Source organism: Ursus americanus, chromosome 31 (assembly GCF_024610735.1).
Source record: "Ursus americanus isolate L20-20 chromosome 31, mUrsAme1.1.p, whole genome shotgun sequence".
NCBI lineage: Eukaryota > Metazoa > Chordata > Mammalia > Carnivora > Ursidae > Ursus > Ursus americanus.
Genome location: NC_142157.1, coordinates 22,812,544 through 22,884,632, shown reverse-complemented (window position 1 = coordinate 22,884,632; position 72,089 = coordinate 22,812,544).

Genomic DNA, 72,089 nt, shown 5'->3' with positions numbered 1-72,089 from the left:
TAACATAAAAAGCAAAGCAAGTAAACAACAAAAAAATGAACCGTACTTATTCTGTTGGTTCTCTTACACTGTAGTCCTGGACTAGGATCTGGACGTTTTGGAACAAGAAGCCAGGCCTGCTTTGCCTTTCTATTTAATTTTACAGAGAACTAGGACAATGGTAACATGTCATCACTGAGGGCATGCTGTGCAAGATTTATCTTCCTGTGTTCAAACAAATCATTAGATTTATCTTTTTTGGTATCATAGGTCTTCATTGAGTCAAATAAACCATATTTTGTTTACTACAGTGGAAAGATATAAATGCTAACTACTGTTTAACTTTATTTTATGAGAGTGAATATTATATTCTTCTTTCCAGTGACCTTTTATTGCCTCGTGAATAAAGAAATAATTTGCTAGACAGAAATAGCAGCAAGAGAGTGATGGAATTTATGAGCAGGCCAACTCTTCTAAAACTGAGAGAGAAACATGACAGTTTCAGAATAAAAATAGAGAATTCTTCTGTACCTCATTTTCAAAACTTTTACTAACTTTATATCATACAATAAATCATACACAAGATTTTAAAAGTACACCACTTATCAATCTTTTGTAATGGAAAAATAAAGTCAAAACCTGTGATAGATACTTTGCCAAACTCTTAAACATGTGCTCCTTTAAGAAATATTTTAAAAAAGAAAAGGGACATAGAAAAACAAGTAAGGAAAGTGCTTTTCACAAGAGAGAAAAAATAAAATAACCCAATAGCAACAAAACAAGAGTACAACATAGTGGTCAAGACTGGGACTTCTGGAACATCACAGAACGGTTTAGAGTGGTATGATAGTGGGCAGATTACTGCTTTCTGAACCTGCTTCTTCTTGTGTACGATGGAGATCACATCAGTCCCTATCCTACAGCGGTAAGATAAAAAATGAGATGAGAGATGTATAACACCTTGCACTGTGCCTGGCACATTTTAACCACTTCATAAATGTTAACCATTATAACTAATTTTAACAAGAAATTTTTTACTGGGTCCACATAACTCATGGTTGCATATGTTAAAATTGTGGCTACCCAGTAAAAATTTGCAAAACACATCAATCCATTGTCTAATCTTTCTTGAAGTGCTCTGGACAATCTTTTCCTGAGATTTCTTTGTCTTGACATTGTATCAGAACATTGTAGTTCGAAAGAAACTTAAAAATCAAGTTTTCAGGGATTCTGGTTATAATGGAGAAAGTGGGAAGGATATTGCTACCATCCCTACAATAAGAAAAAGATGATTAGGCTATGAAATCTTAACCTTTCCCGAATGCATTAGAGAACTGAGAACACAGGGAAAAATTGGGGCCGACGGTGGAACAGAAACGTTAATAAAAATATTCCAGAAATGCAGTGACTACCCTAAGCATATACTATGACCAAAGGAATTTGAATTCTGGGGTGCACAAAAGGGTAACCACAGCAAAAACAAAACCCAAATCCAGGTCAAGTCATGGTTACATTGACTTGGTCCCTATACTAATAACCTATCAAATAAAGATGTGTACCCATTTCCAGGTATAAGTGCTATTTATGCCAGATAAGTATTGTACAATATAAGATATCTAACCTTCAAACAAGACATATGCGAAACAAAAAGGCAAGGAAAAAATAACACACTGCTAAGAAAATCGATAGCAATAGACTCCAAAATGATCCAGATACTGGCACTATCACATGGGGATTTTAAAATAACAATGATTTATGTATTATTATGATTAATGGTGGAAAAGGTAGACAACATATGTGAGTGGATGGGGGTATTCAGGAGAGGAGTGAAAAGTGTAAGAAAAAAACAAATGGATATGTAGAAATAAAAAATACAGTAACAGAAATAAAAAGTGCCTTTGATGGACTCATCCGAAGGAAAGAATGTCACACTGCTGAGGAGGGAATTTGTGAATCAAAGATAGGTCAATAGAAATTACCCAAACACAATACAAAGCAAAAAGAGTAGAAAAAGAAAGAACACCCAATAGCTGTGAGACAATATCAAACAGCCTAACATATGTATAGTTGGAATATTGGAAGGAGAATGGGGCAGAAAAAAAGTATTTAAAGAAATAAAGATTGAGAATTTCCCAGAACTCATGAAAGACACCAAAACATAGCTCCAGGACACTCAGAGAATAAATATCAAAGAGATGCACCCGATCATTCAAACTGCTAAAAACCAAAGACAAAGTCTTGACGGTATCTGGGGAAAAAAAGACACATTACATCTAAAGAAACAAAGTTAAGAATTACATTAGACTTATTATTAGAGACATTGAAAGTAAAAGGCAATTCATTGAGATGTTTAGAAGTATTGAAATTTAAAAAAAATCTATCAACCTCAATTTCTATATACAATGAAATATTTTTCGGTAATAGAAAAGAAATAAAGAAGTCTTTAAACAAAACCTGGGCGAATTCGTAACCAAAATACATGTGCTACAAGAAATGTTAAAGGAACCTCTTCAAGCAGAATAAGTATACGAGACAGAAATGAGGATCTACACAGAGATATGAAGAGTGCTGGAAATGACAGGAATGAATGTATATATAAAGTTTTCTTATTTAAATTGCTCTCTTTAGAAAATTGTCTCTAAAACAAAAGCAGTAGTGATGTGTGTTAGTGCTGTGGGTACTGTGTACAGCTAACATTAAAAACTATATGGTAACCGTTGTATAAAGGATGGAAGTGAGTCATTAGGAGCACACTGCTGTAAATTCATTACACTACATGTGAAAATGCATAGTATTTCCATGGAGGCTGTGATTAAAGTTGTATATATAACTCTAGGGAAATGAAAAATGTCATTTTAGGGAATTATAAATGATAAGCTAATAGTGGAGGCAAATATGGAATCATAAGTACTCAATCCAATAGGAGGCAGAAAAAGGAAGACAGAACAAAAGAACAGATGAAACAAAAAATAACTAGAAATATGGTCCACTTTTACTAACAATATCAATAATTACATTAAATAATAGCATAAGTCCATACATTAAAAGACAGAGATTGTGTCGCCGGATTAAAAATTAGATGAACCAGTAGTATACTACCTACAAGAAACCCACTATAAACATAACGACGCACATAGGTAAAGAGAGGAAGGATGATATACAAAGTACCATTCAAACAATAACCAAAATAAAAGTAAATAACTATACTGATATCAGAGAGTTAACTTTATAAACAGGAAACCCTCCTGATTATCGAGGGCAGAATTGCCTGAAGCAGCATGGCATTTCCATGAATCACATTGCCTGGCAGTTTACCAAGGAAGACTTTGCCACTTTTGATTATATACTATGTATGGAGGAGAGCAACCCGAGAGATGTGAATATAAAAAGTAAACAAATTAAAAACTGCAAAGCTAAAATTGAACGACTTGGGAGCTATGATCCACAGAATTAACTTATTATGGAAGACCCCTGTTATGGGAATGAGTCCCACTTTGCGACTGCCTATCAGCAGTGTGTGAGATGCTGCAGACCCAGCTTGCGAAGACCCGTTATCACCACACTGGTTCCTCCCCTCAGCCCTTGGGTGAGCCGGGTGAGCCCTGCGGGCTCCGCAGTAAAGCCATAGCTGTTTCTTCAGCTGACCCTCTTTTTCTTATCTTAAATAATTGCAGATGGAAATCAGTTAATGTATTTGGCAGAAAATAAAAATATTTCATTCAGACAAAAAAATATATCTATAACAAGGAATATTTTGAGGGTAAATTATTATTTACCAATAAAGGATCAACGTACCAATAAGATACAATGAGCCAAAATATGTACACATCTAATAACAGTGCTTAAAATCTAAAATCTAAACAGTGCTTAAAAATACATAAGGCAAATAGTTATAAAACTGATGAGCAAAATAGACAAAGGCACAATTATAAGGAGTAACATGCTTTTCTCTCAGTAATAAAACAAGTTGGAGATCACCAAAGAAACAGAAGATGTAAACAATACTACGAATCAATTTGATCTAATTGACATTTATAGAACATTCCACTCAATAACTACAGAATAAAATTCTTCTCAAGTGCTCATGGAGCTTTAATCAAGATAGTCTAGACCATGAAAGAAAACACAGGAAATGTATTTATTATTTATTTATTCATTTTAATTTAAGATTACTTATTTATTACTTATTTATTTGTCAGAGAGAGGGAGAGAGAAAGAGTGAGCGAGCACACAAGCAGGGGGAGCAGTACGCAGAGGGAGAAACAGGCTCCCTGCTGAGGAAGGAGCCTGATGTGGGACTGGATCTCAGGACTATATGATCATGACCTGAGTCAAAGGCAGACACCTAACTGACTGAGCCACCCAGGCACCCCAGTTTATTTATTTTTTTGATCATAGGAAACAAACTGAGAGTTGCTGGAGGGGAGGGGCGTGGAGAGATGGGGTAACTGGGAGATGGACATTAAGGAGGCCATGCGATGAAATGAGCATTGGGTATTATATAAGACTGATGAATCACAGACCTGTGCCTCTGAAACCAATAATACATGATAAATTAATTAATTGAATTTAAATAAAAAATGTTTAAAAAAACACAGGAAATTTAAAACAGCAGAAATCATGCAAAGTATTTTCTTTAACCCTAGCAAATTAAATTAAAAATTGACAACAAAAAGATATTAGGACATCTCCAAATACTTAATTCTAAGACTTAACTATACAGGTACAGAAATCAAGCAGTAATGTACTGATAAAAGACTAGACATAAAAATCAGTAGAACAGAATATAATGGCACATATATGGTCCACTGATTTTCAACAAAGAGGAAATGGCAATTTAATGGAGAAAGGATATTTAGTGCAACAAATGATACTGAAACAACTGGATACTCATATGGAAAAAAGTAAACCTTGGTTCATATCCTGCACCATAAACAACAATGAACTAAAAACTAGATCATTTAAAAATAGATTGTAGGGGTGTCTGGGTGGCCCAGTTTGTTAAGCATCTGACTCTTAACTTTGGCTCAGGTCATCATCTCAGAATTGGGAGACTGAACCCTGCATTGGGCTCTGCATTCAGTGTGCAGTTGGCTTATCCCTGTTCCTCTGCTCCTCCCCCCATTTGGGCAAGCTCTCTCAAATACATAAATAAAATCTTTATTTAAAAAAAGTAAAACTTATACAAGAAAAGATAATAATAGATCTTTGCAATCTTGGGTGTGATGCTGATTTCTCAGGCCTGATATCAAAACAAAATGCATAAAAGAAAAAATGGTAAATTGGCTTCCATCAAACTTAAATTCTGTTCTTTGAAATTTATTGTTAGAGAATGAAAAGATAAGACAGAAAGAAAGAGAAAAATATTTTCAAAACACATTTTAATTAAGATTTTCTATCTAGCATGTAAAAAGAATTCTCAACTCAATGAGTAGAGAACAATCAACCCAGTTGAAATCAGACAATGACAAAAAAAAAAAAAAAAATCCACTGCACCAAAGACATGATGAAGGATAAGATTAGTCATCTGGAGGACAGGTCAGGAGAAAATATACAAAGATGGCACAGAAAAAAAGAAAGAAAAATAGAGAAAATAACTTATGCAAAGCATAATAAAAATCCTTCAGATCATCTAATTAGAGCTCCAAAAGAGAGGAGAGAATATGGCTGAAGAAGTTTTTGAGGATAGAATGGCCAGGTACTTTCCAGTGCTGATGAAAAAAATAATTCACAGATTCAAGAAACTCTGCAAGCCTCAAGAAGGATAAACATAAAGAAAACACCTAAGGACATTAGTAAAACTGCTAAAAAGCAAAGACAAAGAGACTCTGAAACAGCCATAGAAAAATGACACATTAACTTTAGAGAACAATTGTTAAGACTTAAAGCTGATTTTCCAACAAACTGTGAAAGCCAGATGAAAATAGAATGACGTCATCGAAGTAATGAGATAAAAAAACTGCCATCCTATATTTTATAACCAGAGAAAAAAATTCTTTCCATAATGATTACATTTTAAATAAACAAAAGTGAGACCACCTTTCACCAGCTGACCTATACTAAAATAAATTGTAAGAGAGTTTCATTGGAAGTAAAATGACCCCAGACAGAAACGTAACAATGATAAAAAGCTCCATAAAAGGAAAAATGTATGTAGATAGACGTGACTGTTGACTTTATAAAACAAGAGACACTTTCTTGGGTGTTTAAAATATGTGTGGAATTAAACTACATTATAACAATAACACAAAGATGTGAGAGGGTAAATGGAGTTGATATGGTCTAAAACTTCAGCATTTTCCTGGAAGTGGTTACGTATTAATTTGCACAAGATTTTACTCTTTTACTTTTTAATTTTTTGCATAAGATTTTATTAGCATAAAATATCCCTATTGTAAGCTATAAGACAACCATTAAAGGAACAGGAAAATAATGGAGACCTAACCAGTTAAAAGAGGGGAAATTAAATAATAAACATATTTGTCAATCAATAAAACAGAAGAGAAAATAAGCAATCAATAAAACAGAAAGAGGAGTGTAAAATGGGAGAGGTGTGCAAATAGAGAGCACATACTAGGTTATAGCTACAAATACAAATAGAGTTGTAACACTGTGTATGTTTGCTATATATGTATGTAAGCTATATAATCCAATTTGAAGACTAAGATTGACAGACTTATTACAAACATCAAATTCAGTATAAGCTGCTTATAAAAAAAATATCCTAAATGTAAGAAATCAGAAATGTTGGGGAAAAATGAGGGAAAAAGGTAAACTATGCAAACATGAACCAAAGAATAGTTCCTATAACAATATTAATAACTTTCACGGAAGGCAAAGGCAAAACTAGAAATAAGTAGGATTAGTTCATAATAAGTATGGGTTCAATACACAGTGAAGATAACACAGTTCTAAATCTGTATGTATCAAATAACATAACTTTAAAATATAACAATAAAAAATTTACAGAACTAAAAAGAGAAGTATTACAAATCCACCATTATAAGGTGATGACACTATTATATCTCTTCCAATAGCTTTTAGAACAAATAGACAATAAATTCAAAAGTATCTATTTGACAGACTTGGAGCAGTTACTATTTGCTGCTAGGTTTCCCCCACAGATGCAAGAAAAAGTGTCTGCATTTTCTGTGTAATTGTGGAACCCGAGATTGAATAGAGGAATACAGGAATTATAAAAACATGGAGGAACTCACGTTGCAACTCAGATTTAATCTTGTAAACAGTGAAGAGCCTGTTTTATTTTAAAAACGGAATCTAAAATTTGAATTTACGTGATAAAATAAAATTTAGTAAGAAGGTAGAAAATCTGAACAACACAATTAATACACTGCACAAAACGACAGATAACATAGTCTTTCTCAAGTACACATGTATTTCATACAAAAACTGACCCTATTCTGGACCAGTAAGGAAGTCTCAACAATTTTTAAAAATTGAAATAATGTATATAATTTTATTTCACCACAGAAGAATTAAGCTAGTATTTGATGTCAAAACAACTAAAAAAATTCAAACTATTTAGAAATTAAACAATACATTTGTAAATAACTCAAGAACAAAAAAAATGGAATTTGGAAATATTTAAAATAAATGATTTTCAAACTGTGGGATATAGGGAAGTCAGTGCTTAGCGGGAAATTTATAGTCTTAAATGCATTTCCTAGAAAGAATGTAGGCTACAAATGAGTTAGCTCAGCTCCTATCTTAAGAATCTAGGAAAAAAGAATGCTACAAACAAACCAAAAGAAAGTAGAAACAGGTAAATAATAAAAATAACAGCATAAATCAAAGCCGTAGAAAACAGGGGATCAAAAGGTACAAACTTCCAGTTATAAAAAAATAAGTCCTGAGGATATAATGTAGAGCATGCTTACTATAGTTAATAATACTGTAGTGTGTGTTTGAAAGTTGTGAAGAGAGTAGATCTTAAAAGTTCTTGTCATAAGAAAAAAAAATTTAGCTATGTGAGGGGATGGGTATTAACTAGATTTTCTGTAGTGATCATTTTGTGATAAACATATACTGAATCATTATGTTGTAACTTGAAACTAATATGTCACATGTCAATTACATCTCAATAAAAAATAGAAAATAAAAATTTCAACAAAAACTAAGTTCGCTCTTCGAAAACATTAATAGAAAACAATACAAATTATCACATCAGGAATGAAAAACTGGACACTACCCTGACATGTTCTCAGTAGAAGGATCACTGGAAGATACACGAGAGCAACTTTCTAATACGACATTTAAGACAATATTAAAAAAGATTCTAGGAAAACAGAAGAAATAGAAGTTTTGAGTAGCTCAATTTTTATAAAAGGCATTGAATCATTAAAAAACACATAAGAGAAACTCCACAAGACAGCTTTACAGGTGAATTATCCCATGTATTAAAAAACGAGGGACTCCTGGGTGGCTCAGTCAGTTAAGCATCTGACTCTCGATTTCAGATCAAGTCATTATCTCAGGGTTGTGAGACAGAGCCCCATGTGGGGCTCTGTGCTGAGTACTGAGCCTGCTTAAGTTTCTCTCTCTCCCTCTCCCTCTGCCCCTCCTCCCCACTTACATGCATGTGCTTGTGCTCTCTCTCTCAAAAAATAAAATAAATCACATCATCATGTTCTGACTGTTGCAGAATACAGAAAAAGGAAATGCATACCAATTCTTTTTATGAAATGAGAATATACTTCATGGTAAAACCTCACAAGGACATTAAAAAAAAAAAAAAAGCAAAGTCTGATCCCCGTCATGGTATTAGAGGCAAAAATTTGAAGTATAATATTAGTAAGTTTAACCCAGAGACATAGACAATGATAATAGGACAGCACCAAGTGATACTCATTTTAGAAATACAGGGTGGTTTACCATTTGATAATTGACCACTCTAGTTTATCACCTTAACTGAAAAAAAAAAATGACATTTGATAGATGAAGAAAAAGCATTTGACAAACATCAGAACTTATTCATAATACAGATTTCTGGTAAACCAAGAATAAAAGGAAAATTCCTATTTTGATAGAGTACAAAGAAAACCAATAGAAATTATTAAATTTCTTTTTTCCTGGAATCGAGGATCAGGCAAAGTTATCTGCTATTATCAGTTGATTTCAATTTTATACTGGAGTCAGAACAGGAAGCAATAAAAAATGTTATAAGGATCAGAAAGGAATAGAAAGAGAAGGCCATTATTTGCAGATGTCATTTTTGTGTCTACAGGCAATTGGAATATGAAGGCCATTAGATATAAGATTAATATATAAGAATTATTGTACTTCTATACATCAGTGACATACAAATTAAAAATAAATTTACAAAAATGTCATTTACAATATTATCTAAAATATCAAATGGGAATAAATCTAGCAAATAATGTCAAAAACATTGCACTTCACTACACCAAAAACCACAAAACATTATTATGAGAGCAAAAGAAGATTCTGGTAAATGAAGAAATATGCCATCTTCATGGATGTGAAGATTCAACGTTGCAAAGATACTATCCCTGAATGTTCCATAAATTTAATGTAATAAGAATATAACCAATTTGTGGAAACTGACAAGCTAATTATAGAACAACCAGAGAAATGGTTTAACCAAATGTCCAAAAACAGAGAAATCTTAAAGAAGGAAATACAACTGAAAGATGTATATTCCTAGATGTTACGATGTACCTTACCCACATATCAAATGACAAAAGTGGAATTACAAAACTGTTGAAGAATAGCAAAAAATTAAAAATTATTTTAAAAATTGAGGAATATATGCTTAAATATTTTTTGAATAAGACCCAGAAACTCTAAATATAAAGAAAAATTTGGGAATCTAGCCTCACTAGAGTTAGTATTTTCCATGCGACGAAGGATGTCATATGCCTTTTAAAAAATGAGATAAACTATGGAAATGTATTTGCATATAAACAAAAGAAGGTTGATATACAGAATGTTTTAAAAATCTTGCAAAGCAATACCAAAATGACTCAATAGAAAAATAATCAAGTGATAAATATGGGAAATACATAGAAAAGAAAACCTAAATAGCCAATAAATACATGAAAAAATGATTACTCTCACCAGGATCCATGCAAATGTAACTTGAAGCAATGGTCAGATATAGTTTTGCATTCATTGAATTAGCAAAAACTAAAAATCCTGATAACATCAAGTATTGGCAAGAACAGGGATGCAGGGAGCATCCTTGTGGAAGCAGGATCTCTACATGGTGGTGGTGGAAATCTATTTTGATATGTCACTTTAGAGAGAAATTTGGCACTAATTCCCACTAAAACAGGATGCACAAGCCCGATGATTCCACTTCCAAAACTGGTGTTGTTTAGTACACACTATACTAAAGAAAAACTGGGAAACAATAAATAAGTAGGCGAATGGATAAATTGTGGCATGTTATTGCCTGGGAGAGAGATCTTCCAATTTCAGAGTAGTTCAGAGAAGGGAGAGGGGGGATGTATAGTCGCAGTGAAAATGAAGATGAGGGAATGAGTTTTAATGTGATATGTCTTAATACATAAAAGCTAATACTTGCAATATCTGGGTATTTTCACAGATATTTCTTACCTTTTTAAGTTTGAAATGTTTTATAATCAAAAAGCAAAAACAGGTTAGTGAACTTGTTCTGGGATAACAGCAGTTTGAATGGAGAGATGGGAGAGAGTTGATGGAACTGAGCTGATGAAATTGACTCATCTTGGCACCATTTCTCTCATTAATTGTAATGAGAGAAAATGGAAAAGCAGAGAGTGGAGGGGGAAGGGAGAAGGGTGGGAGTGATAGAGAAAGAGATCACAGAAGAAACTGCAGTGTAAATGTTAGGGGAGTGGGTGGGGAATGGTTGTGGTAGGAGCTGGACTGGGGACAATGGTGCTATTAATAGAATCAGAGAACATGGGGCAGGAGGCTCAGGAAGGGGAGGATGAGTTTCATTTTTGAAGAGTGGCTCATGGATGCTGATAGGACACCCAGTTATAGATGTAGTTGATCCTGGTCAAAATGGGGAGAGAAATTAAGGATGAAGCTGTAGTGTTTGAAAGCAACAAAACTGAAAACTGAGGCCATGAGTTAGCTAAGTTTCCAAGGACATGAGGGTTAAGAGAGGAAGAAAAAGAATCACCACAAAATCCTTGGCATAACGTTGCACTGGAGTATCGGCCTCTGAAGAGCTGCCAGGGCAGAAGGGTCCCAAGACACAGCGGGGAATCAGGAGAGGCTGGCCCAGAAGCCAGTCCACAAGAGAACTTTGCCAAGTGGTGATTACTGGTGTTCACGTGATGGAGACTTGAGAGAGGGAGAGAAGGCAGGTAAAGATGCTGTGTTTAGCAATGAGGGGGTCCCTGACGACTTCGGGACGATGAAAAGAGAGTGGCAATGGTGGCTACCAGGGTGATGGTCTGGCTACAAAATGTTCGCACTAAGGATCAGGGGGCATAAAGGAGCCACTGCTTCCTGGACCGAATGTCAGCTGAGAGGTGACATTCTGCCCATTCTGGTTGCTTCTCCTGAGACTGGCCTTCTTCCAGACTCGGTGAGGGCTCCTCCACGGGTTGTCATCCTCTCACCTTCCTCCTGTGGGTCTAAGCTGAAGAGCATTGGGGAACTGACTGAGAAATAAAACTGTTTATCCCAGCCCTGCATAAATAAATGTCACTTCACTATTCCCTGCATCTGAATCACTGATAGCCTATATTTTGCTGATCTTGTTTATCCTTGAAGCTGTCCTCAAACATTTCCCAGTCTCCTGAATTGCATACAAATGGATGAATATTTGAAAAAGTGTGATTGCTGTTGTTTGTTATTTTGTCCTGCCACCGTGCTTTCTTATACCATCTGGACTGGAGGTGGACTTGTTAAAAAAACACCCAGAAAGGACAGTCGCACGAATTTGAGCCTACGACAGAGAAGGAAGTCCTTAGTCTCTCTCCCAGAAAACAGATCTTTACAGAGTTTCCTGGCCAAACATGCCGCCAAGATGTTGCTAAATCTGGGAAGCTTATCAAGTGCAAACTGTGAGTCTTCTCCTCACAACTGTGTTCAACTACACATGGTCTGTTTGTTGCTTTAAATGAACATCACAGGAATAATCACAACAGACACCTGTATGGCACGGTGCACTTTTCCAATTATTTCCACATGCAAGAGATGATTTCATCTTCCCAACAACCTCGTCAGGTTCTGAGATTCTGAGAGGCTACATGGCCAAGGTGAAAAGCAAGGCAAGGGCGTGATGGGGCCAGGTCTCGGACTGCCCAGCCAGTGTTCTGCCACACTGTGGTATATCTGTAATAGATTCCACAGCTGAGACTCTGGGTATCTGCCTTTGCCTATGACAGCAGTCAAGCAGGAGGAAATGAAAAGGTAAATGTTCATCCCACATTGATAGATGCACAACTGAGTCACCATTTCTTTGTGCAACGGTTGGAATTAAGGATATTCACTAGAGCCTCCCTTCAAGGAGATTATTGTTTGGAGGAAGTTATTTGGCAAGCCACTCATGCTGGGAGCCTGGATCCCAATGGAGCTTGGGCTTGCCCTGAATAGGGAAAGGAGGGGAACTTTCTGGTTGAATCAGGAAGAAAGAGGATGAGAGAAGGGAAAAACAATGGGGGCAGAGCCACAGAAAGACAGAAGGTTTTGTGTTTTGTATTATGATCATTCCTTAATCTCTCAAACCTAAATTATGAATCTTATGGGGTGAGTGCATGGTTTGAGGACAAAAGGTGGATATTTTGTGTTCATAAAGATTAAATCATTTGGGGGCAGAGAGAAAAGCGGGAGTTCAATTAAGATGCCAGAAAAATTGTGGGAACCTCTCTGGACCGTGATAGGCTATGGATTTGGGATTTAGGCCAAGTTCAATGGCATTTCTGAATAGCAGGAGGCCTCAGCAAGCACGGATTACTTCAGAAATTAAACAGAATTTTCAAAATATTTGTTTGCACGTCTTTGATCCTCGAATTCAATACATAAAAGAAAACAATCATATATGTGTACATATGTGTAATGTATAATATGCATAATTGAATTATTCAAGAAAAATGTGTCATAGTAATATAGAATCTAAGTGAGGAAGAACATTATACTTTTCCTTGTACCCTCTTCTAAAGGTAACATTGGCTAACTCTGAGGGGTTGTTTATTGGAGACATTTAAGAAGATGTTGATGATATGTGCTGAGAACACTGTAAAGACAATCTTCACTGCTAGAGCACTGATTTTCATCAACTACAAAATTGGCCCCTCATTATTTATTTTTTAAAGATTTTATTTATTTAACAGAGAGAGACAGCCAGTGAGAGAGGGAACACAAGCAGGAGGAGTGTGAGAGGAAGAAGCAGGCTCCCAGCGGAGGAGCCTGATATGGGGCTTGATCCCATAACGCCGGGATCAAGCCCTGAGCCGAAGGCAGACGCTTAACCACTGTGCCACCCCGGCGCCCCTTATTATTTTTTTTTAATTAGAAGAGAAAAATGAGGGCTATGAAGTTATCAGAAATACTACCCAAGGTAATTTTGAAATCTTAACAACAAAAAAGACAAGCATAGCAAAGAATTTAAAAAATTTTTTTCTGACAAAGTTATTTTCTCCACTAATTTTCTAATATCAATTTGATCTTAAATCTATTCTTTGACTCAGACCGTTTGGATTCTGAAAGAAAGAGCTAGAGAAGGTTCAATATACTCACACGATCCATTTCAGATCTTCCGTTTCACACTAAAGATAGACTTTCGTTTTCCTCCTTCCTCGTTATTGCTGAGAAAAGAGATATGTGTCTAGTTTTCCTTGCAAGAATGATATTGTACAAAGATGTTTCACTTGCTGGAAAACTCTAGGATGAAAATGAAACAAAAAAAACCCAACAGAACAAAAACAACAAGAAAATGTCTCTTTCAGTTTGTTTGCTAACACAAAACAGTGAAACTGAGCCCAGCCCAGAGACTGGTTCCAGGTGAAGAAGGCAGGAAGAATTGGCACCATGCAGCCTGTGAAAATAGTGGAGTTCGGGGAAGAGCTGTAAAATTTAATGTCACATTGATAAGATCATCAGCTTAAACTATTTAAGACAGGAAGGAGGCAAGCTGTAGGGAGAATTGGCCCCTGCAACGAAGCAAGTAGGAGAGGAAGGGAAGAGAGGAATATGAAGGGAAACCCCAGAGGAGCAAGGGATATGAAAAGTATATTGGTTTCCTTTTTGCTGCTGCAATAAATTACCACAAATTTAGTGGCTTAAAGTAACACACATTTATTATCTTAGTGTTGTGGAGGTCACAATTCCAAAATCAGCCTCAGTGGGCTAGAATCAAGGTATTGGCAGGGCTGTGTTTCTTCTGTGCTTCTGGAAGCTCTAGGGGAGAATGTATTTCTTGCTTTTCTAACCTCTATTAGTTGCTGCTATTCCTTGGCTTCTGGATACATCACTCTTGTTTTCATGGTCTGTCTTCTCGGATTCTAACCTTCCTGTATCCCTTTCAAAAGGACCCCTGAGATTACATTGGACCCATCTGGATAATCCAGGATAATCTCCCCATCTCAAGATCCTTAATTTAATCACATTCACAAAGTCCTTCTCACCATATAAGGTAATTGACTAGTTTCTAGGATTAGAAAGTAGACATCTTTGGGGGTGGGCATGATACAGCCTATTACAGAAGATGTTTAAAAAATATCATAAGGAATGTTTGTGATAATTAAGTGTACAAATGGACATTTAAGTACACAAGGAAAAACCAGCCCAATTACCCTGGAAACCTTCATGTAGGGTGAATAGGTGATGTCATATACATTGGTAGGATGCCTGTTTTGTGTCAGGGGCAGTGTTAGAAATTTGGAGGGAGGGAGACTTTTGATCCTACTTATGGGGTAAATATCTTGTGCTTTCTCTCATTTCCTTGCCACTTTGCCATTCTTATTCTTATCCTGGAAAACAATTTAACTTTCAATTCCCTACTTAGACATTCACTCCCTTCAAGGAGCTTTCAATGTGCCACTACATTCCCCTATGAGAGAGGGCATTCCCTGGCCTCACTTCTTTCAAAGGGAGATAAGGAGGATATTGTCTTTCCTGAAGCCAAGGGAAGCAGACTCCATGAGAATCACTTGTAAAGTGAGTCTCTGAATTGTCCCCTATTCTACTCAGTTGGATCCAATGATTAATTCGATTGGGGTAGTGTGGAGAGAGGGGAAAGAGAGAGATGTCAAAGATAATTATAGGAACAGTATTACAGCAGCCTCTTTTCCTACCACCTAGCATGGTCAACCTGTATGATTTTCCATGTGTCAAGTGGACACGTAGGAATGTGATGAGTCAACTTGCTGATACTCTACTGCAGAGGAGGACGATCCCGACAGCTAAAAGTTGGAGGACAACCCACCTGTGTTATGAGTTGTGGAAGAGGGACGATAGTAGTCAGACTAGAAGTAGATCTCCCTTACCAGAAAACTGAGCAATGGGGAAATCTCTGTAAAGTCCTCTTCAAGATCCTGCAGAAGTGCTACATGTGAGTGTCCATTGAAACATCCTGAATATTCTACCTACAATCACAGCCACCACACAATGGATAGCAACAACGTGGCAGTGACACACAGAACCTCCACAGCCAGTCTATTTAGACGGAGAAGCAACAATTATAAGCTCAGTTAAGTAAACACTTACTTGACCTTTCCTGTTTCCTTTCACAAATCCCCAACAGAGAAGGAACAAAAATCTAGAAGAGGAAGAGGGAAAGGCATGCGTGAGCCACATCACCCCCTAACTCTATGAAGAAGGGACAAGGAGAACATTGAGTCAGATCCAGAACTATAACTTTTAAAACGAATAGAACTGAATTTTAAATACTAGAATGACAAGGTTCTAGTAACTATAAGTGTCTGAAAAAGGATAGAATCCGGCCAACATGTTATTAAAGAAGGCTATCACTGGAATAAACCTTTTCATTTATATGCCCAAGAAGTTGAATCCAGTTAGTAAACTGGTTACATAAGCATTTAGGTTATAAAATTATACTTAATTGTTTACTCTCATTCTCAGCTCCTTGAAGCCAGAGATTACTGCACCATGGGGACAATTTTATTGCAAGGGACCTAAACCTGCTCCAACTACTTCAGAAAAAAAATGTGTTTATTATAAGCATACTTCACTGAAATCTAGGAAGAGATGAAAAAACAAGCCTGTGAACAACATTACTTTGGGTACTTTGGCAACTGGGGGTTCAGGTTCATTGGCCTTCACACTAATGCTCCACCAATAATGAAATTCAGCCAGCATTTGGCTCAGATTCTTTTACTTCAAATGAGACAGAGACAAACTTAGAGATAGAAAGGGAGGCAAACACAGAGACAGACTTGGCCAAACCTATGAATTTATTCAGTTAAGTTTGGATGAAGGATTGGCATGCTGTTATGAGTAGCTGGTTCCAGTTATATAAACATCATTCAGTCATTTAATAAATGGAATTTGTTTGTCTTGAGAATCTTAGATTTCGTTGGTTTATAATAATCATAGTACCTCAATGATGAGAATGTGAATATCCCCCACCTATCACGAAGGGGTAGATTTGGAATAGAGATATATAAGAAAAGCTCCACATCCCATTTCTTGTCTCGTTGAAAGTTTTCATAATTAATATGTTCTTTGTGTCAGCATTTTACTACAATTGCAGCAACCAGCTGCAATGTCAAGGACTAGTTGGCTTGCTACTGCCATCTTTCTACCCACTTTGGAGATATTTATCCTGAGAAGTTTCTTTTCTTCTTTTCATGACATTTAAGTACCTTGTAAAAATCAGTTTGTTGACATGGCACATCATGTAAACCCTCAATAGAGTAAGAAAACAGCCCAAATGGGTAGGCCATGTAGTCAGGGGTAGGGGTGGAAGGTGCAAAGAGCTTGTCCCCACAAGGAGTTGCATCAGAAAATTGTGATTTTTTTGTTATCCATGTCCTTGACTCCAGAAATTCTAATAAACTCCCCATGCTATGTAATCCTGCCTGCTCACAGCCTCTCCAGAACACTTCTTCACTGAGTCAGCTTCTGCAGTGCTGGGAAAGAAGCAAAGTGAGCACATCTCAACTGGGTCAGGTATTACCTATTAATGGTTAAGGGAATGCAAGATGATAGAGTATAGTGACTACATAATGAAAGACACAAAATGGAAAAGAGATATCCACCAGGGTGGTTTTGATTCCAGACCTTCTCAAATGAGGAAAATTCCTGACTAGCTCTTATAAGGTTGTCCTTATATGGTTGTTCTAAAGTTAAGTGTTTTGTCTTCAACCGTTATTTATAGAGGAGTTCAAGTTCACATAAGTTATTTGTGTTTTTAAATTCACAGAGTTCTACATAAACGTTGATAGAGACAGGAAGAGAAGAAGCATATGGAAGTGTCACAGGGAAGGTTCTTCCATCAAGAAGGCAGATCTAAACTTAGGTGTCAGATGACGATGGAAAAATACAGCATAGTAAGCCCTTCCTCTTCTGGTAGAGTGCCAATTTGTGACTCTTTTGGATTGATGAGCAAAACTCTGATCTTAGAACCTATGTAAACTCTCTTGCTTTTTCTTTCCTATGCTCCAGACTCAAAAATTACATTGTCTTCAGTTATTCTTTCAAGGGAGATATAAGAGGTTACCAAAAATAAATAAATAAATAAATAAATAAATAAATAAATAAATAAATAAATAAAATAATAAAATAAAATAAAATAAAATAAAACATGCAGGAATGGGGAAAATCAAAAAATACCATCAAAGTCATCATAAAACAGGTATGTATACATAACGCACATCCAGACATACATATTTATATAGAAATGGCAGTGAAGTGATAACAATAAAAAGACCTCCTCCAGCTTCTAAATGTAGACTAAGACACTAAAGTACATCTACTTTCATATTATATTCCTTCCAGCAGCTCTGAACTTAATGTGGTTCCCCACACATACCATCTACACTCATGATGCCCCAATGCTTAATACCCAGCCCCACTTTTTCATCAAGTAACTCTTACTTGAGGTTTAATGCTCAGTTTTAGTGAAAGTCAAGCCACTGATAAATAAATTAGAGGCCAAAATCTCTCTCTCTCTCTTTCTGGCTATTGAAAAAATAAAAGGATTACCTAATTATGAGAAAATGTGACTTTCCTAGAATTATCACAAAGATGCCATAGATAAGTTTTTCTCTTATTCTGTAGATAAATGGTTTCCTAGCATTATTGTTTTAGCTGATGAACTATTTTGGCAGGTGATATCGTACATGGAAACCTGATATATAACACAGAACAATGGGAAGCAGATCCCCAGGGTCTTCCTCAGAGTGCTAAGGCACTTTTTGGACACCTTTATGTCCTATGAGCACATTTGAAATCAAGTGCTCCAACGTAACTGGAGCATTAGAGGAAGAGACTCTTCAGTTCATTTTTCAAAATATCTTGTTTTAATTCAAGAAGAAAATGGTCTTATGTAGGTGTGGATTATCATGATCTGGCCTATAAAATTTGTAATTAATACTGTCACTACAGAGCATAGTAGAGTTCATGGTAATACATCTTTCTTATGTGTGAAGTAAGAATACTAATATGTATCTTGCTGACTTCATGGAGATAATCAAAGATAATTCAAGAAAATGAATGTAAAAACACATTGCAAGCAATTATGCATTAAATAATTGTTGTTTCCCTATTTTTGACAATAGAAGCTAAAAAGTGGGCCTCTGAATTTAGGTAAAATGTGACTTCACTGAAATTAGCAAAATGAACCACAGATACATTTTGCTTCTTTTCCAAAAGTAGGAGACACAGTAAAAGAAAGTCTATAAAACCTTTGCAAAAGTCAATTCAGTGTTTTTTCTCTTCTCCTGGAACTCACCAAAAACTTGAGGGAGGATGAAAACAAAAAAGATAAGATCCATCTTCAATAATCTTAGAAGACAAATTTAATCAACAGTTGCCAAAACATGTGTGAGAACTGCCAAAAACAGCGGATATCCGGCAGAAGTTTTAAGGGACAAAGTGCTAATAAACATGGAGACTGGCAGGAAGGCGCCTCACTAGCACCTCAACAAAAGCACCAGCGAAATACACTTCTTGACCATAAGAGACTACCCTAAAGTGCAGAGACTATATTCCCTGCTTACAAAAATGCATGTGGCAACTTGAACGAGAAGGGCTCATGGTAGAAATCTTCAGTAAGGTGAGTTGATTCATAAAAGCAGAGGCAAAGCTGCACAAAGAATCATACAGAGAAACCATTTTAGGAATAGGCAGCCAAAGAGATAAAAAGAGCCTCTGGAATCAGAAAGCTCTTTAGTCTGCAAGATTATCCTAAACCCTATCATTTGCCTGCTTTTCTATTTCCCACTCCCAAACTTGCACAAATACCTGGCCCAGAAGAATTTATGTCATGCTATGATGAGAAAGCAAAAAAGAAAGAACTAGCTAAGTATCAGTGCAAAGATAACATAAGAAACCAAGGGGAGAAAAGCAGTATTTTTTATAAAGAAAATGCATAAAAATACAGTACAGAAGAAAGTTGTGACAAAATATTTTGCATAAATTAAAAAAAACTTATATAACCAATTGCTTCTATAAAGGAATATCAAAAGCAGCAATATAAGATCTCAGAGAAGAGGTGGGGAAACAACAGAATATGAAAAATGAATTGGCAGAGCATAAGAAAGAGAGAAATGTATCATTTAGAAAGGAAGACAAAATTGGAAGGAACACAGGAGAAAATAGGTATGAAGAAATACAACAAGGAAATAAGTTATTAACATGAAATAGAAATTAAACAATCTTTTTAAAAAGGATTATGAAAGAATGATAAATAAAGGAGACAGTCAAAGGAGACTCACCGTAACCCTGATTGCAGCCCCTGAAGAGAATCAAAATGATGACCAATACAATGTAATAGAAGATTTAAAGGCATAATTTCATGAACTGCACCAAATAAGCAAGACTCAGTCTACATTTTGGATGGCATGTGTATAGTAAAACTGTTTCAGAACTTTTAACATCATTAACTACCATGAGAAAGGGAACTTTAAAGCTAAAGAACATCTTTTTTTGTTAAGTATGCAAAAGACCAAGTCATTGCAAGGTAGGTATCACCCACACTAGAACACCTTTGAGAATAAAATGGAAGAAGGCAAAGGCTAAATGTAATGGGAGGCTTGATAGTCATATGGCAACACTTGCTTAAGCAAACCGGGACCTATAATCACCCGACTTTAAGACAGCAACATGAGACATAAAGATTTTCCATAGTAACATTCAGTGTTGGAAGACAGTAGAGCAACATTTAAGATTTTTAAAGAAAGCCATCCATTTCATATCTAGAAAGTTCTTCTAGTATATAGACAGATTGCATCAAACATGCCAGAACATAAGGAATAATTATCCACAAATACTTCTTGAATAAAATATTAGTGGATGACTTCAGCCAAGCAAGCGATGGTTGGGGAAATTATGATACAAGTACTGTTGGTGAGCACTGAAATTAATTACCTAAAGAATAAGCATTCAAACAGGTGCTGGGATTGGGGTGAAAAGAAAAGTAAGTAAGTAGCATGTACCCTGATAATGCAGAAATGCCATAAATATCAAAAACCAGAAGGGAAAGAGAAAAACAAGGGAGGGAGAGGGAGTTTAATGATTTTTTCATCTATGATAGCTGGGAGTTAAAGAATGTTTACAAAAAGCAAATCAAGTAATCAACTTTATTTAATTAAAGTTCTTAAGAATACAAGCTAAACACTAGAGAACATTATTGGCTGAAAGTGAATGGTGGAAGAGAGAGAAGAGGAGAGTAGAAGGTGAAATGCAGTCATGTGATCAATGTTTACTTTAGGAGCCTAAAGACAGCATATAAGAACGTAACCAAATAAGAACCTTTAAAACAAAGTGAAACCTTATATACAAAAGGAACTAAACCTCAACAAAGTAAAGAAAAACAACTGACACTTATTAAAAGAAGCTATTAAAAGAACTTCCAAATGGATAAGAAAAAAACCAACCACCTTATAGAAAATGAACAAAGAACATGAATAGATTTCATGGGAAAAGAAATTCATTTATGCTAAGAGAAATAAAAATTAACAACTACTCTAAGATACCACTTTCATGTAAACTATGAGCAAAAACCTAAAAGTCTCATCGTATATTGTGTGATGAGGCTTTGGGGAGACATTTTTTAAAAAGACTTCATTTTTTTGTAGCAGTTTTAGATTCACAGCAAACCTAAGCAAACAATGCAGAGAATTCCCATATTCTTCCTGCCTCAACATACCTATAGCCTCCTCCACTGTATCAATATCCTATACCAGAATAGTACATTGGTTACAATAGATAAACGTACATTGACACATAATTATCACCTGAAGTCCATAGTTGATATTAGAGTTCACTTTTGGTGTTGTACATTATAGGGGTTTTGATGAATGTACAATATATATCTACCATTATTAGACTTATAATAGTTCCAGTGCCCTAAAAGTCCTCTGTGCTCTGCCTATTCATCCCTCCCTCCTCCAAATCCCTGGTAACCACTGATCTATTCCCTGTCTCCACATTTTGCCTTTTTCAGAATGTCATATAATTGGAATCATGCAGTATGTTACATTTTTAGATTGGCTCCTTTCACTTATTAATATGTATTTACAGTTCCTCCATGTGTTCTTCATTGTTTGAGAGTTCCTTTCTTCTGGGAAGACATTATGGAAATGTTGTTACAACACTTAACAGAAGACAGTTTAGCACACCTACCAAATGCATAAACTCTTGAATCTAGCTTTAACAGTGTGTTCATATTGGGGAGGGGTTTGTGTGCCAAGCTAAATTCTCTCAGTAGTGGGAAACATGAAGATTTATCAGTATGGAAGTAATGTATTATAAATTTGGGACTTGAAAGAGTCAAGTGGTAACAATATGTGGGCTGAAATTTACAGCCAAGAGAAATTGAGTCAGAGTAACTTTATAGGAGACTATCTTAGTTAGGCATAAAATAATGAAGGCAAGAACTAAAAGGGTGATGATGGGAATATTAAAAAGATGATTAATGATTAAATAATTCCAAAGTAATAAACAATGGAATCTGTAAACATGAGGACATCTCTTAAAGATTTATTTATTCATATGTTTAACAAAAATTTATTAAATATCTACTCTGTACCAGACTATAAAATTGACACTTGCATATTGGGCTTGGAATAAAGCAAAAGAAAAAGTGTGAGTATGTTGCAATGTGTTGGAGATGAAGGTTTAAGTCTCAGATGAGAGACTGATGAACTTAATTTTGAGAATCATCCTCAAGGAGATAATGATTAAGGCAATGAAGATGGAGGAGCTCATTCTTTTGTGCACTTCGGATCAGAAACACAGAATATCCAAAAACTGAACTTTGGGGATTTTATTTTACAGTTATAAGACAGAAAGAGAAATGGAATTCAACAAAACAGATACAAATAGGAAGAGACTCAGTAATGTGCATAGCCATGGAAACAAAATGTGGGGAACATTCAGAATGAAGACATGATAAAAAACAACAAAATCCGCAGAGAAGTTGCTAAGGTCAGTTAATTTGACATGAAATATGTCACGGGTGATTTGACAGACTATAGAAGCAGAGTTACAAAGACCTGGTAAGTAACGGGTATTGAGAAAATGTAAGTGTGGATAGAAATTATGAATTTGAAAACTAAAAGTAAGGACAATCATGAGAAAGTTAAAAGAGGAGGAAGACACTTCAAATTAAATTTTTTTTTTACATAAGCAGAAAATAGGGCATGTATGGAGACTGTGGAAGGTATCAGTGAAGAGGAAGAGATTTAAGATTCAAGGCAGTAAGATCCATGGGAGATCAGGTGCATTTTAGATCTAAAAATATGTGAGAAATCAAGTATCATACTCCTTAGGGATGGAATCAGCCTTGGAAATAACAGGAGGAAAGAAAAATATTTATTAAAAATTCACACTGGATCAGGGCTTACTTATTCAAGAGATTGAGATGAAATGAGAAATAAAGTTGCAAAACAGAAAGCTGCTACTACACAGAGGTGCTGTTTTCTTGTGTCAAAGGCCCTGGAACATCAAGCAATTTGAAAAAAAAAAAAAAGGAATATATTCATACAGCTAGCTCACTTGAAATCATGGAGAAATATCCCGTTAAAGCAATACGTCCTTCTAATGCAGACATAGTTGAGTCAGGCAATATTGTGCATTTCAGTTATGAGAATGTGAGAAATATATCCAATATGTACTGCTCACTAGATAAACTATATTAAGAGATATTCCTACAAAGAATGACAGGGCAATCCCATTATCCAGTGAAGCATAAATGCTGTTCTATCTAATCTCGTTGGTTGAAAAGAGTATCAGCATTTTCTACTTGTTTCTCTTTCCACATATGCTGGGAGTCAAATCACATCAGGGAGCATCCATGGATATGGTAAGCAGATCATGCATACCACTGGCTAGATGTACCACAACTTTCACTTTCAAATCAAGAGTGAACTCAGTCTGATATGTCTGGTGGTCAATAATTATTCACTAAGTGCCATCAGTTCATTAGTGATAAGAACATGGGCAGTTAGTTTGGAGGTATGATGACTATATTTTACATTCTAAAGTCAACAAAAATAAGTAATAAAGGAGTTAGCTTGGCCAGTCAAAAATTAATGTGCATAGATGGCCTTTCTGGCAGGTAGTAGTGGATGGCCACCTATGTGAATTTACCACATTTGTCAAATAACCCATGTAAACATGTCATATGTCACATGTCATTCTTTTCCTTTTCAGGAAATGCAAATTTCTATTTTTCAGTTGTATACCAGGTTTTTTCCCTTTCTTTTCTTTTCTTTTAGAACTGTGTTAGAACTGATGGCATTAGAAATTTATTGTTGTTCTAGTGCTCCATTAATTAAAGGGCTTCTAATTAATTTCAATTGCCCCAAATAAACTTATTTTGTAGGGGTATAGTTTACCAATAGTTGTAAGATTCGAGTTGGTAGGGTTATAATTTTATTTATAAAGTTAGTCATTTTTTATCCCCAATGCATAACTTCAAAAAGCTTTGCAGCAGAATTTTACTAAAACTGTGTCTTCATTTACACTGTGAATGGCAACCTTTATGTCTAAGGTAAAAATAAAATCGATATCATTATAAGTTATCGTAATGAAGGTTAACACACAGAATTTTACTTCATTGATGCTTTCTCAGGCTTTTCTCAAACTTATACACTTATACAAAGTTTCTTTTAGGTTCCACTTTTCTTCATATTTATTTCTTCTATTTTCCAATAAAATTGTCTATCTCTATGTTGGTATAAACAGCTCTGACATGTAACACTCTTTCCCATCTAATTTTAAAGATATCATATTAAAACTATTGAGGTTTAGGATAGTGGTTCTATATGAGAAAACCCTATGACTTGATCTAGTCTATTGTTACCATGAGCCAATAACATAAACCTCCTGTTATGAGTGGGAAATCCTGAGCAGTTAGGCTGTGATAAGGCATAAGAGTTCTTGACCTCCAGTATTTTCAGTATAGGTGAGGAAACAGAACTTAAATTGAAAACAGAACTTAAACTGCAAAGGGATCACACATTATCAAATTACAATTGATAGAAGAGATCTACATAAAGGTCGCTAAAGGAGTAAATGAGAGATAGAACCACTTAAACATGTGAAAGTGGAATAGCACAAATAAATTAATCTGTTCACACTCCTAAATAATTATCATACACAGTTATATGCCAAACCAATTAATTTGAGATCATTAACAATATGCAAACAACAAAACACAAAGAAGCATCATCCCTTATGCCATTAGGATCAGTTAAATATGTTTCTTTAAGGGAAGTTATATTTACTGACTGTCTGATAGTGTACACAGGCTATTTCATTCATTCAGTTCTCCGGATAAACCTGTAGAGTGAACTCAGAGAAAGTAAAAATCTTGCTCAAGGTCATTCAGATAGTGTCTAAGCCAAAATTCAAATCCAGATCTGTGTGACATCAAAGCCAATGTTTCTTCCACTGTTTGCCTCTGTCTCCTTTAAAACATAAATCACGTAGGGTCCCTTTACATCAAGGATCATTCCTTCACTGGATATACCCAGGCTGTGTCAGATCAATGTTTTCTGAATGTCATTAATTACATTCAGTAAAAGTTGATATAAATCACAACTCTGTGAGGCAGCTTTTAAAATCATCCATCTTAGACACCAGCACAAGTATTTTATGGAGTCCTGGGATGTGCTATATTCCCTGTCACTAGTGCTTCTTCCCCTCTTCCCTCAAATTAATCCAACTTGGTTACACAATGTTCATAGCTCCAATCAATCAATGCTTCCATGGGGAAGACTTTTACTATCCTCCTAGACTAGTCAAATTTCTTTCTTAAACACTCATGCCTCTTAAACACTACCATGGTGGCGTATCCCTCTGGGTTATAGCACTTACTGCATTGATAGCTTTACACCTTTCTGAGTGTGAGGATTTGATGGATGTCTCTTTATAAACTGCATGAGGATAGAGACAATGCTTTTGCTCAATATGGTTTGAAATTCTAACATATCATAACTGGAAAAAAGAGCTTAAAATAGATGTTGAATAATATAAACAGTCATACATAAGGGGGTCAATTAACAAATGATATTATCTGCAGACCTTTTCTGCAGACTGGCATTTCTATTTTCCATGAGGTGATACTGAAGTAAACATGTATGTCAGCTAGAATTTCGCAGCACCCTGTGAGATCACTCCAATCACTCGGATTATGAAAGATGAAAGAAAGATAAGAGAATGCTAATATTCTTTATTTGGGTGGGTTTAAATAATTTTATTTACATAAAGAAATAAGAATGAAAATTAGAGACAGATTTACCAGAAAAGCTAAATTCAACTTTAATGGAAAGTAGAAACTGTGTTGTGTACATGTGTAATACATTTACAATCTTCTTAGTACATAGAGCCACTCAAAAGCCAGTGAATAAATGGATGAATGCTTAGCTCCTGCAAAACACTTCACATACATTGTTTGATTTTTACAATTCTGATTGGTGTATTTTCTCACTGTTCTCATTTGAGAAACTAAAGCTTTGAGAGGTTAAATAACTTGCTCAAGTCACCCAGACACTAAGTTGTAAGGCTAAGATCAGAACTAATTCCAAGTTGATCTATCTCCAAAGCCCATTGCTCTTCTCATAAAACCTCATTACTTTCCAATATACGCTACGGGAGAGAAATAGGTAGCTAGAGGGAAATAAGTTTCATCCTGTCTAGGGATGGGACTGAAGAAGATTTTTCTGTGTTTGAAAGATGAATAGATTCTCCCAGAAGAACGAAGAAAGAGAGAGGTGCAAAAATGCACAGGAGAATGGACTGGAGGGAATTGGAGAGGAGGTGAGGGAGGCCAGTTAGATCCAGATTGTGAATGCTCTTGAAAGCGATGCTAAAGAGTTTGAATTGTCATAACCAGAAGGATGGTGTAGGGAGGTTTTACAAAGGAGACTAACAAGCAGACTTTTCATATTTTGTGAAGGAATATGGGGATAAATTGGAGCTAGTGAGAGATCAGAGGCAAAGACACTAACAGTATCTAAATAAGCTAAGGAAAAGTGGCAAAAACTTTGAGTAACATCAAAGACAATGAAGAAAGATGGGCTCTAAATCTAGAGCCATTCTGGAGTTGTTGTCTATAGGATTGGAGATCACTTATATGTAAGGAATAAAGAGGAAATATTGTTAATTTTCTATGTTATAATACTTGGATGGGTTGTGGTGGTGTTAAGCAAAAGAGAGCTTTTTGGTGGAGAAGGGTTTGGTGTGTAATATTGATGAGATAATGAGTTTAGTTTGGGGCATGTGCAAGGTATCTAGAAGGAGAAAAATAGTTTAGAAGTGGAAATTTAAGAATGAAGCCTAGGAGAAAAGACCATACAAGGGATGAGAATAAGGAGTTATTAAAGTCATGGGAGTGTCTGGGATTGTGGGGAAAAGGGTACAATTAGACAAACATAGGATCAAAGACAGAACAATGGCACAAGTTATATTTAACTGCAAGTAGTCAGGAACCATGACTAGTTTGTTCACTACACTAACTCCACACCAAGTATAGTATCTGGCTCACAGCAGACAATAGCTGTCTTAAATGAAGATGGATTAAGAATGAATGAATGAAAGGAAGAAAAGTCTTTAAGAAGTCTGAGAGAAAAAAGGACAAAGATGAAAGTAGTTGGAAGTAAGCTGAAGAGTACAGAGTGTAGTTGCACAACGTAGGAGAAATTGTTGGGACAAGAGGGAGTGATCAATATATTAAATGTTTGTTTAGCCTAATTTTATTAAATCGGCTACTATGCAAATATCAGATTAATCTTCCCTAAACTTTATTTTTTTTAAATTATGTCATTACTCTTCTCAAAAATTGCAAACATTTTCCAAAAAGAAAAAATTCTAACTTCTCTATGGGACAATTAAGATTCTCTACAATTTGGCACTGACTCATGTCTCCAGTTACAGTACTCCCTCTTCTGAATCCCTCCTTCATGTTCCTTTCTTCAGTCTTTCCCAAGCCAGTCAAGGTTTTACCGTATTCTAACACTTCATCCATGCTCCTTTCCTCTACCTTCTATAATTTATCTCCCACAGCTCAGCTGAATTCCCATTTCATTCATGAGAGCCCCTTGATTGTTTTAGCACCCACTGGTGTACCCTTTCACTGAGTTCATTCTTGCCTAGATCATGCCCCCCTGACGTCAGTGTTTTGAGCATTTACAAAAGCAAGGAACAACTATGGGTTAATCTTGCTAGAAGTCACAGCCAGAGCTGCTTTTCCTAGGTTTTAGCAGTCTCTACAGGGACGCGTCAAATGTGAGCTGCTCATCTGATTTTGAAGCTCCTTCCCCCAGTGCTCACAGCTATAGTGACACTAGGAACAAAAATGAAAACAAACAAGAAGAAGACTGCTGCATGAGAACTACTTTCTTTAAATCTTGTTATGTTTCTCATTGTCATTCTGGGGGCTAAGAAAACTTGCCATCTATTTAAAAGTATATATCTATTGACTTATCAGGGTAGAGCCAGTTGTGCTGAATAATATGAGAATGGCAGATAAGGGTCTGTGGATGCTTGTCATGGGTAATGTAGATATGGATACTGTGTGGGGATGCTCATGGGAGAATGTAGATATGGGTGTCTGATGGTGATGTTCATGGGAGAATGTAAATATGGGTGTTGAATGATAACACGGCGGAAGCTGATTTGGCTGTAGTTGAAATTTTCTCTTCCCATCCCCATCAAGCAGCACTTTTAGAATGACATCTGTGTTTTTTCTTTTTCAAAATTCAATTATCAAGTCCTCTGAGAAATCTTTTCTGATCTGCATTAGAACAACATTGTTTAGGTGCTCCCACCACATCTTTTATTGTTCTTAACACACTAAATTATAATTGTGTGCATAATTGTTATTTATCCCACAAGGTGTTTTAAAGAAAGAGGCTGTATATATTTTTTAAAGTACCTTTCCCGATGTTTACCATGGAATTTGAATGGTTGGTTTTGAATAAATATTTGTTGCATGAATAAAATGGATGAATACGATTGCTAGGTCTTCCAATATTCAGTGCAGCAATTAATTTAATGGTACAAGCTTCTCAGTTTCTGAGGGTGCCATACCTTGCTTTTAAGTCTTTGGAACAATTTTAGTCTGCTCAGAACGTTTTAAAGAAAAGGAAAAGAAGAAAAAAGACATCAGCAGTAAGGGTCTGAAGGTGATGTTCAACACCTGTGTTGAATTTAATAGGTGGGCTTTTCGAGTAAGATACTGAGCAGAAAATAGTGATGTTAATGGCCACCTCCTAGATTCTTGAGGAATCAACTAACTGAACGTAACAAAGGATATACAGAAAATCCTTCTGACTTAAAACTCCTTCTTATGAGAGAGATAAATCCCTACTGACAAAAAAGTATCCCACGAAAGTAAGTAAAACCATAGTGGCAAATGCAACTAATAACGCATTAGTCAGATGGATGCCAGAGGGGGGGAGCAAAGATGGGTCCTGAGACCTACTAGGGACTCACTGTAAACATTTCGTCTGTACCCTCAGAAGCCACCTGCAACTGTGGGTGAGTCTCAGATTTGCACTTGGGGGATGAGCTATAATAAAGTGAATGAAAGCACCATAGAAGAGAGGGGCATTACCTTTGCCAGGTATTGCTGCAGCTCATACCTGGCACTGGGCTAACCAAACAGAAACTGGTTGTCCTGAGAGGCGGAACCTACTGCAGCAGTTCACTAAACACAGAGAATAAATGATCCTGAGACTCAGATCTTTGTGGGGACTGCCCAGGGTTTCAGCTTCTGCTCCACTTCCCTCAGGCTGCTGTATTGTGAATTGGTAATGATAATTTACAGTAGATTTATATTTTCCCTTTACTTATTGTCTAAATATGAAAGAATTGGGCAAAATTCCACATCAGTCTTTGACAGATCCCATTTCTATGCTTAATTCACCAGAAGCCAGTGGATCTCTTGTTGTAAGGATAAGCAAGCAGAAATGTTATGCACCAGATCTGGGAGAAAATATTCCAGTTCCAAATAAGAGGGATACTACAAAGAATCAAAACAGATAGCCTCCCCTAACATAGATTTACTGAAAAAGGAGAAAATTCCCGATTCATGTTATTTATGCCATTTAAGAGAATATAGTATCTAAAACAAAATGGAAAAACTTAAATCAAGAGACTGCATGAGGTTAAAAATGATTGCAGAATAAAAACCAGACTGGTGGCATAGACATCAGCTTAGATGCTGCAGAAAACCAAATTGTAAAGCAGAAGACAAAATTAAACAATTCTTTCAGAATTCAGGGGGAAATAAAGAGTAATGAAAGGCATAGAGTAGAGATTTAGGGGATTTCAGTGCTGTGTGAATCATACTACAAATACATTCACAAAACCACTGCCAACCCCCGACTCCCCACCTCTGGCTTCTGCTTGTATGTAATTTTCTTTTCTTTGCTTTTAGTGTGGTGAAAACACTTCACCTGAGCTATACCTTGTTGACAGATTTTTAAGTGCACAATGTAGTCTTTTCAACTGTAGACACTACATTGTATCACAGGTCTCTGGAGTTTATTCATCTTAAGTAACTGAAGTTTGATGCCCTTTGAAAATGACTCTTGATTTCCATGCAAAAGGTGACCCATTCCTCTTTTCCTTTGTCCAGGGACATGGTCTTTGTCCTCAGCCCATAAAAAATGTGGAGATGTCAAAGAAGACAATAAAGAACCAGGATTTATTGTCCCCAGATTTCTTATTATTTAGATGATACATGTGTGATCCCAACTCTGGGATGTCTTTTTACTACACCAATTGCATGACAACTGGGTTTGTCAAAGCAGCAACTTCTCTTAATACATAGCATCTTTGAGTTATCCCTTATATCCTGGCAGCTGCCTATTGAAGGGAAATTGTCTTATGTACTCTGAACCAAGGAAGTGACACAGACCTTTCAAAGTAGCAGCCTTTCAACTTCCAGTTTTGCAGAAATTATAAAATCAAACCTCACAAAGAAATTCTCTTAACTGTTTTCATCATGCTGAAGAGGGTGAGATTAAGAGGAATTGATATTTATTCTTACTAGAGAACTGGAACGTGTCTCATCTCTCTGTGGTGGACTTTGATATAATTGATGTCTTTTGTGCCATAGCCATGCAAGACCCTGCTCATCTCCTGATGGACAGCAAACCTGAACCAATGTAATCTAGAAATTCTTTGCAAAACACACTATCCTCACAGCCAGAGAAAGAAAAGCTAAAACAATCTGTATGATCAAAGACCAGATGAAGATCCCAGTGGGATAACTGTGCAAAGCAACCACCGCAATTTACAAATTTGCTTAGAAGCTAGTGCAGAAGGACCAAATGAAATAACCACTTATATATTTAAAAACAAACTTTCTGGACCAGGGAAAAGCATCAAAGACATGAATCAAAAATATTAACTATGTAGATGTAGTCCCAATAGTTTATTTTTGCTTTCGTTTCCCTTGCCTTAGTAGATATATCTAGAAAACAGTGCCATAGCTGACATCAGACATTAATGTCTATGTTCCCTTTTAGGTTTTTATGGTTTTAGATCTCACATTTAGGTCTTTAATCCATTTTGACTTTATTTTTGTGTATGGTGTCAGAAAGTGATCCAGTTTCATCCTTTTGCATGTAGCTGTGCAATTTCCCCAGCACCATTTGTTGAAGAAAGTGTCTTTCCTCATTGTATATTCTTGCCTCCTTGTCATAGAGTAATTGACCATATGAGCATGAGTTTATTTCTGGGCTCTCTATTCTGTTCCATTGATATATGTGTCTATTTTTTCTTTTTTTTGGTACCAGTACCATACTGTTTGATTACTACAGCTTTGTAGTGTATCTTGACATCTGTTACTGTGATACCTCAAGATCTGTTCTTCTTTCTCAAGATGGCTCTAGTTATTTGGGATCTTTTGTGTCCATTAAATTTCAGAATTCTTTGTTCTAGTTCTATGAAAAAATGCTGTTGGTATTTTTACAGGAAATGCATCGAATCTGTAGATTGCTTTGGATAGTATAAACATTTTAACGATATTAATACTTCCAATCCATGAGCATGGACTCTCTTGCCATTTATTTGTGTCATCCTCAATTTCCTTCATCAGTGTTTTATAAGTTTTTAGAATATACACCTTTCATTTCTTTGGTTAAATTTATTCCTAAGTATTTTATTATTTTTGGTGTCATTATAAATGGAATTTTTTAAAATTTCTCTTTCTGTTATTTCATTATCAGTGTACAGAAATGCAACCAAGGGGGCGCCTGGGTGGCACAGCAGTTAAGCGTCTGCCTTTGGCTCAGGGCGTGATCCCAACGTTATGGGATCGAGCCCCACGTCAGGCTCCTCTGCTATGAGCCTGCTTCTTCCTCTCCCACTCCCCCTGCTTGTGTTCTCTCTCTCGCTGGCTATCTCTATCTCTGTCAAATAAATAAAATCTTAAAAAAAAAAAAAGAAATGCAACCAAGGAAAAAAAAGTGCCCCGTATGTTAACTTTGTGGTAAAAAGTATACAATAAAAATAAAGTTCTCTAAGTATCTAAGGAGATAAAACAAGTGGCTGTAAGATAATAGTCAAGTTGGTATCAGAAAATATTGAGAAGGCTTGGCCAGAGAATTGGAGAGCAAATTGAAAACCCCAAAATTCTACATTGACATGTGCTATAAATATGATGGAAACAGAAAGATATTATTAGATATTTTAGGGCCGAGGAAGTAAACAATTGTTATTTCTTTCCTAAAAGTATCACTCAAAATTTTACTTTCTAGTACACCATAGTAAGTAAAGTGAAATCCTTAAAGAAGGGGAACCAGGTAGAGCCATGTCAGTAAGCAATGAAATCATATGAACTCATTTAAGCTTAAACAAGTGTGGTAAACATAGCTACAAGCAATATAGAAAACAACTCCTACAAGAGGGAAAAACAAGGGGGGGATATGTAAAAAGGCCAGTAGACTTCTGCCTCAAGGAGGATGCAGATGTATTTTTCCCTCTTTACTTTGAAATTTCAAGGGAAATTTCATGTAAAACAAATATAAGAGGACTTGGAAAGGTGAAGAGAAGAAGGTAGAATGGCTAGGGATCTTGAATACCAGAAGAAATCAGAGCAAGTTCCCTGGTTTCCTTTTTGATTCATATATCCCAGACTTGGAGCTGAAGAACCTGGGAACCTAGAAATGTCGACAGGATGGAGAAAAAAATTTGAGCAAAATCCTGTTGTCTCCAGCCAAAGCACAGGAAAAGGATAGCCTAGCAAGACAGAAAAGGTCTAAGCAATAATTGTTCTACTCCAGACAAATACCACAGATTTTTTCTGACCCCCACTGGCAAATGTTAAATGGGGAGCCTACACACCCATCCTTGCCAGACTGTCTAATTAGGCAACCAAGAGCCCCTTGCTGGGGTGATGTCAGAGGAAGCCAAGTGCAGACTTGACACTTTCATTCTCACTTGGTAGTAATGAGCCATGCACTCCCATCCTGCTGCTGTGGTATCAATGCAGACCATATTGAAGGCTCGTGCTCCGCCCACTGCACAGCAATAACAAGGTACCTCATCACCTCCCTGCTGGGGTGGTGTCAGAGGTAGCCTAGTGGGGATTCAGGACCTTTACTATGACCTAAGGGTAGTAAGACTTCCCTCTTCCCATTATGTCAGTAAAAACCAGATGAGGGGTGGTAACAGGACACTCCCACTTCTCCCAGCCAGGAAAGTATTGGGGGAGGGAAACAGAGGCTTTCTCCAAGGTATGAACACAATAAAATGAGAGAGAAACCAAGACATACTCCCATTCAGCAGTAACAAGGCAGCCCCTCCATTGTCTGCTTTACCTACTAGACTAATGTCAGACAAAGCCAGCTAAAACGAAAGATTTAAATAAGATATAGAGACGGTAGAATTATCTGAAAAAGATTTTATTTTCTTTTCTTTTTTTAAAGCAGCCATCATAAAAACGCTTCAATGAGAAGAAAGGATCAGAGAAAATCTCCAGAAACAATGTCAAAACAAGGAATAAAATAGCAATAAATACATATCTATCGATAATTATTTTGAATGTCAGTGGACTAAATGCTTCAATCAAAAGACAGGATGTCAGGAGGGATTAAAAAAAAAAAAGACCCATCTATATGCTGCCTACAAGAGACTAATTTTAGACCTAAAGACACCTGCAGATTGAAAGTGAGGGGGTGGAGAAATATTCATCACACAAATGGATGTCAAAAGAAAGTCCAAGTAGCAATACTTACATTGGACAAAGTAGATTTTTTTGTTCTTGCAGTGTTTTTTTCTGCTTTGGTATCAGGGTAGTACTGGTCTCATGGAATGATTTTGAATGTTTCCTTTATTCCATTATTTGTAAGATTTTGATAAAGATTGTCATCAATTATTATTTTTTCAATGTTTGGTGGAGTTTGCCAACGAAGCCATGTAGTGTTGGGCTTTTCTGTGCTGGGAGAATTTTCATTTCAAATTTCATTCTTGTTATTGGTCTAAGAAGATTTCCTGGGGCACCCGGGTGGCTCAGTCGGTTAAGCATTCACCTTTGTCTCAGATCATGATCTCAGAGTCCTGGGATCGAGTCCTGCACTGGGCTCCCTGCTTGGCAGGGTGTCTGCTTTTCCTTCTCCCTCTGCCCACCATTGCCCCTGTCCCCTTGGCTTGTGCTCTCTCTCTTGCTCTCTTTCTCAAATAAATAAATAAAATCTTTAAAAAATTTTTAAAAATAATATTTCCTATTTCTTGGATTCAAGATTCATGATTCAATCTTGGTAATGTGCATTTTTAAGAATTACCTGTTTGTTTTTTCTAAGTTATCTGATTTGTTAGTATATAATTGTTTATAGTAATCTGCTATCACACTGTATTTCTGTGGTCATCTGTTGTACTGTCTTCCCTTCCATTTCTCATTTTGGTTTTGAGTCTTCTCTCTTTTTTTCCTTAATGAATGTAGTTAAAGCATTGTCCATTTTGTGTATTTTTTTGGAAAAAAATGATAATTACTTTAAATAGCATGTTATGGTTTATTCTGGTCTCCATTTTATTTCCGAATTTTTCTTTGTTATTTCCTTCCACCACTAAATTTCAGCTAACTTTCTTCTTTTTCTAGTTCCATGTGGTGGAATGTTGTTTATTTGAACTTTTTTTTCTTAATACAAGCATTCTTAGCATAAATTTCACTCGAACATCTGCCTTTGCTGCATCCCATTGATTTTGGAATACTGTGTTTTCTTTTTCTTTTGTTTTGAGATGTATTTTGATTTGTCATTTGATTTCTTGTGTTGCCCACTGCTTGTGAAGAAGTGTGTTGTTTAATATTTACATATTAAATATTTAATATTTACATTGTACATACTCCAACTTTGTTTTATTGCTGATCTTTAGTTTTGTACCATCGTGGTTGGAAAATATACTTGATATGATTTCAGTTTCTTAAATTTGTAATATTTATTACATCTCTTTTTATGTGATTTAACAATGGGATTCTACTGTAGGTAGTTGAAGAAAATGTGCATTCTATTTTTCTTGAATGGAATGTTTTACATATATCTCCTAGGACCATGTATTCTGATATATGCTTCAAGTAAAAAATGTTCCTTCAGAAAAAAAGGACTTTAACTGAGGGTACTCATTTAAAATAAAACATCAGAGGGGAGGTAGTTGAGGGGATGGGTGAAGGGGATAAGAGTACACTTATAATGAGCACTGAGTAATGATGTAAATAACTGTTCAATCACCACATTGCATACTTGAAACTAATATAACACTGTATGTTAACTATACTGGAATTAAAAGAACTTAATAAAAAAATAAAATAAAAATGCTTCAATGAGGTATTATCAACATACTTGTATAAAATGAAAAGTAGAAAACAGCAAAGAAAAAGAAGATATAAAGAAGAGCCAAATAAACATTTTAGAATTTAAAATATAGCAAATGAAACAAAAAATTAAAAGGATAGCTCAAGGACAGAATGGAGGAAGGAATCAGTGACAGAAAAATAAAAGTTACCCCCAAATTTGAACAACACAGAGAAAACAGACAAAAAGTAATAATTAACAAAACCTCAGGAATCTGTGGTACTGTAAGAAAAGATCCAGCATTCATGTCCTTAAAAAGCAAGGCTAAATGACTTAGCTTTCCAAATTTGGAAAAAGATCCCCAAAAAGATAAATCCAAAGAAATCTACCAAGATCCATCATTGTCAAGCTCCTGAATATGAAGGAAAAAGAAAAATCTTGAAAGCAGCAAGAAAGAAATGACACCATACTTACAGTGAAAAAAAACAATTTAAAAACCAGTGGATTTGTCATTAGAAACCATGAAGGTCAGAAAAAAGCAGCACATATTTTTTAAGTATTTAATCGAAGGACCCATCAGTCCAGAATCCTATATCTACTGAAAACATCCTGAATGAAGGAGATCTTGAGACATTCTTAGGTGAAGGAAAAGTAAGAAAATTTGTAGCCAGCAGAACTACCTGAAAGTAATCAGCAAATGCAGTTGTCTAAACAAAAAGAAAATGATAAAAGCAAGATCATGGAATATCAGTAAAAAAAAAAAAAAGAACAACAGAAAAAATAAAATATGATAAATACATTTTCCTTCTCTTATTTCTAAAGTATGTTTGGGTATCAAAGTAAAATATAATACTGTCTTTTGTGATTCCGCACTAACATAAAGGAAACATTTAAGACATTTATAAACAGGTGGTAATGTCCTTCACTACCCTCAGACTGGTAAAATGTTAGTACCAGTAGATGGTAGTGTTATGTATATATAATGCAATATCTGGAGCAACCACTTAAAAAGCTTTACAAAGATACATTCAAAAACACTAAAGATAAATCATAATGGAATTCTAAAAAATATACAAGTAATCTGCAAGAAGGGAAAAGAAAATGAAAAATAACAAACAGAAAACAAGGAACACTTAAACTCTAATATATCAATAATTTCATGAAATATCTATGGTATAACTATACCAATTAAGAGACAGAGATTGGCAGTCAGCTTTAAAAACATGACCTAACTATGTGCTGTACATAAGAAACTCATCAAATACAATGATATAGGTAGGTTGATAGTAAAGAATGGAAAAGGATATCAGGCAAACATTAATCGAAGGAAAGGAAAAGTGGTTATAGTAATACCAGTAAAATGATGAACATCATATCATATAATGATAAAAGTGTTAGTCTCCTGAAAAGACATAGCAATCCTAAGTGTGTATGTACCAAACAATAATGCTGAAAATACATGTAGCAAAAAGTAATGAAAATGAAAGAGGAAACAGACAAGTCCACAATTATAGTTGTAAATGCTAACAACCATCCCTCAACAATAGACAAAAAATCAAAAGGATATGGAAGAATGCAACATCAACCAACAGACTCTAACAGACATTATTAGACACTGCGTCCAACAATAGCAGAATGTACATCTTTTCAATTGCCAAGTGCACACATGCAAAGATAGACCATATTCTGGCCCACAAAACATGAGCCAACAAATTTAAAGAATCAAAATCACATGACCACAATGAAATCAGTTAGAAATCAATAACAGAAAGATAATAGGAAAATCTCCAAATACGTGGGAACTAACCAGCATGCTTCTAAGTAATACATGAGTCAAAGAGAAAGGCTCAAGGGAAGTAAAAAAAAAATACATTGAATAAATATGAAACAAAATTGTAACATCAAAATTTGTGGAACACAGAGAAAGCAGTAATGAGGGACTATTTACAGCACTACATGCTTACATTAGAGAAGAAAAATTCCGTATCAATAATTGAAAATCTCATCACTAACCCAGAGCAAAAAGGAAGGAAATAACGAATTTAACAGAACATATGAAAACATCAAAACAACAGAGAAAATCATGAACTAAAAAAATTGTTTATTTGATGAGATTAAAAACATTGATGAACATCTAGCCAGACACACAGCAAAAAGTGAGAAGACACAAATTACCAATATCAGGAATGAAATGAAGCGTACCACTACTGACTCTACCCTCATTAAGACGGCAATGAGGAAATACAACACACATTTTTGTGAAATGAATTCCTTAAAACACACCGACTACAACTCATGCAATAAAACTGGTGGAAAATACACATATAGATCAATGGAATAGAATAGAAAACCCAGAAATAGATCAAATCCGCATATCTGATATTTTTTGAGGTATAGTTGACATATAACATCGTATAAGCTTGAGGTACATGGCCTTTTGATTTGATACATTAATGTATAGCAATATGATTATCATAGCTTTAGCTAACACTTCTGTGACTGCACATATAATCATTTCTTTTTTCTGATGAGAACATTTAAGGTCTAATATCCTAGCAATGTTGATATATACAATACAGTACCGCTGACTATAAGCACACGCTGTACATTTGATCCCCAGAACTTATTCATTCCAAGTGTGTAGCCTGTGACTGACATCTCCTGATTCCTCTGCCACCACCCCCAGCTCCTGGTAACCACCGTTCTACTCCAAACTGAATCAATCTCCTTACTATTTATTGGATTGTTTAGATTTTTTGTATCTTCTTGATTCAGTCTTGGAAAGTTGTATGTTTCTAGGAATTGAGCCATTTCTTCAAGGTTGCTCAATTTGTTGGCATATAAATGTTTATAGTAGTTTCTTATGATCCTATGTACTTCTGTGATATCGTTGTAATAACGCCTCTTTCATTTCCAATTTGCCTTATTTTTTCCTTAAAGTTTTCGTAATTTTGTTTACCTTTTAAAAATATATCTCCTAGTTTTGTTGATCTTTTCTGCTGTTTTTTCTGGTCTCTGTATCATTTATTTCTACTCTGATCCTTGTTATTTCTTTCTTATGCTAATTTTGAGTCGTTTGTCCCTTCTTCTAGTTCCTGAGGTGTTAGGTTATTTGAGATCTTTCTTTTTCTTAATATATGCATTTGTTACTATAAACTTCTCTCTCAGAAGTACTTTTGTAGCATCTGATAGGTTTTGGGCTGTTGTGTTTTCATTTTCACTTGTTTCAAGATATTTTTTGTTTCCCTTTAGATTTCTTCTTTGACACATTGGTTGTTCAGGAGTGTTGTATAGTTTCACATGTTTGTAAATGTTCCAGCTTTCTTCTTTTTGTTGATTCCTAGTTTCTTTTTTTTTTTTTTTAAGATTTTATTTATTTATTTGATAGAGAGAGACAGCCAGCGAGAGAGGGAACACAAGCAGGGGGAGTGGGAGAGGAAGAAGCAGGCTCCTAGTGGAGGAGCCTGATGTGGGGCTCGATCCCATAACGCCGGGATCACGCCCTGAGCCAAAGGCAGACGCTTAACGACTGCGCCACCCAGGCGCCCCTGATTCCTAGTTTCTTAACACTGTGGTCAAAAAAGATACTTGGTATGATTTCAATCTTAAGTTTGCTAAGATTTTTATGTGACCCATTGTATGATTTATCTTGGAGAATATTCTGTGTCCTCTTGAGAAGAATGTGTATTCTGTTGCTGTTGAACGGAATGTTATATATTTATATTTGATCTAAACTATGGTTCAAGTCTAATGTTTCCTTGTTGAGGTCTGTCTGAATGATCTACCCGCTGCGGAAAGTAGGGTGTTGAAATTCCCTACTATCATTGTATTGTTGTTATTTCTTCCTTCAGATATGTTAGTTAATATATTCAGGTGCTCCAATGTTGAACATGTATATCAATTGTTTTATCTTCTTGATGAGTTGACTCCTTATTATATAATGACTTTTTTCTCTTGTTACTATTTTGGCTTACTGTCTATTTTGTCTGACATAAGTATAGCTACTCCCACTTTCCTTCGGTTTCCACTTGTATGGAATATCTTTTTCCATTCCTTCACTTTGAATATATGTGTATCTCTAAAGCTGAAGCAAGGCTTTTATAGGCAGGATATATGTGGATCTTGTTTTTATCACATCCAGCTACTCTGTGCCTTTGAACTGGGAAATTCAATTCATAGAGTAATTTAGAGTAATTACTGACATGTAAGGACTTACTGATACCATCTTATTAATGCTGTCTAATTGTTTTTTATTTCCATGGTTCCTTTTTTCCTCCCTTGCTCTCTACCTTTGTGAATGATGATTTTCCATAGTTGTATGCTCTGATTCCCTTTCTTTATTTTTTGGGAATCTACTACAGGTTTTTGCTTTGAAGTAACCATGAAGCTTACATAAAACATCTCATAGATGTTAATAGTCCATTTTATGATGATAGCAACTTAAATGGGTATACAAAATATCCACCCTTTTACTCTCTTATTTTAATATCACAAGTTACCTCTTTTTATATTGTGTATTTGTTGAGAAATTATAGTAGCTCTAGTTACATTTTAATATTAATTAATATAACTTAGTTAACCCACCATATTACAGAATTAGACTTTTCTGAATCTGACATACATTTACTTTGACCAGTGTATTATATATGTTCATGTTACTAATTAGTTTATTTTCATTTCAGCTTTAAAAAGTCCTTTCAGCATTTCTTATAAGGCAGGTATAATAGCCATAAACTCCCTCGGCTTTCATTTGTATGGGAAAGTCCTTCTTCTTTTTTTTTTTTTTTAAGATTTTTTATTTATTTATGTGACAGAGAGACAGCCAGCGAGAGAGGGAACACAAGCAGGGGGAATGGGAGAGGAAGAAGCAGGCTCCTAGCCGAGGAGCCCGATGTGGGACTCGATCCCGCAACGCCGGGATCATGCCCTGAGCCAAAGGCAGACGCTTAACGACGGCGCTACCCAGGCGCCCCGGGGAAAGTCTTTCTGAAGGATAACTTTGCCCAGCACAGTATCCTTTATTGGCAAGTGTTTTCTATTAGCACTTTGAACATACACTTATGAAAGGGCCATATCCAACTCTTTTCTGAGAAAAGTTTTTGCTGAGAAATCCACTGACGGCCTAATGGGGTTCCTCTGTGGATTACAATCTTCTTTCATTTCTATTTTTTTTTCTGTTCTCTAGGTGCCTTTTATTTTTTTTAAGTTTTTATTTAAATTTACAAATTTTTTTCCTACTGCTGCTTTTAGGATTCTCTCTCTCCTTTGATTTCTCAGTTTTATTATAAGTTGTCTTGGAAAAGATCATTTTGAATTAAAATAATGGATTAATCAATTAGCTTCATCAACTTGGATATTCAAGTCTCTCCCTGGGTTTGGGAAGTTCTAATTTAATTATTTTATTTTATTTTATTTAATAATTTAATTTAAATTTTAGTTAACATACAGTGCAGTATTGGTTTCTGGAGTAGAATTCAGTGATTCTTCACTTACATAAAACACCAGTGTCCACCACAAGTGCCCTCTTTAATACTCATCACCCATCTAGCCCATCCTCCACCCATTTGTTTGCCTCTCTCTCTTTTTTCTTTTCCCCCTTTCCATATGTTCATCTGTTTTCTTTCTTAAATTTCATATGTGAGGGGCAGCTGGATGGTTCAGTCATTTAAGCATCTGCCTTTGGCTCAGGTCATGATTCTGGAGTCCCAGGATTGAGCCTTGCTTGGGCTCCCCATTCAATGGGGAGTTGGCTTCTCCCTCTGACATTCTTCCCTTTTGTGTTCTCTCTCACTCTCTCTCTAGAAATAAAATATTTTTTAAAAATTTCACATGAGTGGGATCCTATGGTATTTGTCTTTCTCTGACTGACTTATTTCACTTAGCATTACAGTCTAGCTCCGTCCATGTCATTGCTAATGGAAAGATTTCCTTTGTATTGATGGCTGAGTAATATTCCATTTGTGTGTGTGTGTGTGTGTGTATTGGCCTGTACACACACACACACACACACACACACCATCTTCTTTATTCATACATCACTCAATGGATATTTGGGTTCTTTCCAAAGTTTGGCAATTGTTGATAATGCTGCTATAAACATTGGGGTGCATGTACCCCTTTGGATCTGTATTTTTGTATCCTTTGGGTAAATACCTAGTAGGGCAATTGCTGGGTCATAGGGTAGTTCTATTTTTAACTCTTTGAGAAACCTCCAAACTGTTCTCCAGAGTGGCTGCACCAGCTTGAATTACTACAGAGAGTTTAAGAGGGTTGCCCTTTCTCCACATCCTCGCCAACACTTGTTGTTTCTTGTGTTGTTAATATTAGCCATTCTGACAGGTGTGAGGTGGTATCTCATTGTGGGTTTGATTTGTATTTCTCTGATGATGAGTGATTTTGAGCATCTTTTCATGTATATGTTGGCCATCTGGATGTCTTCTTTGGGAAAGTGTCTATTCATGTCTTCTGCCCATTCTTAACTAGTTGTTTTTTGGGTTCTGAGTTTGGTAAGTTCTTTATAGATTTTGGAAACTAACACTTTATCAGATATGTCATTTGCAAATATCTTCTCACATTTTGTAGGTTGCCTTTTAATTTTCTCGATTGTGTCCTTTGCTGTGCAGAAGCTTTTTATTTTGATGAAGTCCCAATAGTTCATTTTTGCTTTTGTTTCCCTTGCCTCTGGCAACATGTCTATTAAGAAGTTGCTACAGTTGATGTCAAAGAGGTTTTTGCCTGTGTTCTCCTCCAGGATTTTGATGGTTTCCTGTCTTGCCAAAATCCATTTTGAATTTACTTTTGCCTATGGTGTAAGAAAGTGGTCCAGTTTCATTCTTCTGCATGTTGCTGTCCAGTTTCCCCAAAACCATTTGTTGAAGAGAATGTCTTTTTTCCATTGGATATTCTTTCCTTCTTTGTCAAAGATGTCAATGACCATATAGTTGTGGGTCCATTTCTGGGTTCTCTATCTGTTCCATTGATCTATATGACTATCTTGTCTGGGTTCTCTATTCTGTTCCATTGATCTATGTGACTATTTTGTCCCAGTACTGTACTGTCTTGATGACTACAGCTTCGTGATATAACTTGAAATCTGGAACTGTGATGCCTCCAGTTTTGTTTTTCTTTTTCAAAATTGCTTTGATTATTTGGGGTCATTTGTGGTTCCATACAAATTTTAAGACTGTTTGTTCTAGCTCTGTGAGAAATGCCGGTGGTTTTTTGATAGGGACCACATTAAATGTGTGGATTGCTTTGGATAGTATGGACATTTTAACAATATTTGTTCTTCCAATCCACGAGCATGGGATGTTTTTCCATTTCTTTGTGTCATCTTCCATTTCTTCTGTGTTTTGTAGTTTTTGGAGTACAGACCTTTTACTTCTTTGGTTAGGTTTATTCCTAGGTATCTTAGTGTTGTTGGTGCAATCGAAAAATGGGCTCAATTCATTTCTTTTTCTGCTCCTTCATTATTGGTGTATAGAAATGTAACAGATTTTTGCACATTGATTTTATATCCTGCAACTTTGCTGAATTCATGTATTACTTCTACGGTTTTTTGGTGTAGTCTTTTGGGTTTTCTACATATAGTATCATGTCGTCTGCAAATAGTAAAAGTTTCCTTGCCAATTCAGATGCTTTTTTCTTTTTGTTGTCTGATTACTGAAGTTAGGACTTCCAGTACTATGTTAAATAGTAATGGTGAGAGTGGACATCTTTGTCTTGCTCCTGACCACAGGGGAAAGACTCTGTTTTTCCCCATTGAGGATGGTATTAGCTGTGGGTCTTTTGTATATGGCTTTTATGATGTTCCATCTATCCCTTTATCATAAGGTTTTTATCAAGAACGGGTACTGTATTTTGTCAGATGCTTTTTCTGCATCCATTGACAGGATCATATGGTTCTTATCCTTTCTTTTATTAATGTGGTGTATCACACTGATTTGTGAATACTGAATCGCCCTGCAGCCCTGGAATAAATCCCACTTGGTCATAATGAATAATTATTTTAATGTACTATTGAATTCAATTTGCTAGTATTTTATTGAGATTTTTTTGCATCCATGTTCATCCAGGATATTGGCCTGTAGTTCTCCTTTTTAGTGAGGTCTTTGTCTGGTTTGGGAATCCAGGTAATGCTGGCTTCGTATAATGAGTTTGAAAGTTTTCCTTCCATTGCTATTTTTTGGAACAGTTTGAGAAGTATAGGTATTAACTCTTCTTTAAATATCTGGTAGAATTTCCCTGGAAAGCCATCTGGCCCTCGACTCTCATTTGTTGGGAGATTTTCGATTCCTGATTCAATTTCTCTGCTGGATGGGTCTGTTCAAATTTTCTATTTCCTTCTGTTTCAGTTTTGATGGTTTGTAAGTTTCTAGAAATTTGTCCATTTCTTTCAGGTTGCCCAGCTTGTTGGCATAGAATTTTTCACGATATTTTAATTGTTTATATTTCTGTGGTGGTGTTTGTCATTTCTCCTCTTTCATTTGTGATTTTATATGTTCTGGTCTTTTCTCTTTCCCTTTTGATAAGGCTGGGTAGGGCTTTGTCAATTTTATTAATTTTTTCAAAGAACCAGCTCTTAGTTTTGTTAATCTGTTCTCCTGTTTTTTAATGTTTCTATATCATTTATTTCTGCTTTAATTGTTATTTATTTCCCTTCTGCTGGCTTTAGGCTTTATTTGCTGTTCCTTTTCTAGATCCTTTAGGTATAAAGTTAGAATGTATATTTGAGACTTTTCTCACTTCTTGAGGTAGGCCTGTATTGCAACATACTTCCCCGTTAGGACTGCCTTTGTTGCATCATAAAGGTTTGGACATTGTGTTTTCATTTTCATTTGCATCCATGTATATATGTATGTATGTATTTTCTTAATTTCCTGGTTAACCCATTCATTCTTTAGTAGGATGTTCTTTAACCTCCATGTATTTGAGGTCTTTCCAATTTTTTTCTTGTGGTTGATTTCAAGTTTCAATGCATTGTGTTCTGAAAATATGTGTTATATAGGTTTGGGAAGTTCTTAACTATTATTTCTTTAAATAAGCATCACCCCCTTCTTTCTGTTTTCTCTTTCTGAGACTCCAATTATTCAAATTTTGATTCTTTTGATGGTTTCCCTCAGATCACATAAGCTTTCTTCACTCATTTTCATTATTTTTTCTTTGTTCTCCTCTGATTTATTTCAGAGTTCCTATTCTCTAAAACTCACTGACTCTGTCTTTTGTCTAATCTATTCTGCTGTTGGTGCTTTGTATTGCTATCTTCATTTTATTCACTGAATTCTTCATCTCCAGAATTTGTTTCCTTTTTAATGAGTTCTATCTCTTTGTTAAATTTCTCATTTTGTTTGTGTATTGTTTTCTTGATTTCACTGAATTGTCTATGTTTCCTTGTAGTTCATTTTGTTTCTTCAAAATAGCTATTTTGAATTCCTTATTGGGTAAATTTCAGATTTCTGTGTCTTTGGGTTCAGTTATTGGAAGATAATTATGATCATTGGTGATGTCATGCATCCTTGACTCTTCATGGTTTAATTTGTACTGCCATAACTAATCGGATTGAGAATATTTTCTCTTATTGTTGGCCAGTCAGGTTTCTCTTTGTAAAGTGCCTGTTTATGTATTTTTGTCCATGCAATCAAGAATCTGACTGCATTTTCAATGTCTGAGAGAGGACAGCTTTCAAGCCTCATCCCTCTCTTTTCCCCTCCTGCCTCCCATTTGAGTAAGAAAGCCCAAGCAACCATTCCTTCTGCACTTGGAGAAATTTAGACCCTGAAAATCCTGGCTTGCATATGGGAACACTCACCCTAGACCCACCTCCTAATGACAATAAAAACACAAGCCATTTTCAGCCAGCACTGGGTGTCTACTTTACTTTCCCCCCAAAGCTTCAATACATGAGATATAAATGACTTTATTCCCCTTAGTGCATACACAGCATCATCAGTCTTGACATCTGAACCACTTCAGACTAGGGGAAATGTTGGATCCTGCCCTTGGTGGGGCAATCACAATATGGACCATTTCCATATTAGGTCATTTACATTTTGCTGAATGATTTTTAGTAATTATTTACATATTTCTATGTCACCCAAATTTTGGGGTGGTCTTTTTACCTTGCCATTGTCAGATTTTGGAATTATGGTTATTCTAGCTTCATAGAATGAACCAAGGAGTACCATTTTTTCCTATAGTCTGGAATAGATTGTTTATAATTGAAATTATTTATTCTTGAATGTTTGGTAGAACTTCAAGGTAAAGACATTTGCTATGAACTTCCCTATATGTAAGATGTTTGACCTTAGTCTCACTTTCTTTCATTTCTTCTTAAGCCTGTTTATATGTTATATATTAATAAGGAATGCATCTATTTCAATTGTTTTCACATATTTGGCATAAAACTGTCCATGATATTAACTTATTTCCTTTTAAAACATCTGAAGAACCCATAGTTATGTTCTCCTTTTCCTTTACTGTTTATCTTTGCCTTTTTTTCTTGACAAATACTGCCAGCATGTTTTGAATTTTAATTATCTCTTTAATGAACCAAATTTATATTTGTTATTTCCTCCACACACACTCATATCTCTTAATCTCTTTCATATTTTCAATCTCTTTAAATCTCTGCTGAATTCTGGTTGCTTCAACTCTAACTTCCAGCCTTCTAATTTCTCTCTTTTGCTGTGTTTATTCTGTTCAATCATCCATATATTTTTTAATTTCAAGGAATAAATTTTTCATTTCTTTTTGGATCTTTTTCAAATACACCTAGGTCATTCTTTATAGTTTTCTTCCCCCCTCTGTCTATATTGTCAAGCTTTCCTTTTATTTTGTACACATAGTTAACATTGTTTTTTCATGATATGGTTTGATATTACAGTATCTGAAATATTGCAGATTTAGTCTGCTTCTGGTTTCTGCCATTTCTCGCTTATGAAAGTGTTGTCTCTATTTGTGTTTGGTTGTTGTTGTTGTTGATATTATTACTATGAGCTGCTTAATTTCCTTGGAATTTTCTTTTTAGCAATTCTTTTAGGCTGAGATCAGAATTATATTCAAAACCAACAACTTCTATGAGATAGATGAACACTATGAAATCAAAACAGATGATAGTTCCAATAGAGTTGATATTAAAAATATTTAAAAACTGATATGTCATGGATATCCAGTAATCTGAAGAGATGCTGGCTCAACTGGGTCTTGTATGCAAGTGTTGAACCACTATATAGTACATGTGAAATTAATATTACACTGCATGTTAACTAACTGGAATTTAAATAAAAACTTAAAAAAAAGATGCTGGCTCAATTAGAATCAACACCAACTATAAAAAATGAAACAAAACAAAACAAAAAAGCACCCATATGAATGTACTAGTGCATTCTGGGTAGGCAATAGCATTTCTTGGAATGAAGATAAATTCCTTTAGAGAGAATTTGCATTTGTTTTTTCTAGATAGCTGGGACCATTACTGTCTAAGACAACTTTAAATTACATTTTGCTTTAAGATTCATTGACATCCAGAGTCATGTGAATTTCAGCTGTAAACTTTTCTAATAGCTATCTTTTGATTCTAACTGATCAGTGGTCACTCTTCCCACCTTCTGCTTAGCACATGGTTAGAGGTAAATTTATCCTTTGTGAGAATTCTTGCAGGCGATGGAGATATTTCTGCTTAACTCTTACAATGGTCCCTTTGAGGTGAGGGGCGGGGTACCCCAGCTTTCAAATAGGAAGATCTATTAGACTTTGTGTTTTTGGTGGTCCTTGGGCTTTGTTTTCTATGTCCTGTGCCACTGGAGTTCTGGAAAACTGAAGTACGAGTTTATCTTAGGCAGAGGGCCATAAGGCAAAAGGTAGCTGAAGGGACCCAACTATTCCACAAATTTTTTTGACCTGGGAATTTCTTATTTTCTTGCTCATTTTTCGGTGAATTTAAGACTATAAAAAACTTTATCCATGATTGTTCAGTTTTTGACCTGTGGGGGATTGAGCAAGGTATTTCTTCTTATTATTCTTGGAAATGAAATTCTTGTGGTAATATTTTTCTTAATGCAAAGCTCTTTGAATTATATATCAAGATCAAAACATTGTTCCAACAGGATTTAATCAACTAAGTTAACTAGATGAGGCACCCTAGTTTAAGCATAATTTGGTGTTTACTGTAATTATGATAAAAACAACTAAAATGACCTCAAGAGCTTTGTTTTCTAAGAATAAAAAGAAATAGTTGGCTTCCAAATTAGATGAAATTTTAAAAATGTTGACCAGCGTACATATGTGCTTCTAAAAATACTTGGCATTTACAAAAAGGAAGAAACGCACATATCTTAGATGTAAATGATTGTAGTTGGAATTTGTGCACTGATTACACCATTTAAAAAACTTTCAAACACTGACTTTGAAGCTTATTGGTCTCTTCATCATGACATATGGGTAGTTTGTAGATAATCAATAAAATTGTCATTAAATCTCCCTAAAGCATTATATCTATAAGAGTTAAAGAACCAGTTCCCAGGGAGATCTATCACAACCACAGGCTTTATTACATGCAAACCAAAGAATGAACACTAAGCTTAAAGTACCCAATAAAGTATGAGCTCAAATATCTTCAAACTGGGAATGTGAAATAATTATTACATATTTCTCACAGTCAATAGCAAACAGTTTCATTCCATAAGTACATTTTACCCGAAGCACTTGGTCCAAACAACACCAGGAAAACAAAATTAGCTCTGAATGCAAAGGCGTGTGGATAAAAAAATATTCCTTGCTTTCTGGTTTTGTGGGCAATCACAATTTAGAGAGAGAATTAGAATGTTGGAATTATTTTAAGGGGGAAAAGAAATAAGATTTCCATTCATACCTGAGAGGAATTTGAAAAAAGTAACAAAGTACTGCTGTTTTATGTTCTGATTTTTAAAGGAAGCAAAAACTAAGTAAAGAATTCTAAGCTTTGCAAAACATCTTTATTTAATAAAAATTAAATGCTCAGGGTAAAAGTCATATATATATGTCAAGTATAATATATATAAATATTTATATATGCTTTATAAAATCAAGTGAAACATCTAGCTCTCTGACATACCAGCCTATAATTCTTCAGTAAATGTGACACATCTTTTATAAAACACTTTTTGTAAAGCCTAATTTGAAAGACTTGCATTGAGGAGAAAGTGGTTTGGATTAATGTGTTGTAGGTAATTATTGCATTTGCTTTATTTTGTATCCATGACACTTAATGCCTAACCAAGATGTAGCAAACAATATTTTCTTTTTGCATGGTCTATGAAATCATACTGAAAGCTGATGACAGCCAATTCTACTGTTCTGTAAGTTTTTTCTTAAAGCTCTTCTGTTGCTTAAGTTTCCCCTGACCATCGGTTCTAGAACAGGATTAAGTTAGATAGCCCAAAGCCTCTCTCCATCTTCAATGTAAGTGTGTTTTTTAAATACTTGCACCGAGCCCATCCAAAGAAGAAATGAAACAAAATGAGGTGATTAATCATACATGAGGCCAGGGGAAAAAAAAACCTGTTTATTATGGATTGGCTAGATATTCGATATCTTTATATTGGGTTCTAATAAATTTCAACTTGAAGTGACTGTCATTTCAAAAATGGGGACTGAGTGGAGCTGTTTCCCTGAAATGTTTGAATCCCTGGCTCCTCCAACAGTTCTCAATCTGTGAATGCTGTACCTCTCTAAGGAACTATCAGCAGATTTGCTCATAAATCACGAGCCTTCTGTTTACCCCATGACTGATCTCTAAAAATGGGATCAATGCACTTTATTCCTGAAACCTGAAAACAAGTATCTATGAAAGAGAGCGTCGAGAAAGACAATATTAAAAAAGGTCAAACCCTAATTCACCTTGGTTCCCAGAAACAGTCCTTATAGCTTTTTGATGAAAACAATTTCATAGCCCTTGATGATTACATTATAACAGTCTAGCAGTCAGGAACATTAAAGCTTGTTATATGCTCATTTTTATTCTAAAAATTCTTAGCTTTGCTAAAGCAACATCCCCCTTTCCAAGTCCAGGAACAAATACAGCTGAACAATTTCTCGAATATAGATCCTCATATAAATACTGATGTGAAAGTGTGTTCAGACAGTAACTTCTACAGAAAAGAAGAGTAATATTTCCCAGATGCATGTGTTGTGCTTAAAATGATTGCAGCAAAAGAAACCAAAAGAAGCATATTTTTCATTCTACTTCACTGTCTTTCTTGGCGCCTTCAATAACAATTATATTGCAAACATTCTCTTGCAATTCATCTGTGTAAAATATCAGTAAAATTATACTTTCAATACGAAATGTGAAGAAAAAACTTTCTATTTTTACAGCGTTAAAATATATTCCTTATCCCAGAGCCCACCATTTTCTAAAATATGCAGTTTGAAAAAATAGCACTGACAACTTCTTACATAAAAAACTTTTATGAATGCAAACTTTGAGTGATTTTCTTGTTAATCTAATTTATTTAAATTAGCTTTATTTAATTACACATACAGCTGTTCTGTGCCCTGAACAAAGCCCTAGGGACTATTTAAAGTGCTTAAGTTTAAATGTCATGTTTTATCACTATGTAATATGTAACAAACCACAAAAATTTTTTGTTGTTGTTCACTGGGTAGTACTTCAAGACTACAGCATTCTTTTCCTTGTTTTTTTCTCTGATATGTTAATAGTTATAAAGCTATACGCTAAATGTAACCAGAACTGACTTTTCACTTGAACATTTTTCACACCATAATACAAGTTATAGAAACAGCCTCAGAGAGGTCTCTTCCATTCCAAGAGCTTTAATTACCAACTATAACTAGGGTTTCCAAAATCCCCATCACCACTCCAGATTTCTCTCTAGTGCTCTAGACCCCTGCATCCCCATGTCATCTGTACATCTCCTCTTAAACAGTCCATGTGTCCAAAGTGGAATTCATCATCTTTCCTTCAACCAACTCTTCCTGTTGTATTCTAACATCACCAAATGGGTTTTCACTTATTATTTAGATTTCTGGTTATCAAATGCTTTTGGGAGCAAGACAGCTTAGACTTGACATAACCTCTATCCTTACACAGAACTAACTCCATCCAGTACCAAAGCTTGGAATACTGGATAGAGCTTAGTCTTTGGGGTTGGTTGATCTGGGCTCAAATCCTGGTCCTACTGTTACTGACCAGGTGATCTTGGACAAATTGTTTCTGGAAGTCTTTGTTTCCTTATATATAATAAAATACTATCAAACTTCCTAATGATAACTAGAAAATCTAAGGAGAAAATACATGTGATAGTGTCCTATAAGACATAAGGCCTTATATAAATATTAATAATTTCTATTTGGCATATTCCTAAAAGATTCCAATGAGGAAGACAGGCCTAAAGACAAAGCAGACTATCTTAGTTTATAAAACAACAGTATACCAGCCACCACCACTAAACAACCACATAATGAAACGCGATTCTTTGAAATTTCCCTGGGACTTGCCCCATTCTAGTGCCAATGAACAATATGGAGGGCAAAAGTATTCATAAGCCAAGTGAAGACAGAGGATTCAGAGATCCTTGATCCATGAACATGTAGAAGGTTGTTCTACAAAGAAGGTTGTTTTTCCTGGTAACATAGGGATATTTTCAGTTCAGCAGAAATTAGTGAACAATTGGCTTGCCTTAAAGGAGAACTCAGAAGAACGGCTTCCCTAATTTACAATTAGGAAATGGCTTAGGAATTGGGAAAAATCAGGATTAATATATGACTGTCTTCAGAATTTAGTTTTTTTCCTTCAAAAGACATTATAATACAATAAAATTTATTTTTTCAAGATTTTATTTATTTATTTGACAGAAATTTATTTATTTCTTTGACAGAGAGAGCACAAGCAGGGGGAGCAGCCGAGGGAGAGAGAGAAGGAGGATCTCCTCTGAGCAGAGAGCTCAATGCGGGGCTTGATCCCAGGGCCCTGGGATCATGACCTAAGCCAAAGGCAGACGCTTAACCGACTGAGCCACCCAGGTGCCCCAATACAATCAAATTTAAATGAGAGTATGTCATAAGCTCCACTGTATTATTATGCCATCAAATCAGCCCACGAGACCCACCTGTTCATGCCCTATTTGGTGTATGAGTGGTTTGGATGGCACTGGTCTCACAGAGTATAATTTCATTACCATGACTGTAAAGTCAAAGACCTGGCAAGCCCCCTGATGAACTAGTCAGAGAATGTTTCAACATCCCTACAACTGTTGAGAAACCTCTACATCCTAATGACATTAGTGCAATCAGAGCATCACTCCAATAAGTAAACCACCCAGGCACATACACAGTCTCTGGGCCTTTTTCACTTTGGAAAAGTAACTAATGGCAGTATTGGAGAGGAAAATTTAATCTTCTTCTCTTCCCAATGAAACAGTCCAAGGTCACCTGTGACAGGCATAAAAATGCTCCCATCACATACACACCCCGAAATACCCACAGTCCGATTTTCACTGTGCTGTCATTGAACTTGTTTGTATAGCTAGTTTAATCTAATGTTCAAATCTTTATCCTCCCAAACATGTGAGGGCTGACAGTTTTATTTCCTTATCACATTACGTCAGCTCTTTGCAAGCAGGATGTAGCAAGTACCTGAACATCTTGGGGATAATTACTCTTCCAATAATGTGCAACACTAATGATACTTCTCCAGTTTTTTATGGTGCAAGAGTTTTATGCTTTATTAGTTTGCACTTGGTCTTTTCTTTGATATTTTTCCTCCTGTTTGAGATTTTACAGGTCTACTGCTTGTACTATTCCTGTGAAGAATGTATTCTATGCCAAGGAAGGAGAATGATTATGGTAATACTGAAAAGGCCAGATGCTGGCCTTTATAAAAAATATATTATAAAATCGGTTTTGTGTCTTTCCTAGAATAGGAAGTTAAGTAAAGTAGAGTGAGGCTACTTAGAGTGTGTGTCTCAAAGGTATATATAAGCCAAGATGACTACAGTAGGCTAGTGTATCTTCAAGAGACTAGCTCAGAGCAGAACAGGTGCCCTCAATATTAAGATCCGAGATCTGGTCATATGCAAGATCCAAATTCTCTAGGTTGAGACAATAGGTAGGTCAGGCCAATATGTCAACATAAGATGAAACTGTTACAGTACTGCTTTCTGCTCTCAGTTTTGCCACTTCTAGAATGTCCTATAAACGGAATCATAATACAAATTGCCTTAAGAGTCTCATTTATTTTATTCAGAAAAAAAAGTACTTAAGAGTCAGCCATGTTGTCGCACAAATCACAATGTGTTTTTTCTTTTATTGTGGAATATGGTTCCATTCTCCGAATTCACAATGGTTTGTTTATTCATTTGCTTGTTGAAGGGGACCTTGGCTGTTTCCAGTTTTTCACAATTATGGATAGAGCTGTTATAAAAATTTACATATAGGTTTTTATGTGATATGAGTTTTCATTTCATTAATACCCAGGAATAGGATTTCTGGGTCATATGGTAAATACATATTTAATCTTAGAAGAAGCTGCCAAAACATTTTCCAAAGTGGTTATACCACTTTGCATTCTAAAAGCAATGTATAAGCATTTTTATTGCCCTGAATTCTCACCAGTATTTCATATTATCAATTTCTCTTAAAAAAAAAAAAACCACTTTGGCCATTCTTGGATAAAGAAATTGTGATACACACTCACACACAAACAATGGAATATTGCCTAGCCTTAAAAAAGGAAATCCTAACATTTGTGACAACATGAGCCAATCTGGAGGACATTTTGCTAAGTGAAATAAGCCAAACATGGAGAGAAATATATTACACAATAATACTTACATGTGGAATTTAAAGAAGTCAAATTCATAGAAGCATATTGGAGAAAGAGGATCACCAGGGGTGGGGAGGTGGGGGAAAAGAGGGGATGGTGGTTAAAGAGTACAAAGTTGAATTTATTTACAGTGAATGTCTAGTGATCTAATGTACAGCATTATTATATTATTTTGCTTTTATATAATATATATTTTATTATTATATATTACATTATTATATTATATACTGGAAATTCACTAAGGTAGATTTCAGGTGCTCTCACCAAACACACACACAGTGATTACTATGTCAGCAGATGGATATGCTAATTAGCTTGATGGTAGTAGTCATTTCGTGATGTACATAGGTTTTAAAACTTCAGATATAATTTTTATTTAAATAATTTTTTAGCCATTTGAATAGGTGTGTGGTCGTATCTTATGGTTTTAATTTATACTTCTTCAAAGATTAATGATGTTGAACATCTTTTTATATGCTTATTTGCCATCTATGTATCTTCCTAGATGAAGTATCTGTACAGATCTTTTGCCCTTTACCAGTTGTTTGTTAACTTTCTGTTGAGCTCTAAGGGCTCTTTGTATACTGTGGATACAAGTCCATTAAAGGTTATATGATCTGCAAATGTTTTTTCCCTTTTTGTCTTTTCATTCTCTTAACTGTCTTTCAAAGAGTAATAGTTGTAATTTTGATGAGTCCAATTTATCAATTTTTTTCATGGTCTGTGATGTTTGAGTAGTATCTAAAGTTCATTGTCAAACCCAAGGCCACATAGACTTTCATCCTATGCTTTCTTCTCTAAGTTTTATTGTTTTAAACTGTGTATTTAGGCATATGGTCAATTTGAGTTAATTTTTATGTGTGAGAGATTTGTGTGAAGGTTTATGTTTCTGCATGTGATGTCTACTTGTTTTAGCACTATTGTTAAAAGGATTATCCTTTCTCCATCATATTGCCTTTTTACCTTTGTCAAAAATTAATATCCTTTTATATCCTTTTACCAAAGCTACATGTTTTGATCACTGTACTTTAGAGTAAGTCTTAAATCAGGCAACAACTTCAGGTTCTGCCTATAGGCAGTATTAGCCTTCTGACTTTGTTCTTTTCAGAATTATTTTGACTATTCTAGTTTCGTTGCTTTTCCATAAAAAGTTTTTTTTTTTTAAGATTTATTTATTTATTTATTTGACAGAGGTAGAGACAGCCAGTGAGAGAGGAAACACAAGCAGGGGGAGTGGGAGAGGAAGAAGCAGGCTCATAGCAGAGGAGCCTGATGTGGGCTCGATCCCATAACGCCGGGATCATGCCCTGAGCCGAAGGCAGACGCTTAAACGCTGTGCCACCCAGGCGCCCCTTCCATAAAAAGTTTTTAATCAATTTGTTATTATCTTCAAAGAAGTTGTTGGTATTTTGATTACAACTGAGTTGACTCTATAGATCAAACTGGGGAGAACTGACATCTTAATAATATTGAGCCTTTCAATCCATGAACATGATCTATCCCTTCATTTGTACACATCTTTCATTTTTTTCATTAATGTTCTGTAGTTTACAACATACAGATCCCTACACATATTTGGTGAAATACTTCATTGTTTTGGGTTTTATTATAAATGAGATTATTTTTCACATTACAAATTACAAATATTCATTTCTGGTATACAGATATGCCAGAACTAATCCTTATATACTGTCTTTGTATTTGCTGACCTTTCTAAAATCTCTTCCTTAGGGGTTTCTACATAAACTATAATATTGTCTGAAAATCCTGTTATTTGCTTTTCCAAATCTTATTCAATCTCCAAGTACTAACCAGGTGGAGGAAACTAGTCCCTCCAATCACTTCACCCACAACACCTTTGTATTCTGCACTTATCACAATGTAACATGACTATTTATTTATGGATTTTTCTCCTCCCCTACACTAACAGATCCCCGGATGCAGGATCTACAGTTGTTATCTTTTTGTTCTGAGCACATATTAAAATATCAGAGACATAGGAGGAACACACTAAGTGTTTATTTAATACATGATGGAGAAGGAAGTTAAAGAAGGAAGGAAGGAAGGGAGGGAAGGAGGAGGGAAGAGCAAGTAAGGCTACAAATTTACAGTCTATTAATCAGATGTGCAAAAGAACACTGATCTTTTAATCTTCCCTGTACTCTACCAGGGCTTGAAAGAGGAAAGAAGGGCATCAAACTTGCCAACTAAATGCTTGATCTCCTGTAATTTAAGCCACGTCATTTAGGCAACTGAATATACTGGGTAAATGTTCAGTCTTTCAGATGCTTTCCTACATCCCCCTCTTTCCCCAGATGGAAGCTAGGTGATAGCAGTACACTCAAGCTTTCATTCAGGAAAGGGGCCTGAGATCCCAACACTGTGACCTTACACAATTATTGTTCATCAATTCTTTCCATATTACCTGGGAGCCAAAGTAGACTCAGGGGGATTCCTCTCTGCCTATTCATGGCATATGGTATATATGGTATAGACCCATCCAGCATGGTGGTCTCCTTCTGGGATTGGGTGAGAGTACAACATTTGTACAGTTCCATCTGGAGCTTTTAAATGAAATTTTTGAACTAGGACATCGTATTTTGGAATGAAATGGATGTGCATCTTTCCAACCAGATAGGTTATTTTTAATGTCTTTGGTGATATTAGCACCTCTTTGCCTCACTCTGGCATACAGTACAATCAAATACAACCCAACACAGTAATATCTAGTGGGGCAAGTATCCAACTAATCAAGCAGTTGAAAAATGTAGCTCTAATTCCCCACTGTAATGTGGATGTGGTTGAAGCTATATACATGGGAGACCTTACTAAGAAATGTGTTTTCTCGGGGTGCCTGGGTGGCACAGTGGTTAAGCGTCTGCCTTCGGCTCAGGGCGTGATCCCGGCGTTATGGGATCGAGCCCCACGTCAGGCTCCTCTGCTGTGAGCCTGCTTCTTCCTCTCCCACTCCCCCTGCTTGTGTTCACTCTCTCGCTGGCTGTCTCTATCTCTGTCAAATAAATAAATAAAATCTTTAAAAAAAAATAAAGAAAGAAATGTGTTTTCTCTTCACTTCTTGTACCAGATTTCAAATTGGTCCACTTCAGCAGTTATATAAAATTCTTTGCCATATCTTTGCATAACTAGTAATTCTACTGTGTGTTATACCAAGTTCTAGAAGTCAGTGGTCCCCATCCTTAGGTTGGACTCATAGATTTCCTTTCCCCCACCCAAAACCACCAAAAGCAAAATAGAGTGACACCTGAAATATCCAAGACTATTAGCCATCTCATATCTTTTCATACTGCATGATGAATAACAGTGATTCCTATATTTTCATATAGTCTCTAGATTCAATTACTTTGGACTTGTGATTCGTGAAAAATTTCCCCCCACACATTCACTTTAGTCCTTTAGTCATTAAGGTACAGTTTTCTAGGCCTCAAACCTCATTTTTCCTGTTCTATTATTTCTTGAGGTTGTGCCTTTCCATGATCAAGAACTCTTTCAAATATTATTAAATGTTCCCTTTAAGTATAGCATTCCATGTTAAATTTGTGTTTCTGTGAAATTAATTTTTCTAAACTGCCCTGATTCTGTTTAATTAGGCTCTTAGCCTATTCAAGTCAATGCAAGCCCCCTTTTACAAGTTCTCTTCTTTTCTTGCAGACACACAAGCACCCTTATTCCACATACATGTTGCCACAAGAGTTCACAGTCACATTAGGGGAGAAGGTATTATTTCAATTAAAAAGGTGCTCATGTAAAACTCTAGAGCTGCAATGCCTTCAACACTGCCGGTTAGATTCAGGTCAGAAAGTAATCACCCAACCGGTTCCAATTGCTATGAAGTCTTAATGTGATTATTAGGGAAAGATTACTGATGAGCAGGTGACTGTACTGGCCCACTTTAGATCTCATAATTTTAAGACTGAAAAGAGTCATACATATCTCATCTATGCAGCACTTGTAAAAGTGTAGGGAATGCGCTGCCGGGAGTTTATGAGGTAATTTTAGGTAGTATAGGATCAAATATCTTGATGTTGGCATTTATTTTTTCCACCATTGCATAATCATTCCCAGTAAAATCAAGAGTAGGAAGGTGAGAAAGTAATTGAGATAGAGGAAAGAGAAGGTGAGCCAGAAGAAAAAGAGAGGCCAAGAAACCCATCGAGAACTAAAGCAGAGGTATTCAACTCCTAGGACACTGGGAGTTCTAAGCTTTGAGAGTAGGAGGGAGAGATAAAGAGAGTGTGTACATTTGTATGCATGTGCACCTGCCAAGGGGAGAGGGCTAATGCAGAAAGTACCCAAACGGAGGTGGGCTTCAATGCTTCACATTGACTTCTCAGTCCTTCCATGACACACTGAGGACTCTGGCTGTAGAACTCAGCACCCCAAAAGGGAGCCACACATACTGAGAGTAGAAGAAAAGAATCCTTGCTTGAGAAAACATGTGGGGTAGGAAATGGGAAGGCATACAGAATAGGAAATGAGCAATAAAGCTTTCAGAGACAGAGAAATAGGAAATGCTATTAAGAGTGGGGGAGTTGGAATTTCTGGGAAATACAGGTCCTGTGAGGAGCCAGCAGGCTGATGAACTGCTAATGACATGCGAAAGGGTGACCAATGGTATGATGAACAGAATTATGGACTAAAAATAGTAACAGTGACATTATCTTCCTTATGTTCAATGAAACCACTCTGAAATCTGGGGCAAATCAGTCTGTCTCCTCTAGTAAAATTAGAGATACTTAGATTTCTTAATACTTCTGTGTTATTATTTTAAAATTAACCTTATTTTGTATCTTTTTAATGTTATAGCAACCTTCTGTTTGTGTTGATGACACTGGTTTTACATTTATGATGGGGACATAAGATTTCTTTTGCAGTAAATTTATTAAAAGAAAAAGAAAACATTTACAAGAGAAATGACACAGAGAAAGTTGAAATAAATTGCATAACAACATAGTGCATAACTATATGAATTCTGGAAGCAGCCTGTCTGGACTGAAACCCAAGTTCTACCACTTTCCGGCTTTGCAATCTTGGTTCTGCATCTGTATAATAAGAATCAAGATGGAACCTATGTTACAGTGTTGATATGAAGATTAAATGAGCTAATAAAGCTACAATTATTAGAAACATACCCAGAATATTTGTACATGTTGTTTTTATATTTGAATACAAATATAACAAAAATGATTTAAAAGTTATTAGAATGTCTACTCAAATATACTTATTCTACAGATATTAGAAGTTATGCAAGTTACCCAACCTCTTAATGCCAGAACTTGGATTAGAATTGATTTTCTGGGGTCCCACTCCCATCTTCAAATTCGACCTATATGTTTTTCATTGTGTTTTTTACATGGCTACTGTCACTTACACAGGCAAAATAAAGCACTGCTGCTATATGAACTTCATAGTACAAAGAGGAGCATGCCCTGTTAGCAAAACAAAACAAAACAACAACAACAAAAATCCCAAAAAACAAAAAACTCATCACAGTTTTAGAGAAAAGATGGCTGAGGAGTAGGGGACCCCTTTTTCAGTTGGTCCCCTGAATTGAGCTGGATATCTACCAGACCCTCCTGAACACCCACGAAATCAGCCTGAGATGCAGGAAGATACATCTGGATCTCTGCAAACGAACATCTCCAACGCTGGGTATTGAGGTACAAAGTGGGGAGCTGTGAATCCGCGCACAGGTATTGGAAGATAAATGGAAGGGGGAGGGAGTTGCCACGCTTGGGTGCTGGGAAGCAGTAGTCTCCTGCACTGGGGAGCAGGCGGACTCGTGGACCGGCACCTTTTGCTATATGCAAAAGAATGAAACTTGACCACTCTCTCACACCATACACAAAGGTAAACTCCAAATGGATGAAAGACCTTGATGTGAGACAGGAATCCATCAAAATCCTAGAGGAGAACATGGGCTGCAAGCTCTTCGACATTGTCCACAGCAACTTTTTTCATGACACATCTCCAAAGGCAAGAGAAACAAAAGAAATAATGAACTTGTGGGTCTTCATCAAGATCAAAAGCTTCTGCACAGCCAAGGAAACAGTCAAAAAAACTAAGAGGCAGCCCATGGAATGGGAGAAGATATTTGCAAATGACACTACAGATAAAAAACTGGTATCCAAGATCTACAAAGAACTTCTCAAACTCAATACACAAGAAACAAATAATCAAGTCATAAAATGGGCAGAAGATATGAACAGACACTTTTCCAATGAAGACATACAAATGGCTAAGAGATACATGAAAAAATGTTCAAAATTATTAGCCATCAGGGAAATTCAAATCAAAACCACACTAAGATACCACCTTACACCAGTTAGAATGGCAAAAATTGACAAGGTGGGAAACAACAATTGTTGGAGAGGATGTGGAGAAAGGGGATCCCTCTTACACTGTTGGTGGGAATGCAAGTTGGTACAGCCACTTTGGAAAACAGTGTGGAGGTCCCTTAAAAAGTTAAAATTGAGCTACCCTATGATCCAGCAATTGCACTACTGGGTATTTACCCCAACGATATGGACGTAGTGAAGAGAAGGGCCATATGCAACCCAATATTCATAGCAGCATTGTCCACAATAGCTAAATTGTGGAAGGAGACAAGTTGCCCTTCAACAGATGACTGGATTAAGAAGATGTGGTCCACATACACAATGGAAGATTACTCAGCCATCAGAAAGAATGATTACCCAACATTTGCAACAACATGGATGGGACTGGAGGAGATTATGCTAAGTGAAATAAGTCAAGCAAAGCAAGACAATTATCATATGGTTTCACTCATTTATGGAACATAAGAAATAGGAAGACTGGTAGGAGAAGGAAGGGAAGAATGAAGGGGGGGTAAACAGAAGGGGGAATGAAACATGAGAGACTATGGACTCTGGGAAACAAACTGAGGGCTTCAGAGGAGAGGGGGCTGGAGGATTGGGATAGGCTGGTGATGGGTATTAAGGAGGGCACGTATTGCATGGTGCACTGGGTGTTATATGCAAATAATGAATCATGGAACATTACATCAAAAACTAAGGATATACTGTATGGTGACTAACATAACGTAATAAAAAATTAATATAAAAAATCATCACAGAAGGAAAATTTTCAAAAATAACCATTTTATCCAGGAATCTCAGATCTTTCCTATCATGTAAAACATGATGTTTAATACCATTCCTGGCTTTCAGAGGAAATGAAAAAGTAAATAGGTGCTGGCCAGTAAGAGATAAATACAGTAACGGTGAGTGTCTCTTCTTTCAGCAGTGGGTAACTTTGCAATGTGGATAACCTATAATCTTTAGTAGCCTCAGGAATTCACTGCAGAGTCCACAATTCTCAACTCTTCATTTGCCATATTAACCACTGGACTATAGAATCTTCCTTTAACCATTCATTTTTCACTGATTCTATCAATTAAGAAGTGGCACTCCATTAGCCCATTCATTTTAATGAGTGTTGTTTTGATTAGTACACACACACACACACACACACACACACACACACACACACATCAGGAAGCCACATAAGGTTTACAATTAATCTTTTAGATCTCTTTAAATAATTCACTTTTTAAAAGGACAATCAGAATATGAACCCCTGACTTGTGGGGCTGGGTGTTTCCTTAAATGAGTACAGTGATTGTGCCCTTGTTAGAAGCTCCTTAAGAGCTTTCAAGAAAATACAATTTGAGATAAATAATGCTGATTAGACACCCTCCCATGGAAGAAATAATAGAAAGGGATCCAGTGATAAATGAAATGAATGTTGTTCTATCAAAGCAAATGGTGATAAATGGAAGACCTGTGCTGGTGCTTACACTGGCACTTCTGTAAGCTGGTCAGACTATTTATAATTGTGTTTTAGAGTTTTGCAAACCAGTCATTTATACTAACAGTAACATTAAAGTGATAAATGAGAAAGAAGCAGCTTGTCTAATCAGCAGATAAGCAGTGATGCAGCTCAAATCAAAAGCAGAGTCATTCTGTTTCTTTCCCATGTTAATATCAATTATGGAAGGATCATTTGATTTGATGGGAAATTTGCCAAATATGCAACCACTCATATAATAATTAAATTATTCTTATATTTCCTTTACTTTCTTCTTAAAGTTAAGTTTCTTTTTCACTTTAGTCCCTCTTCAAATGATCTATCTTTTATTTTAATCACCTAAAGAAAGAAATGCAGTAAGCTGGTGCTATAGAAAAGGTCATTTCTTATTCCTGAACTATTAGCTATTTCAAAAATTTAGTGTTAACTACAGACCATCCTGCTGTGACTTGTGATTTTGCAAGGAATGCACAGCCAGCAATTCTGTACTATCAGCTGGATTTTGATATACTATTAAATATATTCTTAGTTCAGGTTATACATATCTCATCAGTAATAAAAAGAGTTTTAAGAAAATATATATGTGCATTTTAGTGTTAAAATATATATTTACTGATAAAAATGAATATTCACTAATAAAACTACCCACCATTAATACTAATTCCATTTTATGTATTTTTACAAAATAACTTCATTAATGACTAAATATTAAAGTTTATTCAGGCAGCAAATTTGTATTTTTTTTTAACTTTTTCGTATTCTGAAGGGATATTTTCATGGTTCAGAAAACCACTTTTCCTCAAGATTAAAAAATTTACTTTCTACTTGGGAAATCCTCATGCACTCTTATTTCCAGCTAGATTTTAATAATACATATGATTAAGATTTTGTTTTATTTTTCTCTGGACATCTATTTTCTGGAAGCATAATACCAAGAGATATCAAATGCCACTGCGTCCACTGTGCACAAGTGTTTAATCTCTCTTTAATAAGGTGTTTTACAATGTTTTAATTCTAAATTTTGTATTTATGTATTTATTTCTTACTTGCTCGAAAATAAGAGAAAGTCTGCACAATTACATAAAACAACTAAATAATATAAACACAAGAGAGAAAGAAAGGGAGAAAAATAAAACTAAGAAAAGTAGAAAAAAATAAGAAAGAGAAATTAAATAAAACCATGATTTAGGCTCTGTTACAAAAGTATGCCATAAAGAGAGCAAATTAGCCCATGGGCTAAATCCAGTCTAATTTTTTTAAGAACACTAACATGAGATCTAACCTCCACAAATTTTTACATACACAATGCAGTATTTTAAACTATAGGCACAAGATTGTATAGCTGACTTCTAGAACTTACTCATCTTGCATAACTAAAACTCAATATCCACTGATCATCAACTCTGTATTTTCCCCTTCTTCAACCCCTGGCATTCATTTTCTACTCTGTCTGTAGGAATTTGATTATTTTATATACCACATATAAGTAGAATCATACAGTATTTGTCTTCTGTGACTGGCTTGTTTTATATAGCATAATGTCTTCCAAGTTCATCCATGTTGTTGCATATGGCAGGATTTCCTTACTTTTTAAGGTTGAATTACATTCCACTATATGTACATACTGCATTTTCTTAATCTGTTCATCTACTAATGGACATTTAGGGTGTTTCTGTATCTTAGCTATTGTGAATAATGCTTCAATGAACATGAGAATGTACAAATTCCAAAGAATGATTTCCATTCTTATGGATATATACCCAGAAATGGGCTTTCTAAAACATATGGTAGTTCTATTTTTAATTTCTTGAAGAACCTCTATATTGTTTTCCTTAGCAACCACAACACTGCATTCTCAACAACACTGCAAGAGTTCCTATTTGTATACATCTTTGTCAATACTTTTAAAAATAACAGCCATTCTAACAGGTGTGAGGTGGTACCTCATGGCTTTGAATTGCATTTCTTTGATTATTAGTGATATATTCACCTTCTAATATACCTGTTGTCCATTTATATGTCTTCTTTGGAGAATGTCTCTTCAAGTGTTTCACAATAACATACTAATATGAAAAATCATATATCAACAAACTGGGCAACCATGGAAAAATGAGTAAGTTCTTAGAAACATACAACCTACAAAGATTGAATCATGAAGAAATAAAAAATCTGCAACAAATCAAATACCAATAAGGAGATTAAATCAGTAATCAAACACCTCCCCAAAAAGAAAAGTTCAGGATCAGATGGCATCACTGGTAAATTCTACCAAACATTCAAAGAGGAAATAATAGCAATCATTTTCAAACTCTTCCAAAAAATAGAAGAGGCAAGCACATTTCTAAACTCATTTTATTGGACCTGCATTACCCTGATACCAAAGCCAGACAAAAACACTAAGAAAACTACAGACCAGAATTCTTGATAAACATAAATGCAAAAATCCTGAACAAAATACTAGTGAACTGAATTCAACATCATATTAAAAGGATCATACACCATGACCAAGTAGAGTTTATTCCCAGACACAAGGATGTTTCAACATATGAAAATCAATTAATATGATATACTACTTTAACAGAACAAAGGATAAAATTCATATAATCATCTCATTTGAAAAAATTAAATATATTTTCATGATCAAATCTCTCAATAAACTATATATGGAAGAAATGTAGTTCAACATAATAAAAGTCATCTATAATAAAGACCACAGCTAACATTATAGTCAACCATGAAAAAATAAAAGGTCTTCCTTTAACATCAGGAATAAGGCAAGGATTCTCACTCTTTCCATTTTCACTGAACATAGTTGTAGAAGTTCTAGTCAGAGCAATTAGGCAAGAAAAAGAAATAAAAGTCATCCAAATCAGAAAGGCAGGAATAATATTGTCTCTGATTGCAGATGAATGTCTTATATTTAGAAAACTCTAGGGATGCCTGGGTGGCTCAGTCAGTTAAGCATCTGCCTTCAGCTCAGGTCATGATCCAGGCAACCTGGGATTGAGTCCCACATTGGGCTCCTTGCTCAGCGGGGAGCCTGCTTCTCCCTCCCTCTGCTTGTGTTCTCTCTCTCTCTCTCTCTCTCTCTCTCTCTCTCTCTCTCTCGGACAAATAAATAAATAAAATCTTTAAAAATAAAAGAAAACTCTAAAGATGCCACAAAAAGTTTTTAAGACTAATATGCAAATTCAGTGAAGTTGTGGGATACAGAATCAACATAAAAACTAGTTGTGTTTCTATATACTACAAGGAACTATGTGAAAAAGAAATCTAGAAAATAATCCCATTTACAAGAGCATCAAAAAGAATAATGTATTTAGGAATTAACCAGTGAGGTGAAAATGTATACACTGAAAACTACAAAACAATAGTGAAAGAAATTGAATAAGACAAAAATAAATGGAAAGGTATCCCATGTTCATTGAATGGAAGAATTAATATTGTTAAAATGCCCACCCTAATTTAACACAGTATACAGATTTAACACTAGAATGTCAATAACATTTTTCACACAAATAGAAAAATAATTTAAATTTATATGCAACCACAAAGGCCCCAAAGAGCCAAAACAATCTTGAGAAAAAAGAACAAAGCTGAAGTTATCACTTCTCCTGTTTTCGAAATATTACATAGTTGGAGAAATTAAAACAATATAGTACTGACATAAAAACAGACATGTAGACTAGTGAAACAGAATAGAAAGCCCAGAAATAAAAACACACATATAGTCAACTGATCTTTCACAAAGATTCCAAGAATACAAAATGGAGAAAGGATAGTTTTTAACAAATGGTGTCGGGGAAACTGGATATCTGCGTCCAAAACAATGCAACTGAACCCTTATCTTAAACCCCAAACAAAAATCAGCTAAAAATAGATTAAAGACTTAAGTGTAAGACCCAAAACTATAAAAATCCAAATAAATAAATAAATAAATAAATAAATGGAGAGAGTTTCATGACACTGGTCTTGGCAATGATTTCTTGGGTATGACAGCAAAAGCACAAACAACAAAAGAAAAAATAGACAAACGAGACTACATCAAACTCAAAAGCATCTTTACAGCAAAGGGAACAACCAAAAAAGTGAAAAGACAACCCAGAAAATGGGATCAACTATTTGCAAACCACATATTTGATAAGAGGCTATTATCCAAAATACATATAAAGAAATCCAACATCTCAATAGCATAAAATATGTTTTGGTTTTGATTGACTTTGTCTCTCTCCTATAAGTTAGCTGGGTAGCTTCTTTAGAATTGTACTATAAGCTACCGTATTCATGTGAAACACTGTTTCCTTATCATGAATTACAAAAGAATAATGAAAACTTCCACTTGCACCAGAAGCTCAGAGTCAGTAAACACTGTCAGCAGTGCTAAGGGATAACAGAGTTTACGTGTCTACTTTGGTTTGTATAAGTAAAGTGCTAACATTTTAAGTCTATTTCTGGACACATAAAGAGATTGTGAAAAAAATTAGAGAAAAAATAACAAAAGAAACCAATGATTTGGAATATGACTATTGCTTTGAACGACTTTGTCCCATTTATTTTTTTTCTTCTATAGCTCATTAATTTCTATTCATCTTCCAGTTTTCAGCTTAGAAGTCACTTTTCCGAGGAGGGAGTTAAGTGGCGGAGGAGTAGGGGACCCCTTATTCAGCCGGTCCCCTGAGTTGAGCTGGATAGGTACCAGACCAGCCTGAACATCCATGGAATCAGCCTGAGATGCAGGAAGATACATCTGGATCTCTACAAATGAAAATCTCCAGCTCTGAGTATTGAGGTACAAAGTGGGGAGCCATGAAACCGCAAACAGATATCGGAAGATAAACGGAAGGGGGAGGGAGCCGCCGTGTTCGGGCATCGGGAAGCGGTAGCCACCTGCACAGGGGAGCGGGCAGACTCGCGGACCGGCACCCGCGAGACAGCGGACTGAGACCGTGAGCCGGGGAACGCGCGCCACCAGACTGAAACGGAGCTCCGGTGCGCTCACTGGAACCAGACTGAGACCGGGAGCTCCGGGAGCGCGCGTGGGGCGGCTGGTGGCTGGCGGCGTTAGAAACACAAAGGACAGAGACGCGCCGGCCCTGGAAGTGAGGGCTGGGACGCCGGGTGTGGGGCGCACATCCCAAGATGCTACAGGGTTGAGCAGCACCAACAGTAACGGAGTTAAAGTGGCCAGAACATCAGTGGAGAACGGTCCGCGATCCCTCTGTTCTGAGACAGAGGCTGGGATTCGGCCACTGCTGCTCTGACTCTCAGAAGAGGCACAGCAAACCGCCAGGGAAAGCCGCCAGAGAACAAAAGCCTGGAAATACCAGCTCACAGTGTGCCCATTCCCATACCCCCTTGCAGAGGACACGGAGACTCTACCCAAACAGGGTTGCCTGAGTATGGTGCGGCGGGCCCCTCCCCCAGAAGGCAGGCTGAAAAATCAAGAAGCCCACATCCCTAAGATCCCTATAAAACAAGGGTGCACGGCCTGAGTCCTGGTCAATAATTTGGGCTCTGGACAACCCTGCTACCTCTCCTCATCAGAATGACGAGAAGGAGAAATCTACCCCAGCAAAGAAAAGACAATGAGTCTGTGGCCTCTGCCACAGAACTAATGGATATGGATATAACCAAATTATCAGAAATGGAATTCAGAGTAACAATGGTCAAGATGATGTGTAGACTTGAAAAGTATTAACGAAAATGTTAATGAGAATATAGAATCTCTAAGGGCGGAAATGAGAGCGAACCTGGCAGAAATTAAAAATTCTATGAGCCCAATGCAGTCAAAACTAGAGGCTCTGACGGCCAGGGTGAATGAGGCAGAAGAACCTATTGGCAAATTGGAGGATGGGTTAGTAGAAGAAAAAGCTAAAATAGAATCTGGACTCAAAAAATCCATGCTCAGGAGTGTAGGTTACGGGAGATTACTGACTCAATGAAACGTTCCAATGTCAGAATCATCGGCATCCCCGAGGGGGTGGAGAAAAACAGAGGTCTAGAAGAGATATTTGAACAAATTGTAGCTGAGAACTTCCCTAATCTAGCGAGGGAAACAAACATTCATGTCCAAGAGGCAGAGAGGACACCTCCCAAGCTCAACCAAGACAAACCTACGCCACGTCACGTCATAGTGCATTTCGCAAATATTAGATCCAAGGATACAGTATTGAAAGCGGCCAGGGCAAAGAAATTTCTCAGGTACCAAGGCAAAGATATCAGAATTACGTCAGACCTGTCTAAACAGACCTGGAATGAGAGAAAGGGTTGGGGGGAGCATTTTTAAAACTCTTTCAGAGAAAAACATGCAGCTAAGGATCCTTTATCCAGCAAGGCTGTCATTCTGAAATGATGGAGAAATAAAGACCTTCCAGAATCGCCAGTCATTGACCAATTTCATAACCACAAAACCAGCAGCACTACAGGAGATATTAAGGGGGGTTCTATAAAAGTAAAAAGGCCCCAAGAGTGATACAGAACAGAAAGTCACAATCGATAGAAACAAAGATTTTAATGGCATCATTAAAATCATATCTCTCAATAATCAGTCTCAATGTAAATGGACTAAATGCTCCCATAATGCCCCAGGGTTGCAGATTGGATAAAAAGACATGAGCCATCCATTTGCTGTCCACAAGAGATTCATTTTGAACCTAAAGATACATTCAGACTGAAAGTAAAGGGATAGAATACCATCTTTCATGCCAATGGACCTCAAAAGAAAGCTGGGGTAGCAATTCTCATATCAGACAGATTGGATTTTAAACTAAAGACTATAGTTAGAGGCACAGAAGGGCACTATATTATTCTTAAAGGATGTATCCAACAAGTGGATATGACAATTATAAATACATATGCTCCCAACAGGGGAGCAACAAGATACACAAGCCAACTCTTTACCACAATAAAGAGACATATAGGTAAAAATACACTAATAGTAGGGGACCTCAACACTTCACTATCAGCAATAGACAGATCACCTAAGCAAGAAATCAGCAAAGAAGCAAGAGCTTTGAATGCCATACTCGACGAGTTGGACCTCATAGATATATATAGAACACTACACCCCAGAACCAAAGAATACTCATTCTATTCTAATGCCCATGGAACATTCTCAAGAAAATAGACCATGTTCTGGGACACAATACAGGTGTCAAGTGATACCAAAAGACTGAAATTATTCCCTGCATATTCTAAGACCACAACGCTCTGAAATTGGAACTCAACCACAAGGAAAAATTTGGAAGAAATTCAAACACTTGGAGACTAAGAACCATCCTGCTCAGGAATGATTCGATAAACCAGGAAATCAAAAATCAATTTAAACAATTTATGGAGACCAACGAGAATGAAAACACAATGGTCCAAAACCTATGGGATACTGAAAAGGCAGTCCTAAGGGGGAAATACATAGCCATCCAAGTCTCACTCAAAAGAATAGAAAAATCTAAAATGCAGTTTTTATATTCTCACCTTAAGAAGCTAGAAGAGCAACAGAGGGACAGGCCTAATCCACGCACGAGGAAGCAGTTGACCAAAATTAGAGCAGAAATCAATGAATTAGAAACCAGGAGCTCAGTAGAGCAGATCAACAGAACTAGAAGCTGGTTCTTTGAGAGAATCAATAAAATTGACAGACCACTGGCAAGACTTATCCAAAAGAAAAGAGAAAGGACCCAAATTAATACAATTATGAATGAAAAAGGAGAGGTCACAATCAACACCAATGAAATTGGAAGGATTATTAGAAACTTTTATCAACAGCTATATATCAATAAATTAAGCAATCTGGAAGAGATGGAGGCCTTCCTGGAAACCTATAAACTACCAAGACTGAAACAGGAAGAAATTGATTTTTAAACAGGCCAGTTAATTATGAAGAGATTGAGTCAGTGATAAACAACTTTCCAAATAACAAAACTCCAGGCCCGGATGATTTTCCTGGGTAATTCTACCAAACATTCAAAGAAGAAATAATACCTATTCTCCTAAAGCTATTTCAAAAAATAGAATCAGAAGGAAAGCTACCAAACTCATTCTATGAGGCCAATATTAAATTGATCCCCAAATGAGGCAAAGACCCCCTCAAAAAGGAGAATTACAGACCGATTTCCCTAATGATAATGGATGCCAAAATCCTCAACAAGATCCTGGCTAATAGAATCCAACAGTACATTAAAAGGATTATCCATCATGACCAAGTGGGATTCATCCCTGGGATGCAAGGGTGGGTCAACATTTGCAAATCTTTCAGTGTCTTAGATTTTATCCAGAAAGAAAAATTCAAAAATCATATGATTCTCTCAATAGATGCAGAAAAAGCATTTGACAAAATACAGCATCCTTTCCTGATTAAAACCCTTCAGAGTGTAGGGCTAGAGAGTACATTCCTCAATCTCATAAAAATCATCTATGAAAAGCCTACAGCAAATATCATTCTCAATGGGGAAAAGCTGGAAGCCTTTCCCTTAAGATCAGGAACTCGACAAGGATGCCCACTCTCACCACTATTATTCAACATAGTACTAGAAGTCCTTGCAACAGCAATCAGACAACAAAAAGGGATCAAAGGTATCCAAATTGGCAAAGAAGAAGTCAAACTGTCTCTCTTTGCAGATGACATAATACTGTATATGGAAAACCCAAAAGAATCCACTCCCAAACTATTAGAAATTATAGAGCAATTCAGTAATGTGGTGGGATACAAAATCAATGCTCGGAGATCAGCTGCATTTCTATACATGAATAATGAGACTGAAGAAAGAGAAATTAGGGAATCCATCCCATTTACAATAGCACCAAAGACCATATGTTACCTTGGAATTAACCAGAGACGTAAAGGATCTATATCCTAGAAACTATAAATCACTCTTGAAAGACATTGAGGAAGACACAAAAAGGATGGAAAAATATTACATGCTCATGGATTGGAAGAATTAACATAGTTAAAATGTCCCTGCTACCCAGAGCAATCTACACTTTCAATGCTATCCCGATCAAAATACCGATGACATTTTTCAAAGAACTGGAACAAATAGTCCTTAAATTTGTATGGAACCAGAAAAGGCCCCGAATCGCTAAGGAACTGTTGAAAAGGAAAAACAAAGGTTGGGGCATCACAATGCTGGATTTTGAGCTGTACTATAAAACTGTGATCACAATGACAGCATGGTACTGGCCCAAAAACAGACACATAAACCAATGGAACAGAATAGAGAACCCAGAAATGGACCCTTGGCTCTTTGGGCAACTAATCTTTGATAAAGCAGGAAAAAACATCCTGTGGAAAAAAGACAGTCTCTTCAATCAAAGGCGCTGGGAAAATTGGACAGCTACATGCAAAAGAATGAAACTTGACCACTCTCTCACACCATACACAAAGATAAACTCCAAATGGATGAAAGACCTCGATGTGAGACAAGAATCCATCAAAATCCTAGAGGAGAACATAGGCAGCAACCTCTACGACATCGGCCGAAGCAACCTTTTTCATGACACATCTCCAAAGGCAAGAGAAACAAAAGATAAAATGAACTTGTGAAACTTCATCAAGATCAAAATCTTCTGCACAGCCAAGGAAACAGTAAAAAAAACTAAGAGGCAGCCCACGGAGTGGGAGAAGATATTTGCAAATGATGCTACAGATAAAAGACTGGTATCCAAGATCTACAAAGAACTTCTCAAACTCAATACACAAGAAATGAATAAACAAATCATAAAATGGGCAGAATATATGAACAGACACTTTTCCAATGATGACATACAAATGGCTAACAGACACATGAAAAAATGTTCAAAATCATTAGCCATCAGGGAAATTCAAATCAAAACCACACTAAGATACTACCTTATGCCAGTTAGAATGGCAAAAATTGACAAGGCAAGAAACAACAATTGCTGGAGAGGATGTGGAGAAAGGGGATCCCTCCTACATTGTTGGTGGGAATGCAAGTTGGTACAGCCACTCTGGAAAACAGTGTGGAGGTCCCTTAAAAAGTTAAAAATTGAGCTACCCTATAACCCAGCCATTGCACTACTGGCTATTTACCCCAAAGATACAGACGTACTGAAGAGAAGGGCCATATGCACCCCAATGTTCATAGCAGCATTGTCCACAATAGCTAAATCGTGGAAGGAACCGAGATGCCCTTTAACAGATGACTGGATTAAGAAGTTGCGGTCCATATATACAATGGAATATTAATCAGCTATCAGAAAGAATGAGTTCTCTACATTTGCTGCAACATGGACGGCACTGGAGGAGATAATGCTAAGTGAAATAAGTCAAGCAGAGAAAGACAATTATCATATGATTTCTCTCATCTATGGAACATAAGAACTAGGAAGATCGGTAGGGGAAGAAAGGGATAAAGAAAGGGGGGTAATCAGAAGGGGGAATGAAGCATGAGAGACTACGGACTCTGAGAAACAAACTGAGGGCTTCAGAGGGGAGGGGGGTGGGGGAATGGGATAGACTGGTGATGGGTAGTAAGGAGGGCATGTATTACATGGTGCACTGGGTGTTATACGCAACTAATGAATTATCATTATGATTACATATTATGAATACGTTTAGGAGGGCACGTATTGCATGGTGCACTGGGTGTTTTACGCAACTAATGAATCATCGAACTTTACATCAGAAACCAGGGATGTACTGTACGGTGACTAACATAATATAATAAAAAAATATTTAAAAAAAAAAGAAGTCACTTTTCCCACATACCTTCCCAGTCTACTCAAGAATGAATTGGATACTCCACTAGTTTACCCCAACACTACCCAACAAAAGCCCTTTTATCTCTTCAAACATTCCTTCTAATGACCTATTTGCTTGTCTATTCTCAGTAGAATATCACTGCTATGGTCTGACTGTGTCACCCTAAAAGGTGTATGTTGAAATGCTAACCCCCAAGGTAATCGTATTAGGCAGTGGGGCTTTCAGGAGGTGATTAGATACCAGGAGGGAACCCTCATGAATGGCAGTACTGCTCTTATAAAAGATGCATCAGAGAACTTTCTTGCCCCTT